This window comes from Nicotiana attenuata, chromosome 2 (genome assembly GCF_001879085.1).
Source record: "Nicotiana attenuata strain UT chromosome 2, NIATTr2, whole genome shotgun sequence".
Classification (NCBI taxonomy): domain Eukaryota; kingdom Viridiplantae; phylum Streptophyta; class Magnoliopsida; order Solanales; family Solanaceae; genus Nicotiana; species Nicotiana attenuata.
In genome coordinates, this window is record NC_031990.1 from 88,092,271 (window position 1) to 88,155,376 (window position 63,106).

The following is a 63,106-nucleotide window of genomic DNA, read 5'->3' on the forward strand; positions in this document are numbered from 1 at the left end:
GTATGTTGAATTTATAGGAGAAACTACCAAAGGAATTTAACATATTTTTTAAATTTGAGAAATATTAGCATAATTTAATGACTTTGAGGATGAAAATAAATTATTTTATAATAAAAGGTTGGTAGATATTTCTTTTTATTTTTAAAACTAAACGAGCAAGGTAGATTAATTTGATTTTGCATTTTTTTATTTCATTCTTCTTATTTTATGAAAGCATTAATATTTGAAGGGAAAACTTAATTTACGTTCACATATTAAATGTACAGATTACAAAATCGTATTTAAATTAATACATCATTTTCTTTCTTTACATACTTTTTTATAAGAAAACTAAGAAAAAATGTTTCACTTTTATAAATTTATTAGATTCGAAGACTAAAAAAGTATTGAAAATTTTAATTTGAAATATCATAATATTTGGAAATTATAAAAAGTTAATGAATTAATTTAACGATATCTTTATTACCGCGGGAAGCGCGGACAAATTGCCTAGTTATATATTCAAGGTAGAAAAAGAGATGGATATATGAATTTTATGGAACACGTTGCATTATTCATGGGATAAGTCAAGCAGTTTAATTTTCATGTAATTAAGGATGAGGTGTTAGGTGGGAGTTACAACTTTAAAACGAATCTACCTAATACATGTAGCTTACTTAGAGTGGAAAACGAGAAGAAAACTATGTTTGTCACACCTCCTTCTTCCGAAGAAATAGATAGTTTTTCTATTTAAAGTGATATTAATCGAAATGAGCTTATTTATTAAATTTAGAGTCGCCACTTGAAATATTTATGGTGTCCCAAGTCACCGATTTATTTTGAAATCCCAAATCGAGGAAATTTGACTCTGTTTTAAAGTCCGCAAAAACCAGAAGACCGGGTAAGGAATTCTGTTAACCTGAGAGAAAGAATTAGGCATTCCCGGATTCCGTGGTTTTAGCACGATCGCTTTTAATCATACCTGGCTTAACCAATTTGCTTAATTACTTAGTTTTAGAACCTTTGCATATTTACTCTTAGCGCTTTTAATGGTGGCGTTATGGATCTCTCTTCGAAACGGATCACATGTGTGTAACTCCGCTTTATTCAGGGGCGCTAAAATCATGTCACGCGAACGTGTACACAATTAATTACGCTTTATTAATTGTTAAGATTGTTTGGCCAAAGTCGCGAACGCGTACCTTGATTTATTTTGAGGATCATAGTTATGTCATGCGAACATATACATAATCACGATAGTAGATTAAAAGCACACCTAAAACAAACTACGAGATCTTGAATTATTATCCTCAATTTGAGATTTGAATGTGAGGATTATGGTTATGGAATTTTGTGGATAAGGGTGTAAATTTTACTTAATAAAATTAGTAGTATTAATCATAGCATGGGTGAGGAAGGCCAAAGAGGGAAAAATGACAAAATACAAATTGAACTTCCATAACTAAGCGAAAATCACAGCAGGAGAAATATCTCTGCCTTTGTCCCAAAAGATTGCTTACTTTCTTCTTTAATCCATCACAATGGTGATCGTTTAAAAGAAATCTTTTACCCACTTCATATAACACCGATCAACAAGTCCTCTGGTATCCTCCACTTATTTAAAAGTCTTATTCTAAAAAAAAAAAAAAAAAAAAAAAAGCAAATGAACACAAACAACTCCATATAGAGGATATGTTATAGTCCTCATTTAGATGTAACATTTGTTTTCCAGACTCTCAAAAATAAAACAACTGAAGGGCTGAAATTGATAGATATTTCTGCTCTTTAGGCACATTATCGGCAAGTATTCCATGACAAAATTTCTTACAGCATTTACTACTGATTCAAGTCTTCAGCAACAATTGATCAATGAAATTGCTTATAACAGATAGAAAACCATTAAGTTGTATGAGACAAATAGATGAAAGTTGACATTGAGAAGAAAGAGAACAACATGGTCACAAACATGAAGGCAATTTCAGAGGAGATTGATCACGATTACTTTGGATCACATGCTCATACAACTTCAATGAATTAACCTAGGTTAATTAGACAATTTTTTGCGTGATAGTGGCAATCCGAAAACAAGTAAGAAAGCTTGAACTATTAACGATTAAGTCATCTTATCAGAATAGAGTAATCACAAAATAAATGAAACATACAAACTACGATAGATTCATGAAATATAACCAAAACCGATTAGAGAACATTTACCCCAATTCACATGGTGAACATTGCTTCAAGAATCACAAGCCGAGCTCCATCACTCCAAAAATGCAAAAATGGCTGAAACCCCCGAAATAGGGTAATTTATATGCATTGCCTAGTGATACCCTACGCGAACGCGGTTGAATCCTTACGTTCGCGAAGCAAAAACTCACATTGCCACACTTTACTGTACGTGTTCGCAGTAACACATATGCTAACGCATAGCTATGAGCGCGGACGCGAAGACTAAAACTTCAACCCATCGCGAACGCGATCCGAGAAGGGCGAACGCCAAGAACGAACAGGTGCACTGACCAAAGCACGTATCGCGATCGCGTTCCTTCACCCGCGATCGCGAAGCACAACTGAAACATCAGAAAACCAGTAATCTCAAGCAACTCTGAAATTGTCCGAAGCCAATCCAAAACACGCCCGAGCCCCTCGCGACCCCCTCTGAACATGCCAACAAGTCCCATAACATTATACGGACCTACTCGAGGTCTCAAATCACACCTAGCGACATCAAAATTAAGAATCGCACCTCAAATCGAACTTAAATGAGCTTTCAACTTTCAAAACTCGCGCAGAAACATATTAAATCAACCCGGAATGAACTCAAATTTTGTACACAAGTCCAAATGACATAATGAAGCTATTCCAATCCCCGGAACCACAATCCGAATTCGATATCATCAAAGTCAACTCCTGATCAGACTTATGAACTTTCCAAAACTTCAAATTTTCAACTTTTGCCAATTTGTGCCGAAACCTTCTAGAAACATTCAAATGCAAATCCGGGCATACGTCCGAGTCCAAAATTACCATGCAGACCTTATGGAACCATCATAACTCCAATCTGATGTTAAATGCTAAAAAATAAATCAAACATGGCCAACTCTTTCAACTTAAAGCTTCAAACATGAAATTCATTCTTCCAAATCACTTCCGAATAACATGAAAACCAAAACCGATGACTCACACAAGTCATAATACGTCATACGATGCTACTCAAGACTGCAAATAGTTGAACGGAATGCAAATGCTCAAAACGACCAGTTGGGTCATTACATAAGAATAACTCAACAAGGGAGAGATAATGTGTCATAACGATTCCACATAAGTACAATTCGATAATAAGAGATAAAGCATGACTCAATTACCCCAAATAAGAATACGTCAATGTTGCGGCCAACCGCACACGCAAGTATACGCGGTCGTCAAGTAATAAAGTGACTAAAAGTCGGATGTCGAACCCACGAGGACTTATGATTAACTATTAACTAAATTAGACTATCCTTGTTGTCTAAACAAGAATTAAAACTAGAAGTATTTGACTCAAAACTAATTAAAATAAATAAAAACAAATGATGAACTTTGAACAGAGGAAGAACAGATTTTTATGTTATCAATATTATGAAAATGATCTAGGGTTATAGGCTATCTAACAATCATATTGTATTCTTCAATTGAATTGACTAATTAATTTATCTGGTTTATTGGTTGACAGGGTTAATATTGCTCATAAGAATCTGTCGAGTTCTTACTCGCCTATTCAAGCTAACCTAACGCCTATATGTCTATGGAATTAGGACTAACAAGAACACATTTATAATTCCTGTAAATCAACCAAGCAAGGCAATTAGGTATATGTCTATCCTAACAGCGAATCCATTCCCCGATGCCCAGGTTCAAGAACTTGCTCTACTCAATCCTATATGCAATCTAGAATTCCCACTTTCGACTTCAACTCTAGATTCGTAGATAGTATTCAATTGGTGATCAAACAATCAAATAATTAAGCACAAGATTGAATAAATAAACCAATACGATAAATCCAGAAATCAAAATTAATATTCGAATAACAATAGTCATGAAAGAACCACAATCCTAGAACGTGAAGTTTAGGTCCACATAGACATGGTAGCAAAATAACAAATCACACAAAGAAATATAAAAATTACTAAGTTTGGTGGAAGAAAAAATAAAACTCGGCCTCCATGGCGGCTCTGTGCTCTCCCTTGGTCAAAAGTTGCTCTAAAAAATATCCTCCCCCTCTTCAAAATAGGTTTAGGACCCCTTTTATACAAGTTGGGACAGTGTAGGACCGAAATAATTTTGTCCCGGGCAAAATAGGAAAAATCTCGTAATGGAGGTCCAGGCCAGTGCGTCGCGCTGGACCTGGCGCACAAACCAGTGAGCCTGCTGCCTAACTTTTGCATTCCTCACGTTGCAAGCATTTCATAATTCAAATGCCACTTAGTCTCTTCAAACCACGTTATTAGTTGCTTCTTCATGCTACTTGGAATATTTTCACCCAATTCAATCCTTGCTTAAAAATAATCACTGTCAAGGTCACGTCATGGATAGAACATTAACCAAAGTTTTCTCCCATTTTTGATCCAGAATTTTCCTAATTCACCAAAATTCACGTAATTAGTGTGTTTTTCATAATTGAAGAATATTGGATATGTTCAATATGAAATACAACTAAAAAGTGGTAAAAATATGAGTAAATTAATATTAAAATATACACAAGTAAGCCCAATATCACCACCCCACACTTAAATCTTTTGCTCGTCCTCGTGTCAACCAACATATAACCTATTTTTGAGCACTATACACCAATGACCATGGCTGATAGCAACAATTAAAATCTAGCATATGCAATCACCACACACTTCCCTTTAACTTATGCCATATTTCAGAAATATCCAAAGAAAGACAACATGCTGATAACAATCCTAGCCTCACAAACTGACTCAATGTCACAAAGTACTCGTGGCTTGAACACCCAACATCATAGAGAAAACTAATAATGTTACCTATCCCTCGTGAGACCATGTGCCCTCTCAACAAAAGTAAATGAATAAGTAGAATCCACACATTCAAATCAAATGCTCAAGTTTATTTTAAGTACTCACATATATCACAGGAATCGCTCACTCTCCCAATAAAGTCACATGCATGCACTTGGTACCATAGGCTTGCCCATAATGTAAATATCTACTAATGTAGGGTCACTCGATCTAAAATCAGTTAGGACTTTTTCGTAGTTGTAATGTGGGCTAAAGGATGGGTAGGATATATTTAGGAATAGTGGCTCAACCTCCTAAGCACTTTAACACATCACATGATAACTTAAGCGCAAATTCCTCAATCCACTTTAATTTCATAACTACAATCACCCCCAACAATGTTCCCTCTTTCTTTAAGCACTACTTTAATTTATACCCCACTAGCAAGAACAAGACAACAACTTATTCACCTGTATTTTTGCTTCTCTTTTTTTCAGATTTGTCTTCTTTTTTTTTTATTCTTTTTCAATTCCCGCTAAGTGATGTATTATTTTACAAAATAAGTATACCATTCTTTCTTTCATTGGTTCCACTCAAAAGTCACCCTACACTTAGTCCCTTCTTACTTCTTTTACCGCTCATTTCACAATTAAAGTGCTTTAATAAGTAAAAGGATCAAAAAGTATCAATTGAGAATAAAAGGGATATATGCTTGTAATGTGGGCCAAATAAAAGTCTACAGGCTCAAAAGGTTTAACTAGGGATAGATTTTATTTGTGATAAGCACTAAGCTCAAAAAAAATCAAAGAAAGTCTAAAATCATTTCTCAAACCGAGCATCACCTAAAATTTCGCTTTAACTCACATACCGGGCAAGTTCTAGACACAAGTACAATACATGGACTACACAAAAACCTCACCACACATGGCACGTGACTCACTAAGGACGGTCCCATTCTTACTCTAAACAAATGCAAGTATTCACGGAGCCACGAGATATTAAGCATCAAGCACAAAGTGAACACAAGTAAAGAAAATGAGACATAGGCGTCACAAGACATGCTATCCAACTATGCAAGACATTTTCAATAATTTCAAATCATAGGGAAGATACTACACATGCCAAAGCCTAAATATGGTACTATCAAACAAGTCAAGGGCGCCTAGTAATCTCATCTTTCTCCATTTATTCCCTAAATCCTAATATACTCTAAAAAAAACTACGACTACCCGGTTCAAACTACATCCCATGGAAATGAACCGAGGCACAAAGAAAAACCACGGGGGATTATTGCTACAAAAAAAACATGATTTTGGATTTTTCTATTTTTCAATATTTTTTGTTTTGACTTTAATCCCTCAAGAATATTGTCTAGGAGATCCATCGTCAGGAAAAGTCCAAAAATAAAATTTCAATTTTTACTCAAGTTTATTTTTTCTGTTTTTTTAATTAAGCTGCTAAAACTACTACTACTATACTACACCATTAATTCTACTGACTATGCTATTAAAAATAAGAAGCTAGCTAACAATAAAATGATAAGAAACTAACAATGTAGTAATATAATATTATAGAAAGAATAGAGAATCTTCCACCCCACACTTAAAAGAGTGTAGTGTCCTCAATGCACAAATAAAGTAAAATAACAAGGGTGGACAAGAAACTCCCTGAAAGACCAAAGGCCGAAGCAATAACAGCTCACGGGGTACTCATATTCTCCCATGGATGGTCCTTTGTGCGGATACCTCACACTAGTTCCAATAATCTGGCTTGCTTTTGTACACTTCCATTGACTTTCTTCCAATGCTCATAATCCTACAAATAAAACAACACTAGAAAAATATAAAAATAATAAAATAAACAAAAATAAAAGAAAGCAGTAAAGTTGGTTTGCCTCCCAACAAGCGCCTAATTTAACGTCGCAGCACGACGTGAGCCACTTTTTCCTCCACCTCGAACTTATGAATTGTACCCCTAACATGGAATCAAGTTTGCGGCTATGCTCCAGTGGTGGGGAAACAACGATAACCAGGCCAAGTAATAAATTTTTCACTTTACACTTCTCAGTCTTTAGATGAGGAATGTAATTTTTGCTTTTTTGGCACAACAAATTCAAGAATATAGGTACTTTCATCCTCACCCTTTGACTTCCTCATAGGCTCAGATAGCTCGATTACTATCTTACTATCTAAACATAATGTAGAAAAATGATTCGAATGAGGTTTAATGCGCCCTAAATCATGAATTTTACTACTATTTACATCCCCATTTATACACACACTCAAGTCTCCCAAAGTAATGTTATATATTCCCTCATATGACTCTAGAGCATTCTTCTTAACATTGGCATCCTCAAGAAAATCATGGTCTAATGATTGGTATTCTCGTTTTAGCTCCTCAATTTGGTCTAGAAGATTTTTCTCGGCTTCACACAACCCATCATTAAATTGTTGGGCGTTACACGCATCAACCTTTACACTCAAATCTGCATCTAAGTTATGCACAACTGATAACTAGGGATTCTAGTTTATTTTATACTCCTTTTACTTGAGTTTTGGATTAAAAATGTATACAAATAGTCTCAAAAGCTTACATGTTGTACTTGTTTGCAGGGTTTGGTAAAAAAAGTGACAAGGAGTTAAAACCAACTCAAAAAGGAGTGAAACCTGCACAAGTACCAAGAACAAGTCAAAGCATTGCTGCAGCATAAAATCCATTGCAGCCGCAACAGACCCACTGCGGCCGCGGTCCATTTAGTGCTGTCCGCGATGGGTATGTTTAGAGAGGTGCATTCCTGGGGTTCTAAGCAATGCGGTCCGTGGAAGATTCTTTGCGGCCGCGAAAGCCTCATTGCGGCCGCAGTCCATTTGTTGCGGTCCGCAGAGAGGGGATTCAGAGAGCTCAGGATTTTGGAAGTTTCAAGACACCGCGGCCGCAGTCCATTTGTTGCGGTCCGTGGTGAAGCCACCGCGACCGCGATGAATTTTATGTGGTCCGCGGTGGCCATATTCAGAGAATGAGAAGTGAAGCCAAAAAGCCTCACCGCGGCCGCGGTACCTCCATCAGGGGTATTTTTGTCCAGAAAATTCGGCCTTGTATAAATACTTCTTTTTAAGATTTTTAGGGTGACTTTATCTTAGCTGAGCACGTGAGCGGTGATTTTAGCCTATTTTGGGTAATTTTATAGCTGGTTTAACATTGAATCTTCAAATCTTAGCTTGTAATTATATTTTATGGGTTGTTCTTCATCTAAATATCTGATTTCTTCTATTATTATGAGTAGCTAGACCCATTAGCTAGGGTTGTGGGTCAACCCTAGTGTGGGTATTTGATGGGTCTTTTGTTCTAAGGCTTAGATGTTTATGGGTGGTTGATATTTGGACTGATTTGTGTTATCCATGTTGAATTAGTGGTTGCAAACACTAACTTGTGCCTATTTGACTTGGGCTCTTCTTGAGAAAGAGAGCTTGAGTCTAGGAAAATCAGTTCAGCAAGGAATTGGGGCGTATTCAGGAGATTGATAGCCCAATAAAAGGGTAAAATCTAGAGATAGTAATACCCGACTTGAGCCTACATTGCTTGCACAATTTTGACACCCAATTGGTCTTGAGAAAGTCAATTAAGGCAAAGTCACTCAAGCTACCGAGAGGTGTAGAGTGAGTAGTGTCATGCATTGGCTATATCGCGATCCCAAACATAACAGCAAGGCCTTAGGCTTTAGAACCCGTCAAGTATTCACTTAGGAGAAAGTCACTTCCCTAGTGCCTCGTTAACCATTTAGAAAACCTTACAAGCATTCATACTTAACTTAATTTCGCATATCATTAGCATAAAATTAGAAGTAGCAAACAAACAAATATGATTGGAAGTGTAATCAAGAGCACTACGCACTGCTAGATTAGATAGAAATCCAACTCCAAACATTGTTGTAGCTCCTTGTGGATTCGATCCCGGCCTTCTCGGGTAAAAGCTGCATCGACTGCTCTTGCCACTTTGTAGTGGTGTAGGGTCGGACCCGATCAACTTTTTGGCGTCGTTGCTGGGGAGCTAACGGTTTTGGTTGTCTATCTAAATAGTTTTGCGTATTCTTTTTCCTTTCCTTCTGTGATACTTATTTGTGTCTGACGCCAATTCAGGTACAAAATGGCGATAAACAAACAACAATGACCCTCTTGGAAACGTGGTTCCGGGGGAGGAGGTTGATGATAACAGTGAAGATGAGGTGCCTCTTGTACCTCAAGGACAAAGGAGAGGCCGACGGGCTAATGATAATAATATTCCAGACCCTCCCCCGCCACCTCCCAGAGTTGTACCTCGAGTGCTTCCCAACCAAGGATATGCTAGTGCAATTGTCCCACCCCGGATCTGGGCGGGCAATTTTCAAATTACCAACGTGATGTTGACATTGTTGGAGCAACGAGGGTATTTCACGGGTGCTCCCCATCAAAATGCTTACAAGCACCTCAAAGGTTTTGTTGATACATGTTGGAGGAGAAAGCAAACGAATGTGTCCGAGGATGCCTTGCGGTTGAGATTATTCCCTTTCTCTCTTCGAGGGAAGACATTGGATTTGCTAGAGAGACTCCCCAACCACTCCATCCATACATGGGATGAGTTGGCGGATAAATTTATTGCAAAATTTGTCTCACCGAGTCACATGGCAACCTTGAGGGATGAAATCTTAGCTATCAAACAGGAGCCCAATGAACCACTGCATGAGATATGGGAGCGATACCGGACTATGGTGAAGGAATGCCCAAACTATGATATGACTGAGGCAATGATACAACATACATTCTACCGAGGCATTAACACAACAAATCAGTGCATAGTGAACCAACTAGCTGGGGGCAATTTCATGAACACACCGTATGATCAAGCTTGTGAGATATTGGATGAGATGGCGGACACTTCTTCCGCTTGGCAAAGTCGAGCAAATGTGCCACAAGGTGACCCCACGGCCATTCACTTGCACAAAGAGCTCCATGATCATGGGCAGCCAATATCAGAACATACAACAACAATGAACCAGCTAGCAGAGGCACAATTATAACAGGTTCAAACTCCGTGACAAGTAAATGCTATGGAGGGTGTCAACATGTTAGTGAACAAAAGAAGACAAAGAGGGCAACAGAACCAATGGAATTTGGATCAATATGACCAAGATAGTGGTGGGTTCCAAGATGATGGGTATGATGAGCAGACTGAAGAAGTGCAATACGTGAACAACTATCAAGGCCAAAGGGGCAATTCTTCTAACCAACAACAACAATGGAGATCCCAGGGCAATTGGGGAAATCAACAACAACAAGGGAAAAATAATTGGGGGAACAACAACCAAAATCTAAATTGGGGCAACCAGAACAATAATCAGAACAATCAGGGTAATTGGGGTAACAACAACAACAACTCGGGTAGAAACAACAATCAGGGTTATTGGAACAATAGCAATCAAGGAAATCAGGGGCAAGGCTTTCAATGGCCTCGATGTATCAACAACTGAACAATCCACCCCCATTTCTATCCCAAGGTCCTAGTTCATCCAACAATGACATGGGAAGAATCAAAATGATGTTTTAACAGATGATAAAAAAGAATGCTGACTCTAATGCTCAATTGGCATCCCACAATACTTCAATCAGAAACTTGGAGGTTAAACTAGGCCAAATCTCACAATCCGTGAATACTCGCCCTAAGAGGGCTCTACCTAGTATATGGTAGTCAACCCGAAGGGTGGGAACAATACCAGGCATGCAATGCCGGTAACTACAAGAAGTGGGCGAGGCGGTGATGTGAATGCCTCCAAACAAAAAGAAATTTTGAGTGATGAAGTTGAGTGATCATGTCCAAATCCACTACTAAAAAGTAAATGGACACGGTCGTATGCAATATAATTTACCCAACTATGAGTCGGGGTCGAATCCCACAGAGAACAATATGTAGGCGATTAGGAATGTAAGAGAATTATCACTTGTTGTGCAATGCCAAACACTTAGAATTTGTTTTGAGAAAATATCTATACCTAAATGCGGAAATGTAAACTAACCTAGAAAGCAAGTAAAATGATCAATGGCTACAAGTATGGATGCATCGGGAATTACACTCAAGAACGATCCAATGTATTTCATGATTTTACAAATATGAGCAAGTTTATGTTAATTAGCCACGGATAATAATTCTTAATTAGCTTCTTTCAAAGACTAACAAGACTTCCTAATTGAATTATCCCTAAAACAATTAAGAGATTAAGCACACCCGGATATGGCTACAAGTAGTTCAATCCTATCCCTAGGTAGAATCTATAAAATGAGAGTTAACGCCTCAAGTTCTTGTTAATTAATCTTTCCCAATCCCAAATTATCTTTTCCCAAATTAATTCTGTCACGACCCCAACCGGCCCGGTCGTGATGGCGCCTCTCGTGAAGACAAGGCCGATCGACACAGCACTCACATTAGCCCCTTAAGCATTAAGAATCATTTTTAAGCCTTTAATTAAACAATGTTTCATAATAACTTCTGACATAGCAGTGCGGAATAAAAAAAATACAAGCCCGACCTGGGGGTGTCACTAGTCATGAGCATCTATCAAGGTCTTAATACAATAAGAAGTATAAAATAATGTACTAAATACAGTAATAACAATGTGAGGAAGAGAGCGGTGCTGCAAACGTCATGCAGCAACCTGCTAACTCTGATGACTCCACGCCTGAGCAAATTAACACCCGCTATCGGGTTCCGATATACCAGAATCTACACACGAGGTGCAGGGAGTAATGTGAATACTCCAACCCAGTAAGTAATAAGAGTAAATAAAGACTGAGCAGTAGGAAACAATGAATCCACATTCACGTTAGGCTCAATAAACACAACAGGCTTTCAAATCATAATACAAGTCAACCTTCCCCTTTTAAAATCCAGCCTTTAGTAAAAATCATTTTTGAAATACTTTCCGGCAGTTTCAGTAGGGGTTTAATACCATTTAAAGTAATAATAGAGATTAAAGCCATAATCGGACCCTCGGGCAAAGCATAATTCGTAAAACAACCCCTCGGGCAAAACAGTAATTATAAACACTTCATAACTTGAAAACCTCGGTGGAAATAACCAAATGCCAAATCAGTGATTAATTTCTGAACATCTCATAAACCCCTGTTTAAATAAAAGTTGTTTTAGAACATTTGTTCAACTTTCCGACAGAGGCTCAATATAAAGATGAGTGAAAACAGTGAATAAATCAACATATTCGATAGAAACTCGCTTTAAAGAGGAGTGAAATCAATAAGTTCATAAACAGGCCTCTCAGGCAAACATCACTCATATGCATGTTTATATCTATCGCCCCTCGGGCTAGCCTCTTTGTCACTCGTGACTCAACTCTTACCAATCAGTACTCGTACTCAGCACTCACGCTCAATAGGTATCATATAGTAACCGCTGCGGCATACAGCCCGATCTATATATCGCTGCGGCGTGCAGCCTGATCCATATACTTTGTCGACGGCGCTCACAGGGGGTGTGCAGACTCTAGGAGGGGCCCCTTACGGCCCAAGCGCAATATTGCTGCGATGTGCAGCCCGACCCATATAAGTATTGTTGCGGCGTGCAGCCCGATCCATATCCATTTATGTATATATATATTGCTGCGGCGTGCAGCCCGATCCATAGATATATAATCCTCACAACTAGGCCCTCGGCCTCTCTCAGTCATTAACCTCACCATCAGACTCTCAGTATATCTCAGCCATCAATCTCACAATCAGACCCTCGGTCTATCTCAATAAAACAGGGAACTCAGCCCAAAACAGTTTCCACATTTTAAGAATATAGTGATAAAGCCAGATTTGAGTAATAAACAGGTAACACATGACTGAGGACATGCTTTCAACACATTTAGAATGAGGATAGATAGTAAAAATGCCCCTAAGGGTCTCAACAAGTCGGCACAAGGCCCCAAACATGGCATACAACCCAAAATATAATAACATCAAACAATTAACTATCAAATACGCATTAAAGTACTCGTTCGGGAAGGACTAGGTCACAATCCCCATCGGTGCTCTACCCCACGCTCGTCATCTAGCGTGTAAGTCACCTCAAAGTAACACAACAATGTGTAATCCGGGGTTTCAAACCCTAAGGACAGTATTTACAATCATTACTTACCTCGAACCGGCGAAATCTCTAGCTCGCGATGCCTTTGCCCCTCAAATAGGCCTCCACGCGCGTCGAAGCTATCCAAAATCAGAACGAATACATCACAATATGCTAAGGGAACAAGGCCCAAGTAAAAGTAATCGAAAATATCAAAAATCTCGAAATTAGCAAAACCCAAGCCCCGAGCCCACTTCTCGAAGCTCAGAAATTTTCACATCAACGGGTTCCTTATCCTTCCACGAGTTCATACATATCTAAAGTTCTCAAGTCCGACCTTAAATGGTCCTTCAAATCTCAATTTACAATCTCAAAATCCCAAGCCCTAGTTCTTCCATTTTTAGCTAAATTTCCATGAATTTCTAGGTTAATTTCACAATAGAATCACGTTTTTGGTTCATAGAACTTACCTCCAATCACTTCTCCTTGAATCCCTCTTCAATTCCCTTCCAAGAGCTCTCAAAATACTCAACAATGGTGGAAAAATGACTTAAGCTCGCGGATGAAATGCTTAAAAACCCTTCTGTCCAGCTACTGACTTCCTTCTATGCGATCGCGGCCCCAGGCTCGCGATCGCGAAGGGCAAATTTTCCAAGCCTCAAAATTGTGCTATGCGAACGCGGTGCCATTCCTGCGAACGCAATGGTTCAACTTTCCACAACTACGCGAGCGCGTGCTACCGGCTGCGAACGCGAAGCACCTGCAGCTCACACTTCGTGAACGCGAAGCACCAACCGCGAAGGCGAAGACAAATCTCAGGCCTACCCAAATCCCTTCTATGCAATCGCGAGGGACCTCCCACGATCGCGAAGACCAAAGCTCCTCTGCAGTAACTGCTGCATTTCTGCAATTTCCCTAAGTCTCAAAACTTTCCGTTAGCCATCCGAAATCACCCCGAGGCCCCCGGGACCTCAACCAAAAGCACCAACGCATCCTAAAACATCATTCAAACTTGTTCCAATCATCAAAACACCTCAAACAACACCAAAACCATCAATTCACATCGAATTCAAGCCTAAGCTTTCCAAAAACTTCCGAAACTCGCTTTTGATCAAAAACCCAACCAAATCACCTCCGAATGACCTAAGTCTTGCACACACATCCCAAATCACATAACGAAGCTACAGCGACTCTCGGAATTCCATTCTGACCCTCGGATCAAAATCTCACCTATCAATCGAAAATCGTCAAAATACTAACTTCGCCAATTCAAGCCTAATTCTACACCGGACCTCCAAAACCACTTCCGATCACACTCCTAAGTCATAAATCACCCAATGAAGCTAACCAAATCATAAAAATTCCGATACGAACTCATATACAAATAAGTCAACTCTTGGTCAAACCTTTCAAATTCAAAGCTTTCAACTGAGACTGTTCTTTCAAATTCATTCCAAGTTTTCCTAAAAACCAAAACCAACGACCTACATCAGTCATAATACATTACACGAGGCAAGTCATGCCCGAGAACTGGCGATCAAAGTACTAAAGCTCAAAACGACCGGTCGGGTCGTTACATCCTCCCCCACTTAAACACACGTTCGTCCTCAAACGTACCCAGAGCTGTTCTAAAAGCCAACTAATCGCTGAATAGCCTTACCATGCATTTACCCGGGGGTGATCCCTCGCCACCCTATCTTACATAGGTTCGATAACACAACATAACTGAAGTTTCACAATCCATCCTAGTCCATAAACCATAGAATCACATTTCTGCTTCTGAAATCCTCAATGCGATCAGAATCTCACATTTATACTGTGAACAAGTCCAAACAAGTTGTAACAGACCATAACCGCTATCAAAGGCACAATCACATGATATACCACATAACTCAAGCACTCGCAGCGATAACTTATAATCACGGCAGTTGCACCTAACAACCGAATACCGATAGAAAACCTCTAACAACTAAAGTCTTATTCCAGCACTTCCACATACTGCCAATGATAACGGAAACACGCAATAAATCATAACCATTCATCAGATCAACCAATCATGGAGCTCCCTCTCCTTCGGCTAGGACTGTAGTGAATTGCTTAAGCCGAACATTGATATTATCCTTCCAACATGCTGAAATCAAATCCGATAGTATCCATTCTAGGCTCAATGACCTTATCTCATCCAACACATCAATACAATCTAAAGCCACAACCCGTGCAATCCGCGCACCAATAAGCAACAATCCAAATGTACTCAAATCATGAAAAAATGACTCAAATGAGAGAGTTGTACCGCAAGCTCACCAGTACCACCACAACACGATGCTAAGAGCCCATCACACACCGTAGAACCAGAACACACGAATCTAACCCGAAGGATCATACCTCTACATAACTTCGCTACAATGCGCGATCCTATCCAAATGCTGGCCCACACGAAACACCTCAAGTCACCATGCTCAAAATCAACAACCACGCGCAATTTGATGTTTGGTACCAAGAGTGAATCACCGTAACCACGGAGAAGCAAATGACGAAATTCCACACCGGCCCGAAAGAACATACCCAATGCGCAATCAATCGTGTAATACCCCGATACTCATCACACTCAAATTCCGCTATAAGCCCAAATAAAACCATATCATTTGTGCATTTAACCAACAAATCCCAATCCCGCGCAGCATATAAGAGTAGCTCACAATAACCTCAGAACACTAATAAGCTCAAGGACAAGCGAATGGCACATCCCTCAAAAATAGCAATTCGGAGTCAACAATTCCGACCCGGTGCAGAACACACATCCATACTGGACCTACCAATGATCCCTAATCAACTCTGGTGACTCACAACAGATAAATAACCTTCCGAAAGTCCACAGTGACTGAATCATATTACATACCACCCTCTGACTAACCGTAGCTACATTTTCACAGTCCATAACCACGAAACCATCTACTCACGAAAGCTCTCAGTCTCCAAATCCATTAGAACATTCGAATCACCATTTCTGATCCGATCTCCACCGCCTGAATGTCTAACACATCTCTCATACACGATCATCCCGCGAGGAATACTTCTATAGTTCATCTGTGCCACAAAGCAAAATTTGAACACTAGCAGTCGATCAACTAGGAGAGTGTTGCAATACCAATGAAGTATCCATAAATCAAAACACATCCCCCCTTCTAAAATGTATACTCTCATCAAGCCATACCAAATAGTAATGTTATTTACCTAGGCATATGAAACTGTCCATGTTGCCTAAGGACTCATGAGCTCCCCTTCAAAACCAAACCGAGATCTTACACATGCAAATCTCAATCCTACACAACACACCGCATATACTATGCCATCATGCAAAAAATACGAGAACTTCGTATCCACTCCGAGCTACAAGCAACTATGTACTCAACTGGCCAAGAACTTTCCATTGATCCCATCTAGAAGAAAATTGCTATACATCACATGCTCCTCTTGCCAGTAGAAATGTACGCCTCCAACCGTGGTAGAAATCATTAAGAACTCCCCGGATCCCCTTTGCACAAAATCAAACTGTCAAGACTGATTCCTTTTAACTCAACCAAGCTACGCAAGCCATCAAAACCTAAGAGCTTTGCCACAAAACACCTGTAGAAACTCATTATCTCATAAACACCCAAAGAACTAATCGCATTCCTTACAATACCGATCTGACCTACTACCAAGCTATCCTATTTATCCAAGTTCCATCCAAATTACCTTCAATTTGATACTTCTCCTTGCCATAATACTGCAAATTCTCAACTCACACTCACCACACGAGACCCAAGCATAAGACTACACCGCCCTAAGGCTCATAAACCTTTGTATTCTTCAGAAGCACCCCAAAAGTACCACAATCGAGATACCCGCTCTGAAGAGACCATTCTGCGAATCTAAAACAATTACCTTCGCGTTCCTGATGCTGGTATGTAGAATCCATGATGATACAGAAATGCCACAAGTCCTGACATCCTCCCATATAAATCTTAGTTTCTAGCCAAATACACATCCTGAAGATTCCCAATTGCCACGCTCGAATCTTGAATTCATTTGAACCATTCTCGAGAGTCTTCCACTCTGCTCAAATCTCAATTAAACTGACCAAATGGACCGAACGACCGGTGCCCCATTAGCACTCCAACACACAAGGAAGTAACTCCACCTTAATGCAACCAAATATATTCCTGCTCCATACACATTACATCCTTCACCAATAACAACTCAAATCGTTTCGTGATTCTTATATAGTCATAAAGTTTACCTAGAATTTCCTTTACTCAAGTCATCCTCGATCTCACCCTCTGCAGAACATAACTCATTCGCAAGTATGCCTTAAATTGAAACCAATACAACACATAATCGTGAAATCAACTTATTAATAGCGGACTCCCCCACTTGGCTCAAAGCCATAGGTAAAAACACACCAAAAACTCACAATGCCGATACTCTATCACTACCACAACACCGTAGTGAGATTCAACTAAATCCCTCAAAAGCCCATGCAACACATAACATCTCGTATTTCAAATTATTTGGGAACCTCGCATTCACCCTCGTAATAGTAAAGACAACTCTTCTACGCGATCCAAGCTCAAACTGCAGCACGTATAATTCACTGATAAAAGAGGACTTCGAACAAACCACATAAGGATCACACAAAGTGCAAAAACACTCCGCAGGAGATAACCCACCTGCTTCGCCTCAAACTAACATCCCTTTATACCATTCCACCATCATAAATATCACGCAATCACTTAATTTTCCTGAGTCTGAACTCGTATCACAACATGAAATCTACTTCACTTCCCAACTAGACAACATGAAAAGATCCTTCAACACCCCCACAACTCGGGGCTATACATCAAATCACGATGGAAATCAAATACCAGATAGTTCTTGCTACCCTCAAGTAGACCCTTCTCGTCTCATTCAGATCATATCATGCTCATCACGTAGCTATCCAGTCCTCGTTTCCCCTAATAGGGACACTATCGAACATATAAATCCAAAAGCACGTGCTCACACAATCAACACCTCAGTGCTCAAGCTACAAGCAGAGCCCGACCTCAAATCCTCCAGACTGGCCCAACATCAACACACAGAAATCACATCTCACCCCTCGATCAGGGAATCACAAGTCGTCGATGCACAGCAAATACCGAGCGCTCATGCACGCATACGAACGCGTGGAAGGAATTTTAAGAGATACATTTCAAGCTGAATCAATGTTGCACGGTAAGAATTCAAGAATGTGAAGTTTTTCCTAAAGGTTCTGTAGCCTCCCGAGGATAAGTACAGACGTCTCTGTACCGATCCGCGAGACTCTACTAAACCGGCTCATGACCCGTGGGACCTATGTAACCTAGGCTCTAATACTAACTTGTCACGATCCCATAACCAACCCGGTCATGATGGCGCCTATCATGGAACTAGGCCAGCCGACACAATCCCAAAACCCATCAATATTCTCATTCTTTGGGAAAAACCAAGTTGTTTAACAATAAACCTTTATAAAGTGTTTAAACAAAGCAACATTGCGGAAGGAAAACCCGACATCGGGGTGTCACTAGTCATGAGCAGCTACTACAACTGTCTGACACATCAAAACCAACATGGCCGGGAAAGCAGGGCTGCGATCGCCAGGTAGCTACCTTGCTAACTCCGATGAACCTGCCATTGAGTAATCAACACCCACCACCGGGTTCAGAAATACCTGAATCTGCACACAAGGTGCAGGGAGTAATGTGAGTACGCCAACTCAGTAAGTAATAAAAGTAAATAAAGACTGAGCGGTAAGAAATCACGTAATCCACGTCATAGCACCACAGTGGGTACAGTTTGTTTCCAAAATAGGAAACAAATCAAATCATCTCGTTAAATCCAATTTCAGTAAAATCCTTTGAAAAATATCTTTCTGACAGTTTCAATAGAGGTTCAATGTAATTTATAGTAAAAGTGATGAAAATTGTAATCAACCCGTCGGGCAAAACATAGTTTGTATACAGCCCCTCGGGCAAACATAAATCATAAACAGCCCTTCGGGCAAACCTCTTGGTCATCCATGTACATCACATAACATGAAAATCTCAGTGGAAATAACAAAACCAAATCAGTAATTTAATTTCAAACATCTCGTAAAAACTTCAGTTTCAATGAAAATTGTTCAAAACATTTGTTTAATATTTTCAATAGAGGCTCAGTATAAAGATGAGTGAAATCAGTAATTTAACCAACATATTCAATAGAGACTCACTTTAAGGAGGAGCGAAAACAGTAATTTCACAAAAACAAGACCCTCGGGCAAAGCATCACTCGTATGTATGTATATATAGCACCTCGGGAAAACATCTCAGTCACTCATGACTCAAATCTCATCATTCAGCACTTACACTCAGCACTTACGCTCAACACGTACCTTACAATAACCGCTGCGGCATGCAGCCCGATCCATATATATAGTCGACTGCGCTCACTAGGGTGTGCAGACTCCGAAGGGGCTCCTACAGCCCGAGTGCTATATCGCTGCGGCGTGCAGCCTAATCCATATATATATATATATATATATATATATATATATATATATATATATATATATATATATATTGATGCGGCGTGCAGCCCGATCCATAAATATATAATCCTCACAACCAGGCCCTCGGCCTCTCTCAGTCATCAACATCACAATAAGACCCTCGGCCTCTCACAGTCATCAGCCTTACAAGACACTCTGGCTATCAGTAAAACAAGGTGCTTAGCCCAAAATATTATTTTTGTGCATAAAAAAATAGAGTAATAGAGACTGAGTTATGAAATCAGTAAAACGTAGCATCACTGAGTGTAAATATTAAACAGAAACAGTGAGGAAACAGTAGTAAAAAGTCCCTAAGGGTCCAAACAGCTTAGCACTAGGCCGAAATATGGCATTCAGCACAAAACATAGTAATACTTTCCAAAACACAATGATATCAAATAGTTTTCAATCAAATACGCGACTTAATAGTCGTACGGGACGGACCAAGTCACAATCCCCAACGGTGCACGCCCCAACGCTCGTCACCTAGAATGTGTGTCACCTCAAAGTAGCACAACGATGTGAAATCCGGGGTTTCATACCCTCACGACAAGATTTACAATCATTACTCACCGCGAACCAGAAGAAAATCGACTCCGCAGTGCCCTTGCCACTCGACTCGGCTACAAATTGCCCCGAATCTATCCAAATCAATATTTTAACATCAATACAAGCCATAGGGACAAAGCCCACGCGAAAATTATCAAATTAACTCAAGAATCCCGAAATTGCTCAAACCCACCCCCGGGCCCACGTCTCGAAATCCGACAACCCATTCAATTACGAGACTATCCATACTAGTTTCACTCGATTTCGACTTTGAATTGACTTTCAAATCCCAAAAATTCATTTTATGAAGTTCCACAATTTTCCCCAAATATTTATCCCAAATCTCTACTCAAATGATGAATCCAACGTTATCATCATGTATTTTAGCCAAAATTGAGTTAAATCACTTACCCCGATGGTTTTCTTGAAAATCCCTCGAAAAATCCCCAAAGCCCTAGCTCTCTAGGTCAAAATATAAAATAAAACCCCAAATCTCGTATTTATAATGCACCTTCAATATTCCCTCACCGCTGACCGCGGTAAAGCACCTTTGACCGCACTTCAGGTGGCTGCACATACAAGCCTTAGTATTTTAGCCATAACTTTCCCTAAAAATGTCCAAATTATGATTTCTTTATGTTTATGGAAACTAGACACAAAGGGATACAACTTTCATTTTTTAATCATCTCAAAATTCCTTGTAGATCAGAAGATATAGGTTTCCGAAGTTGGACCAGCGGCCCTGCGGATTCTTCATGACCGCGGCCGCGACCATTTTCCGCCGCAGCCGAAGTTCCACCGCTGCAGCGAAATATCACCACTGACAGCGGTCCTTTTGGCTGCTGGGGAATTGATTTTTCCACTGTCCGCGGCCCCCCACGATATGGAACAACTTCCGAGTGCCGAAATGTCCGAACTCGCTCAAAGCTCACCCCGAAACTCACTCGAGGCTTCCGGGACCTCAATCAAATGTACCAACACATCCCATAACATCATTATTAGTCGAGCCTTCGAATTACTCAAAACAACACCAACACATCCCATAACATCATTATTAGTCGAGCCTTCGAATTACTCAAAACAACACCAAAACACCCAATCCACCTCAGGTTCAAGCCTAAGGACTTAGAAACTTTCAAATTCTACAAATAACGCCGAAACCTATCAAAACAAGTCCGATTGACCCCAAATTTTGCACACAAGTCATAAATGACATAATGGAGCTATTCCAATTTCCGGAATCAGATTTTGATCCCGATATCAAAAAGTCACCCCTCGGTCAAACTTTCAAACTTAAGTTTCCGTTTTTAGCCATTTCAAGCCTAAATTTACCACGGACCTCCAAAATACATTCTGAACACGCTCCTAAGTCCAAAATCACCCAACAGAGCTAATCCAATCATAAAAATTCAAATCCAAGATAAAGTATTAAAAGTAAAAGACTTGGTCAAACCTCTCAAATTTTAAGCCTTAAGCTGAGAACCATTCTTCCATATCTTTCTGTTCCACCTGAAAACCAAAACCGACTATTTACATAAGTCGTAATACATCATACGAGGCTAGTCATGCCCGAGAACCGGCGAGTGAAATACAAATGCTCAAAACAATCGGTCGGGTCTTTACACTACCACCAAGAGTATGAGTACATAGCAACAAGAGAATCACGGAAAAACCAAGAAGCACAACAACCTTTACAAAAACAGGAAGACATATAAGGCACGTGATAACTACACCGGCACCCACAACAATTTTTACACATAGCATATATGCACGGGGTCATAGAGGAATTCACAATTAAGAAACAACAAAATAATAAGGAGGAAAATCACTTCAATTAAGGCAAATAAGGGCCAAGTAACAAGTAAGAGTTAGAGGAAAGCTAACAATGTCGTATGGAGCATATAGAGGTAAATCAAGCAATAGGAAACCCAATCATATCGGAAACTTCCCACTTAATGAACATAAGGACCTAAGAACCCTAAAGGCAATTTTCCACAAATAAGTCTGAGCACACACTCGTCACCTAGCGCGCACGTACTACTATTAGCATAGAAAACTCAAATCCTTAGGGGGAGTCCCCCATACAAGGTTAGGCAAGACATTTACCTCAATCCTGCCAATTCAATACTCAATTTAGCTTTTCCTTTACCAGTTCATCAACGCTCGGCTCAATCTGGCCAAAAACGACTTGAATACATCAAACAATGCAAGAGAAAACAATTTCAATTAACAAAGCTATGATTCTTATGCAATTTGCAAAAAGTCAACAAAAGTCAACTCCCCGGGACCGCACCTCGGAACCCGACAAAATTTACAAAAACCGAATACTCATTCCGATACGAGTTCACTCATACAAAAGTTATCAAATTCCGATACCATTTGGTCCTTCGAATCATCATTTTACATTTTTGAAAAATTTTACAACGTCCCCCAAATTTTCCTTTTGATTCTCATGAATTTGATGTTAAATCTAAGATATAATCACAAAATGTAGTTGGGAATTGGTTAAATATACTTACCCAATGACTTGGTATGAAAATCTCTTCACAAAATCGCCTCACCTCGACTCTAGGGTTGAAAAATATGAAAAATGAAGCAAAAACTCGGAATACCCAGCTTTTAGCAAGATGCAGATGTCGCATTTTCCACACTGGGTTCGCAAATGCGAACTTGCAAAAGCAAAGAATACTTCGCAAATGCAAAGCCTGAGCTACCCTGTCTCTATCGCAATTGTGATAAAATACTTCGCAAATGCGAAGAAGGGGCCTTCTCAAAAGCGGCCCAAATGTTCGCAATTGCGAACTTCCCTTGCCCAGATGGTTTTCACATTTGCGAGACTGGCTTCGCAAATGTGAAGCCTGCCAGGCCCAGCCTTTTTTGCAAATGCGATTTAGTGCCAGCAAAAGTGGTGGTCGCAAATGCGACCCATTATTCGCAAATGCAAGATCAGACAACAGAAAATCAGAAATTTCTTCCAAACACTCCGAAATGCTTTCGAAACTCATCCGAGCCATTGGGTCTCCAAACCAAATACCCACACTAGTATGAACACGTAACACGAACTCGCTCGCGCGATTGGAACATCAAAATAACCTCTAGAACCACGAATCGGATGCCAAAACACATGAAAATCACTATGAACTTCAAGAACTTCTAGAATTGCAACGAAGCATCCGAACCATATCAAATTAACTCCGAACGACACCAAATTTTGCAGGCAAGTCCCAAGTGACATAACGGGGCTGTTCAAATATTTGGAATCACATTCCGACCTCGATAACACAAAAGTCAACTATAGGTCAAACCTCTCCATTTTCCAAACTTCAACTTTTCCAACTTTCGCCGAAATGCCTCATGTTACCCTACGGGCCTCCAAATCCAAATCCGAACGCACGGCTAAGTCCAAAATAACCATACGAAGCTACTGACATCATCCAAAACTCATTCCGGAGCCGTTTACTCAAAAGTCAAATTCCGGTCAAATTCTCACCGCTTAAGCTTCCAATACTAGATTCCTTCTTCCCATTCGACTCTGATTCATCCGGAAATAGAATCTAACCATGCACGCAAGTCGATACACACAATATGAAGCAGCTCGTGACCTCAAACTGCCGAACCGGACGCAATTGCTCTAAACGACTAGTCGGGTCGTTACAATCTCACTCCAAAGATTTAAAATAGTGGTGCAAGTTAGTTCTCTGTTTCTTGAAAATTTTCAGGTCTAGTTTCAGCTCTTATTTGAGCTAGTTTCATATGCATTTTCACTAAAGTATAGAAACAACTAAATTTTACAAGACACAATTTGACTGGTTATTAATCAATACTGCAATAGGAACCCTTTGTAAATCTTAATCCCCATACAACTACTAGAGAAACCCAAAAAAAATGGTTGAAAAGGAATGAGAATAGCACACTAATTAATATTTCGTCTATAGGTATGTTCACACATGAAAAATTCATAATATCTTACATATATTCACCATTGAAAATACATCCATAGAAGGAGAGTGCATATATAATATATTCTTCAAACACAACACTTTATTTCTCATGCAGCTAGCTAAAACTAGCCAATATTGCCAGATATTTATCTCACACACACAGATATGCATATATGTGCGTGTATTAACATACATATATATATGGCTATGAGCCATTGAATAGCACAGATTATATTACTTGAGAAGGTGACCCTCAATATCTTTGGTCACATGTAGGGCAAAACCCAAGAAAACGGAGAGGCTCTGGGGTGTCTTCAGTTTTCTTCTCGTACATAAATGTCCAAGTAGTCCATTGGTGGTCATGGGATGAGATAAGAGTGAAAGAATTGTACAACTCTAACAGATCTCCTCCAAACACTTTCCATTTGATTGATTTCTTTTTATGATCCATGACTTCAATCACTTGCTTACAGATCTTATCTTTTCCATCTATAATCAATAAAGTTCGAAAATACACGAGATGTTACTCCATGTTCAACTGTCCAATTCCTCATATAAAATATATAACATTCAGATCAACATATATTCTTCTCATTTCTTGTTTTCCCCTTTGTTTTTCATTTTCATTTTCTCCAAAATTTATTTGAAGCTCACAAAGATTGGAGGCGTTATATTTTTCCTTAATAAAATTATCACTAAAAATCTCAAAAGAACATATGGAATTGTGGAAAACATTGAATTAGTAGGGAAAAAGGCTAAAAATTGATTATATTGTATTTGGGATGACAAAATGAATTTTTCTTGAGAATTTTTTTTTTAAAAATATTTGGTAAAAACATTTCAGTACTTGGTAATTGGTGAGTGAAACACATTTTACTTATATATTATATTGAATGCTAGTAATAATATTAGCAAATAGATTATTAAGAAGTTTCTGAGTATAATCGATAATATGTCTAAGTGCTAGTTGGAGCAAGTATGAAGTCGAACATTAAGATAGTTACTAGAAAAGTGACTTTCGTCAACAATATTTTCCCCTTTTGATGTAATACATTTTATGGTAACCAAAAACATCATCAAATAATGTTTTCACGAAAAATATTTTTTGAATAAAGAGTTCTTGACATACTAAATACACCCAAATGCAAAGATTGATACAAGTAAATAATATATATGTATAGAAAGAAGAAATATGAATTACATACCGTCGTTATATTTCCAGCTAACAATCGAACCAACTTTTACGATTTCACCTTCATCAATATCAACTTTGTGGATCTTACCAGGATTTATGTTGGCTATATGATGAGTATTTGTGAAAGATATCATGAATCGGGTGTCCTCCACACTTCACCTCTACTGAAGCAATCAACTTGCCTTTCACACCTATATTTTCTTTTTCAATATAGAAGAAAAGTGTTGAAAAGGAAGTGGTGAGAAGAAGTTGAGAGGATGTAGTCTTTATATAGATTATATTCTTAGTTATTATTATTATTATTATTATTATTATTATTATTATTATTATTATTAGCTGCATGAAAAGCTAGTATAAAACATGATCCATGACATCTCATGCTTTTTATTATTGAGATGGAAGATAAATGTCAGGTCATTACGTGTACAATTAGGTCTTGCTACGTTAGTGTTGTCCTTCAGACCTTCACCATAACATTTTAACCATTTGACTTATTTTTAAAAAGGGAAAAGGTCTAAATTTTTCCCTCAAGTATTCGACTGAGAGCGGATTTGTCTTCCATTAAAAATGTAGCATGTTCGTACCCTGACGTTATACAAATAGTTTATATTTACCCTGTTGTATATGTGAGGTGCGAATGTATTTGTGTAAGAAGAAGAGTGAAGGGAGTAAGGGAAAAAGGGGGCGGCTATATGAGTTAAAAAATGAGAGAGAGTGATAAAAATTAGGGTTTTGTTTTTGGTAATTATATATTTATATTTCTCAAAAACAAATTTTTACAACCATCATAGAACTTCCGAAATAGCAACAGTTTGGACATTAGTCCCAAACTTGCTGACACTCACCTCTACAAACTACTCTCTTTCACTATGCTACTTTTTATGGATAGAAGTTAAGTAATTGCATACAGTTTTCTAGTCTACAAATTCTTCGTGCTCTTTCATGTAGCTCTCTTATCAGTTGCTTTATCAATTGATTCGATGTTCTTCTTTGAGCCTTGAAGATCCTTCAATTTCTTTCCTGCCACAAATGGTAGACTCCACCAGCTAGTGTCATCCTATACAGTTCCTGTTCAGCAGTTTTCCTTTTGCATTTTCAATTGTCCATGTTTCTTCATGCTGCCAGTTACTCATCTCCCTTTGAATACCTTTCTATACTAGCAGTTTGGAACACATTTATTTTGCATATTCACATTCAAATAATAGGTGGTCGATATCTTCATTCTCTTTTTTCACACAGTACACATTCCATATCCTCCATATTTGCCCAGCATGCAATCCTCTCCTTTGTTTGTACTCTCCTGTGAAGAGCCATGAATAGAATGAATATCCATTTAGGTAGCCCTGCATTATTGCATACCAACCTTCTCCATGGAGCTTTCTGAAAATCCCATCGACAGAGTCCATATATTTTCTTTATTGAATAGTTGCTCATAGCTGCCACATATGCCTCAGTCATTCCTATCTGATCAAACAATATCTTAGCTTTGATGATCTTCTGTACAATCCACGAGGCTTGAGTAGTCTTGGTGTCCCATACAGTACCTCTCTTTCTGTAGTATGAATGAATCCATTTCACCCACAAATAGTCTTTCTTTCTTCATATGTTCCACATTAGTTTCCCAATAGCTTCCCAATTCCACACATATATGTCTAGGATATTCAACCCACCTGCAGCTCTACGAAGACATAATCTATCCCACGCAATCAGAGCTTTTTTGTTGAGTTCACTTCCATTTGCCCATAGAAAGCTTCTGCAAGTTGATTCTACCAGTTGAGCAACCTTTTTGGGAAGTACAAATACTTGTGACCAGTATATTTGAATGGAGAAGAGCACAGATTTCACAAGCTGGAGCCTGCCTGCATATGATAGATATATAGTGGTCCATGATTTAATCATGGCTAGCATTTTATCTAGAAGAAGTTTGTATTGCACAATAGATAGCCTTTTTGTACTTACAGGGATTCCTTAGTATCTAAAAGGCATCTCACCTTTGTTAAAATGAATAGCATGCAAAATATTATGTTGAAATTCCTGTTGAACTCCTTCAAAATACACTAAGCTTTTCTCTACATTAGCAACCAGACCAAACACCTATGAGAAATATTGAGAGTGTTGAATAAGCAATTTGGCAGACTTCAGCTCTCCTTTGCAGAATAGTAGTAAGTCATCTGCAAACCCAAGCTGTAGAATTTGCAGTTTCTTACACCTTGGATGAAATTTGAAGCTTTTTTCCTCGCACATCCCCTTTAAACTTCTGCTAAAATACTCCATGGAAAGGACAAATAAAAAAGGGGAGAGAGGATTCCCTTGTCTCAATCATTTTCTAGCAGGGAATGGTAACACTGGTTTACCATTGAGAAGGATTGAGTATGAAATAGTTGTGATGCAGCACATGATCCATTTGACAAACTTTGCTGGAAACTAGAGGCAGTTTAGGATTTGCTCAATATATGGTCATTCCACTGAATCATAGGTTTTCCTCATCAATATTTTCAACATACATCTAGGAGTGATACCTTTTCTTCCATACCCCTTCACCAGTTCATGGCTCAATATAATATTGTTAGTGATTAACCTTCCTAGGACAAAAGCAGATTGGCTTTTATCCACAAGGCTGTCCATAACACCCTGCATACGATTAGTAAGAATTTTGGAGATCAGTTTATACAACATAGTGCAACAAGCTATAGGTTTAAATTCAGATATCTTTGTCGGGTTCTTGATTTTTGGAATCAATGTTATTGTGTGCAGTTTATAGCTTTGTATATATCCCTGTCCGTGAAGAACTCAAGCACAACAACTGTAACATCTCTACCAATCACATTCCAAGCATTTTTGAAGAATAGTGCATTGAACCCATCACTACCAGGAGCTTTGTGGTCATCTATGCTCATAAGGGCTTGATATACTTCATCATGAGTTACTTGTGCTATCAATTGTAGTTGGTGTTGTCTAGTAAGTACATTCCCACGCTTCATGATCTTAGGATTTACTGTTGGTAGTTAATCAACAGCACTGCCTAGGAGCTCTTTATAAAAACTGGTCACCTCCTCCACTATGCCTTCCGGCTGCTGAAGGATATCACCATCAGTATTAATGAGGCTTTTGATCCTGTTTTGAGCCTGTCTATTCTTCAAACAAGCAAAAAAATAGGCAGTATTATCATCTACTAGTTCTCACCATTTGTTTCTTGATTTTTGTTTAAGAATACTTTCCTCCACTAGGCTCCATTTCCCTAATTCAAACTTCACTTCATTTTCTTCTACAAACAACACATTTGGTTGAGTGTCGCTTCCCATTTGTGTTTGAATATCTTGCAACTTCTGTCGATATAACTCAATCTTCTCCCCTATAGTTCTGAAATCTTTTTGGTTCAGTCGTTTCAAATCTTTCTTCAATGCTTTTAGTTTCCAGCATATGTCTGTCATGTGATTCTTTCCAATTTGTCTACCCCAAACATTTGCCACCGCATTTAGAAAGTCTTTGTGTTATGCTAGACAGTTAAGGAATCTAAAAGGCTTTGGACTCCTCTTCACAGCATCCTTGAGCTGAATACTTAAGGGGGTATGATCTGAAATCCCAAGGTTTAAAATGACCACCTCTGTAACAGCTACTGTAAGAAACCATTCATCATTTACTAGATCTCTGTCTATCCTGCTACAATTTTCCCATTTAAGCATGTGAATCTTCTACCCATTGTACGTAGTTCAATCATGCCACTAGCTTGCAAAAAATCATTGAAGTCCTTGATCTCATAGTACAGTACTGGATTACCAAACTGTCTGCCATCTATGTCAGTTATAGTTTAAAATCTCCAATATCTATCCATGGTCTTTGAACATAATTATTGACACTTTTCAATTCCTCCCATAGGTCTTTCCTTGTCACAATAGTGTGCATTCCATAAACTGCTGTCAAATTGAATTTTAGTTGCAACTGTGATATACTAATTATACCATGGATGGTCTGAGCACTCATGCTTGTTGCTTCAAATTCCACTCTGCTTGGATCCCAAATAATCCATATAATCCCTTCAGATCTATGAGAGTAGTTTGCGCACCATCTTCAATTTGTTGCAATCTTATTTATTACTCTACTAGCATTCTCCTCCTTTACTCTATTCTCCAGTATAGCTATCAATCCTACATCATTATTTATAATGAACTTCTTTACTTCTGTATGCGGCAAAAATCGGAAAGACCAATTTCACGATCTGCGAAGGCATTATGTAATTTCACCTCGAAGGGCCTGGAGAATAGCTCGGGGTTTGAAGTCTTCGAGGGTTCTTCATGCCCGATGTCGGGGCAGAATGAACCGGGAGTTATCACAATTAAGCGGGAAGTTCCCTAGGAGCAGTATTTTTCTGACAATGCCTATACAAATAGTGACAGCCTGCACCAGGCTGATTGAGTATTTGTACCGGTTACTTTATGTAATAATTATGCATGTGTGATATTGGGATTTCTCCCACATATATAAAGGGGATCCTTGTCAATTTTTGTAAGGGGGGACAATATACAACACACTACATTCAATACAAGAACATTCAACATACTCTTTATTTGATTCTATTGCTTATATTTATTATCTTATTTATATTTATCACATTTCATTAATTGTTCTTCATTTATTGCTCATTATTGGTTATAAAGATCCGCCATCAAATTTATCATAACTGTTTATCCTTCATCGACTGCCCTTAGCCGCGCATCCGACTCGACTTCGAGGCCCCGTATACGCCAGCTCGAGGGCCCGTCTAGCCATTCGGTTTGATTATTACACTATCTACATGCTCTTATCTTACCTTCTCATATTTCACTTAGAATCTATTGCCTAACAACTAGCATAAAAACAGATCACATATTATTAGAACCACAAAATTAAATCTAATTGTTATTACCATTTTCAAGGTAAACAGTTTGGCGCCAACCGTGGGGCTAAGAATAATAGTGATTGTTTTCTTGCTGGTTTACTAAATAACGCAAGTTGTATTTTACACTTTTTCTTGTCCAAGAATCTTTGATTTCAGGTCAAAATGTCTAACTCAGTAAACGCACATGACAACGACGATCTCGAAGACCATAGAGAGTATGGTGCAGCTGTTCCAGGTAATGCTGTACCACCACAAAACCCTGAGGTTGCACCAGAACCGAACCCGGGAAGAAAGAGAGGCAAACAGGGGAAGCGAAGTGGGAAAACCACAGCACATCGTTCATATGATTATCGGGGGGACCGACGTTCCCCAGGGGCCCGTGATCAAGCGGATAAAGGTTTCTGCGGCAACGCAAGGGCAAACTCGGGGCCGCGCATCTGAGGACATCCTTGCATTAGCGAAGAAGACTTCGAGACTCTGTCTCATCCACACAACGATCCGCTGGTAATCTCGTTTCTCTTAAATAACATCCAAATTAAACGTGTACTCGTGGATCCAGGTAGCTCGGCCAACGTAATTAGATCGACGCTGTTAGAACAGCTCGGATAACTCGATCAGGTCATACCTACCTCTCGAATCCTTAACGGATTTAATATGGCCGGTGAAGCAACAGAAGGAGAGATCACCCTCCTTGTTAGCATATCCGATGCAGTTCAAGATACCAGATTCCACGTCATTAAAGGTGACACGAGGTACAATGCCTTGCTTGGTAGGCTATAGATACATAACATGAAGGCGGTACCATCGACCCTACATCAGATGATGAAGTTTCCAACAAAGGACGGAATAAAGACAGTGTATGGAGAGCAACATGCGGCGAAGGAAATATTCGTGGTCCATGAAGAGGTACCGAATTCTGTACACTCCACCTTGGAAGGGTTGGAAAGCCAACAAACCTCTGAGGACGATGAAGAGGATTTCCTCGCTCCCAGAACCTTCATTGCCCCCGAAGAATCGGATGCAACAAAGTCGACTATAGAAGAACTGGAGCAAGCTGTATTGATCGAGCATCTCCCAGATCGGGTGGTATACCTGGGGACGAGATTAACCCCCAAACTCAAGAAAAAACTCATTCAATTCCTTATTAACAACATCGATTGCTTTGCATGGTCCCATTTAGACATGACAGGGATCCCATTGGAGATAACCACCCATCGACTAAGTGTCGACCCCAGGTACAAACCGGTGAAGCAAAAAAGGAGACCCCAGTCCGAGATAAAGCATACATTCATCAAAGACAAGGTAACGAAGCTCCTCAATATAGGGTCTATTAGGGAAGTAAAATATCCTGAATGGCTGGCCAATGTGGTGGTAGTTCCCAAAAAGGGGAATAAACTAAGAATGTGCGTAGATTATAAAGATCTAAATAGGGCGTGCCCAAAGGACTCATTCCCACTGCCCAACATCGACCGTTTGATCAATGCCACGGCCGGCCATGAAACCCTCACTTTTATCGATGCCTATTCGGGGTATAATCAAATTCAGATGAACCTTGAGGTTAGAGAAAAGACTTCGTTCATCAGAAAGTACAATACGTACTGTTACAATGTAATGCCCTTCGGGCTAAAAAACGTAGGGGCCACATACCAACGCCTAGTTAATAAGACGTTCGAACATCAAATAGGCAAGTCCATGGAAGTTTATATTGACGACATGCTAGTTAAGTCCCTGTGCACAGAGGACCATTTGATTCATTTGCAGGAAACATTCGACATCCTCAAAAGTTACAACATGAAACTCAATCACGAGAAGCGCGCCTTCGGGGTAGGATCGGGAAAACTCTTAGGTTTCATGGTATCGAACAGAGGAATGGTGATCAGCCCCGACGAAATCAAAACAATCGAAGAAATTACGGTGGTAAATAACGTAAAGGCCGTGCAGCGGCTGACCGGGCGGATAGCAGCCTTGGGCCGGTTCATATCAATGTCGTTAGATAGGAGTCACCATTTCTTCTCCTTGCTCAAAAAGAAATATAAGTTTGAATGGACTTCAAAATGCCAACGCGCCTTAGAGGAGTTGAAGCGATACCTAACAAGCCCGCCTTTGCTCCACACCCCAAAAGAGGATAAGACATTGTATTTATACCTGGCCGTATCCGAGATAGCGGTAAGTGGTGTACTGGTTTGAGAAGAACAAGGTACGCAATTCCCTTTTTATTATGTAAGTTGGACCCTGGGTGATGCCGAAACCAGGTATCCGCACCTAGAAAAACTAGCTCTTGCATTAATAAGTTCGTCTCAAAAATTGAAACCTCACTTCTAATGCCATCATATTTGCATTTTAACAACGTATCCCCTTCGAAGCATATTGCCTAAACCCGAATTATCAGGCCGACTGGCCAAATGGGCCATCGAACTTGGGAGATAAGATATCGAGTATCAGCCCCGAACGACTATCAAGTCTCAAATATTGGCAGACTTTGTAGCCGACTTCACTCCCTCCATCGTACCCGAGGTCGAGAAAGAGCTTTTGCTAAAAGCGGGCACATCTTCCAGGATATGGACCCTGTTCACTAACGGCACCACGAACGTAAGAGGGTCCGGGCTTGGCATAGTTTTGAGACCACCTACAGGCGACATAATTAGACAATCTATAATAACTGCAAAGTTAACTAACAATGAAGCCGAGTATGAGGCTATGATTGCAGGTCTGGAATTGGCCAAAAGCCTAGAAGCTGAGGTCATCGAAGCAAAATGCGATTCCGTCCTAGTTGTAAATAAGGTAAATGGGAGCTTCGAGGTTCGGGAAGACAGGATGCAAAGATACTTAGACAAAATGCAAGTCACATTGCACCGTTTCAAAGAATGGACTCTGGTCCACATACCTCGACAAGAGAATAGCGATGTCGATGCCCTCGCAACCCGGTATCATCTGTCGAGGAAGATGACATACTCCCCGGGGCTGTTGTTCAATTATCCAAATCAGTGATCGAAGAAGGCCATGCTGAGATCAACTCCACTAGCCTGACATGGGATTGGAGAAACAAATATATCGATTATTTGGAGAGCGGGAAGCTACCTGTAGACCCTAAAGAGTCGAGGGCCCTGCGAACCAAAGCAACCCGATTCTCGCTCGACGAAAGTAGAACTATTTACAGAAGAACTTTTGATGGCCCCCTAGCAGTGTGTCTAGGGCCGGGAGACACAGATTATATGCTCCAAGAAATCCACGAGTGCACTTACGGAAATCACTCCAGTGCCGATTCCTTAATTCGAAAAATAATCAGAGCAGGCTACTATTGGGACAGCATGGAGAAGGACACCAAAACATTCGTCTGCAAATGCGACAAATGCCAAAGATCCGCCCCAATGATTCACGAACCTGGTGAACAACTACATTCAGTTTTGTCGCCATGGCCGTTCATGAAATGGGGGATGGAAATCGTCGGACCTCTACCAACGGTGCCAGGTAAAGCTAGATTTATTATATTTATGACTGACTACTACTCAAAATGGGTTGAAGCATAGGCCTTCGGAAAAATAAGAGAAAAAGAAGTCATTAATTTCATCTGGGACCATATCATATGCCAATTTGGAATTCCTTCCGAGATAACGCGTGATAACAGGAAGCAATTCATCGGAAGCAAAGTGACTCAGTTCCTCAAGGACCACAAGATCAAAAGGATCCTGTCAACGCCCTACTACCTGTGTGCAAAGGGCCAAGCCGAGTCCACAAACAAAACCATCATTCAAAACTTAAAGAAGAAGTTGAAAATCATAAAGGGAAGATGGAGAGAAATATTACCCAAAGTGCTCTAGGCATATCGAACAACTCCAAAATCAAGCACGGGGGAAACACCTTTCTCCCTGGTATATGGCGCTGAGGCTTTGATACCGGTCGAGGTCGGAGAACCTACCACCAGATTCCGACACACCACCGAGAGCTCGAACAATGAGGCCATGACTACTGCTCTCGAACTGTTGGATGAAAAGCGAGAAGCCTCGCTGGTCCGAATAGCCACACAAAAACAGAGGATCGAAAGATACTACAACAGGAGAACTAATCTCCGATATTTCGGAATCGGGGACTTAGTCCTAAGGAAAGTCACCTTGAATACTCGAAATCCTAATGAAGGAAAGCTAGATGAGAACTGGGAAAGGGCGTACCGCGTCCTCGGGGTAGTTGACAAAGGGTCCTACAAACTCGGCACCATGGAAGGCGAACAACTTCCAAGCAATTGGAATGTATCAATGCTCAAATGCTATTACTGCTAAAATCTCAAAGGCCTTAGGTTTCAAAGGCATGCGTTGCACTCTTTTCCTTCGATCGGGTTTTTCATCCCAAAAAAGGGTTTTTACCGACAAGGTTTTTAACAAGGCAACATCTATATGTTACCTAAGGAAGACTCAAAAAGTATTTAAGGCTTCTCTTCAATAAACTTCGAATACTGGGGGGCATCCCCCAGGAAGGTCACCTCCTCGGAGAAGCCACGACGTGCTAAATGGGGTCCCGATAGGAAAACGATGTACCTGGCCAAATGGTTGAACGAACCGTGCCCATATAGAATAACAGAGCCCCTGACAGCGAGAACATGTATACTTGTACCAAGTAATCAAAAAATACTTTCCCCTCCGTCAAAGCATTTCACGTTTCAAACAAGTTTGCTATTTTTTACGAAAAAGGTTCCAGAGCCAAAAATGTCCCGAACACTCAGGGACTGGCATCAAAAACTCGAAGCCGTATGACCTCAGGATCGGAAGCTTAGAACTCGTAAGCCCTCAATGAGGCAATATCAAGTTTACAAAAATGGCTCCAGGGCCCAAAGTGTCCCGAACACTCGGGGACTGGCGTTAAAAATTCAAAGCCATATGACCTCCGGGTCGGAAGCTTAGAACTTGTAAGCCCTCAATCAGGCAACATCAAGTTTGCAAAAAACGGCTCCAGAATCAAAAACGTCCCGAACACTCGGGGACTGGCATCTCGACACTCGGGGACTGGCATCCCGAACAGTCGGGGACTGGCGTCCAGAAACCTTCAATGTCTCGGGGACTATCGCCAATCGCCACCTCATCGACTTATCAAAAACCCGAGGCCATAAGATCCCATGTGGGCAACCTCGATCTCGTAAGACCTATATAAGGCAACACCAATATCTGTAAGACCTCAAGCAAAGCATGAACTATACTTGTACCAAGGAGTAATATCTGTAAGACCTCAAGCAAGGCATGAACTATACTTGTACCAAGTAACCAAAACTGTAAGACCTCAAGTAAGTCATGTAAAAAAAATGTAAGACCTTACAAAAGGCATTACCCCGACCTTAAAGTTAAGGCTATATACTCAAACTTGTAAGACCCCTAAAAAGGCATACCCTTGGTATAGACGCCAAAATTACTTCATTCGGGAATTAAAAATAACCACGGTCATAAGGCTCCGGCCAAACTAACACGACTCAGGACGCCCGACCATCGCTATAAAATCACAGGCCTTCAATTACATCGAAAATACTTCGAAAAGAACCGGTTAAACAGGCTACCCTCGGCATAAGCAAAAGAGCTTCGACCATGTCAGCTCCAAACTATAGGCTTCGAAACACTCAGCCATCGAGTGAAACCTCCCGAGGTGCTCATCTATCGCTACATAACGACTCATAATCGAGGCTCTTATCGAGCCGTAGAAGAGCCGGGCGAACACAAAACTTCAAAAAAATCTTTAACGAGGGGAAAATAAAGCCTTTATTAGAGGTCGTACCGACCCTAATGCGTAAGAGCCACTGCCGCCAGCCTATATTAGAGGTCGTACCAACCCTAATGCGTAAGAGCCACTGCCGCCACCCTATATTAGAGGTCGTACCGACCCTATTGCGTAAAGCCACTGCCGCCAGCTTACATTAAAAGGTCGTACCGACCCAATGCGTAAGAGCCTAAGGGCCAGCTTTAAATTGAAAAAACTCGAGGGTCAGTGAATTCGAGTCGAAACCCGACTCGAAGACTAAGCCCGAAACAGTTAGCTGAATATGCCCAAAAGCAAAAGCATAAGAGCCTAAGACACCAGCTTACATTAAAAGGTCGTACTGACCCGACGCGTAAGAGCCTGAGAGCCAGCTCAAAAATCAAAAACTTAAGGGCCAATGAGCTTGAGTCGAAGTCCGACTCGAAGACTGAGCCCGAAACCGTTAGCTAGAAAAGGCCTAAAGGCAAAAAGCGCAAAAACCCAAGCATTTGCTTATATCGAAGGTCGCACCGACCCGACGCATGAGAATCTAAAAAATCTGCACAAATAGCCTCAGGGCCGACACGACAGACTTACAGGTCGATAAACCCAGGAAAACCTAGAAGCTGGTAAAATAAAGTCGAAACACGGCTCGGGGCTCAAGCCCCAAATGATCGACTTTCGACCATTGCGAAATGCTCGACGGTAGCAGGAACCTAAGGGTCTAAATTTGAGACCCACAACTTCTGATCAATTGCCAAATGAATGTTGTAAGTCGTTCAAAGGGAAAACAGAAAAAGGTAAAGAGTTGACACATATATAAAAAGATTCATAAAAGTACGATTACAAAGCCTACATCTGGAGCGCTTACAAAGGCAGAAAGCAAATAAAAACCTTAATCTATCACCAGAGCTACACCTTCGACGGCCCCCTCAGAATGTATGCTTTCAACAGCTTCGGCCATAACCTCTGGGTTTCTAATGGCCTCTTCCCTTTCAGGGACTTTGCCTCCACCTTCATCACCTCCCGAGTCACTGCTCGACTCATTTTCGAAAGGAAGCAGGGCCGTAGCTTCCTCTTCTAGGGTCTTCACCCTCACAATCTCGGCGCTTAAATCAATGCCCCCCGCATATACATCCTCAAGCGTCTGTCTCCGAGATTCTAACCGGGCATGCTCCACTGCTCGGGTCAGGCCCAGCTCAGCCTCTTCAGACACCTTCCAGGCCCGAGCATTTGCAGTAGCAGCGTCCTCCTTATGCGAAGTCACGAGTGCCTCGGCCTCAGCCCTAACCTCAGATAGTGTAGTAACCAACTCAGTATGGAGCTCCTTATACTTATTGCTCTCAGCCCTCGCATCTTCGAGGAAATTCCCGATCAAAACCACCTCTCCCCGGAGTGCATCTCTCTCAGAGATTACCTCACTTAAATGCCGCTTAAGTTCGAGAATTTCAGATTCCCTGCTCGGAGCTCCTTCCCCATAAGGACATCTTTCTCCTTAAACTGCAAAAATTGACCCAAAGATATTAAAACACTGAAGTCAGTTGGACATGCAGACAAAAAACAAACGGGAGCTATGTAACCTGTTCAAAAAGACGAGCCTTTTCCCGGGACACCGCCTCCAAGCAATCCCGAAGGCCACGGAGTTTTTCTTCCCTCTTGGTAGAAAGATCCCTGAGCTCATCAGCTTCTGAGGTAAGCTTTTTATGTTCGCCCTCGTGGCGAGTCATCTCGGTTTCAAAATTGGCAAATGTTTGATTATAAATCACCTTGGCCTGGAACCGTGAAAGAAATAAGGTTAGCAGAGTGAAGGTCGGGGCACCAAGCAGAATTCATGAATAGATTACTTGCTCACATAGCCTGTCGATCTCATTAAAAATAAGCAAAATGTCAGGCTCAGGCTTTTCCTCAAGCGCAGTATAGGGCTTTTCAAACATATTTTTATCACCAACGGATGCCCCCACGTCGAGAGACTCTGTATTGGGGGCATCTTGCACCTCCCTCGGAGGAAAAGCTGATTCCGAAGGGGAATCGCTCACTTCAATGACCTCGACTGAATCAATCGGGGCCGTCCCTTGCTTCTGAAGAGCTTCAGAATTGGGCTCCCCCGGATAGCCTACCAAGCGCACCTCGGCTTGAGGGAAATTTTGGCCATCAACCGGCTCGGCAATAGCGTTCGATACACCCTCGTAGGCCTCTTCAGCCCGAGGCGGCGTGACAACGGAACCAAGCCGTGATTCGGAAGCCGCCAACTCAATAGTATGTGAAACAGTCAGATCCTCTCCCCCTTCGGGTGCTATCAAGGGATCATCTTTCTTTTCACTTCCGGCTCGGGGGCTCCCCGATGCTTCTGGAATTAAGGTTGTTGAATCATCCTTAGGTTCTTCCACTCTGGTTTTCTTGGATTTCGGAGGATAAGTCGACGACCTCCCTCGTTTTTTCCTCTCTTCGTCGGGTTTTGGGGCACCCGCTTCACCAGGAAGAGTTTCTCTCATCAAGAAGACCTCCCCCAGACCTGCCCAAATACAAAAACAAGCACGAGGAATGAGAACGCAATCAACAGTTACTCTTGTAAAATTGAAACTACACCAGAGAATGAAGTCCCACCGTGATCTTTGGCTTTCCATCGAGCCCTGGATAAATTGCGCCATACGCGCTCAATATATGGGCAAATTGAGTCCAGTTTAGCTACCTAGCCTGAAGATTCCTAACCGCATCAGGGTACGCCTTGGCAGCTGTATCAGCAGAGGAAGTCAGTTCATGAGGAAATGCATCCGAAAGAATAAAATGGGCAGTTAATTGAGTATGTCTACTTACGCTTCATGTTCCATCTTTCGGGGAACGGTATCCTCTCTGCGGAGATTAAGTCCGAAGTCCTAACTCGGACGAAACGGCTCATCCACCCCCCGTTCCTAACCTCATCGGTACAAGCGAAAAGGGCCCTCGAGGCCCGGCAGCAGAGCTTAATCAGGCCCCCACGAAAATGTCGGCGACTATACATTCTGATCAAATGGTCAAGGGTGAAGGGCATCCCCTTAATCATATTCGCGTAATACCTGGTCATGTAAACGATACGCCAGAATGACGGGTGAATTTGGTCGAGGGTCACTTGATATCGTTCGCAGAAGTCGAGGATCACGGGGTCTATCGAAGGCATGGATGGCACCGCCGGGCCAAGGGTAAATGGATAAGCATACACACTGAGGAAGTCGGCCTTATACGTCGTTACATCCTCCCCCCGAGAAGGAACCTCCACTAACACCGCATCTCCCCAGCGGCAGTCGATTTTCACCCTTTTGATGTTCGTTATTAAACTGATGTATCAAGATGTGGGTTCACATCGCCCCGGCTTCAAAGAAGGTCTTTCGAACTTAAAATAAGAGGTCGTCTCACAGGCCTCTGGAATGCATTCTCCAGCACTAGGAGACGCTGCCGCTTTACCCTCAGAGGAGAGCGTGGAAGAGGAAGGCACATCTTCCTGAGGGATAGAGGTGGAAGTGTTCGCCATTTTTACCAAAAGGTTATAGAGAAGAAACAAAAATCGCGCTTCAGAAAAGAACACGAAAGAAAGGTAAGAAGAAAGAAAAACTCTGTTGAGAGCCTGATGATGTAGTAGAAAGGAAGAGGCGATGAAATGAGTATTTATAGAAGCCTAACATGTGCGATTGGAGCAGAGGACAGCCAACCACTATAATTAATTCGAAGACTTTGAGGATTGTGTGAACGCGACCTTTAGAAGCCCTGTCTGTTAAGTGCGTCACTTGGCAGGACACAACTATTTGCTTCGATAGAAGCGCCGAATGGGCAAGATCTCGAGGTCATTTCTCTTTATTTTACTCCAAGAAACACGGGGACCATCTGTATGCTGCTAATATAGAAAAGACCAGTTTCACGATCGGCGAAGGCATTACGTAATTTCACCTCGAAGGGCCCGGAGAATAGCTCGGGGTTCGAAGTCTTCGAGGGTTTTTCGTGCCCGATGTTGGGGCAGAATGAACCGGGGGTTATCACAAGTAAGCGGGAAGTTCCCTAGGAGCAGTATTTTTCTGACAATGCCTGCACAAACAGTGACAACCTGCACCAGGCTGATTGAGTTGTTGTACCGGTTACTTTATGGAATAATTACGCATGTGTCATATTGGGATTTTCCCCTCATATATAAAGGGGATCCTTGTCATTTTTGTTAAGGGGGGACAATATACAACACACTACATTCAATATAAGAACATTCTCTGCTCTCTAACTCAAACATACTCTCTATTTGATTCTATTGCTTACATTTATTATCCTATTTATATTTATCAGATTTCATTAATTGTTCTTCATTTATTGCTCCTTATTGGTCATAAAGAGCCACCATCAAATTTATCATAACTATTAATCCTTCATCGACTGCCCTTAGCCGGGCATCCGACTCGACTTCGAGGCCCCGTATATGCCAGCTCGAGGCCCCGATTTCTAGCCATTCGGTTTGATTATTACACTATCTACAAGCTCTTATCTTATCTTCTAATCTTTCACATAGCATCTATTGCTTAACAACTAGCATAAAAATATATCACGTATTTTTAGAACCACAAAATCAAATCTAATTGTTATTACCATTTTCAAGGTAAACAACTTCTTTTCACCCCTCACATTCCAAGATATAATTCTCATTTATTTGGTTGCTTTGGTTTTAGGTCCCATGTATCACCCTGGTAGCTACATTGGCCTTTTTCCACTGTTATATCAGCTATATCGTAGCTGAGTGGGCTAAAACCATTCACAATATTAATGCCAGGATCTCCTCTTATGTTAGATTGTCCACCTTTTGCTACAGATTTCCTCTTAGCTAGCTCCCATTCTATTGTTTTCTGAGCCTCATCAACTGTCCTTGTAGTCTGTATCATACTCTTAGTTTGTTCATTTATACCTTCTTCCACCTTGTCTGGTTCTGTTCTTCTTCTCCATTCCATCCTTGGTATTAGCTGGTTCTGTTTGCCCTTAGGTACTCTCTGTGTTATCCTCAACTATGGCCAACTTGAAGACAAGTGTGGTAATATTCAGGTATCCAATCATAAGCAACTTGTTGTTCAAAGACTTTGCCCATTGGATTCATAACTTTTATGACTCTAGGCATGTCCTTAGTGACATCCATTTCTGCTAGTATCCTTGCATAAGAAATTTTCTCAATTAGATGTGCATTCATCTGCATATAGTGGGACTCCTAAGCCACTCCCAATCCTACTGAGTGAATCCATACTCCAGCAGTTTAGTGGCAAATTAGGCAGCTTAACCCATATAGGAACTGTCTGCAGTACTTCCTTTTCCAAATCCAAATTAGGCGACCATGCTTTGACAATAATAGGTTTATTTCTTATAGTATGTGGCCCTGACATCAACAAAACATCCTTATCATCCAAAATATTGAATTTCACCACAAACTATCCATCATTATGGAAGTAAATATTTTGTTTACTGATTCCACTACGCAAAAATGAATCGATCCAAAATACCTATTGAAGGGGAATCTCCAACAACATACAACACAATTTCATGTTTCCATTTTATTGTTTCACGATCATCCTCAGAATTATGTAGTTCAACTATTTTTTCTCCATTTTTTACCATAGGAGCAATAAATTTGAGGTTCATACCTCTAGCCACTAAATTTCTCCCAGCGAATAGATTCACCCATTTCTTTTTGTTTTTCTACTGCTCCTCATCCAAATTTTTATGAATCTGAACTTCCTGCTCAATATTTTGCTTCATTACTTCCATCCGTTGTGTCTCATTCCTCTGGACCTCCTTTTCAACCTCAATTCTCTCTGCATTTGGACTCTTCGCCGGTGCCTTCAGAGTTTGGCTATGTCCGCCTTTGTCAATTGAAGGTGATCTAGCTGAAATCGCTCCATGCAAAGGCGGCCATATCACGTTTGAGCGCTGCAACTGTTCCATTGCGTTCTGTAAGTTTTGCATGTCCTCAATTCCCCTTGATTGTTCCTTTCCGTCAACTTTTGTCAAAGTTGATGGTTCCTTGCTTGAATTTGTGATCTGAATCACTCTCTTTGATCTCCCTCTACCCATGCCGGCAGAGGCGCACGTTAGTTCACCGTGGATGCGCGTCAATCCTCGATGGTTTTAGAGAGAGAAAGTTTGAGAGAAGTTAGAGATCTCCGTGTATCAATCCTCCATATAAAAAAATTAGGGTTTGATTGATAGGAGGGTTAATCAAACGTATTAGAATATTTTTAACTAGAAAAATAATTTTTAATTTGACTAGTTCACTTGCGTTAGCCGAAAAGGGTAAATCTGAGCTATTTGTGTAACGGCAAGGTAAGAATAAACCACTTTTTGTGGAAGGATAAATCTACTCTAAATCAAACACTTTATTGGTAAATTTAGACATTTTTCCTTTTAATAATGTGCAAGATAAAGTTCACTGCTTGCCACAAGGGATTCATGTTGCTCCCAAACGCACACGCACGTATACGCGGACGACAAGTAATATAGGATTATAAGTCCAGATATCGTACCCACAGAGACTTGTGATTAACTATCAACTAAATTAAACCAAACATTAATTTATTCAAGCGAATCCTAACGTATGAATATTTAACTAAAGATAATCTAGAGTAGTAAACTAAGAGATTAAAGAAAACAATAGTTGGCTAATTATAGAGACGAATTCAATGTGAGTGGATATTCTAAAGCTATGGGTTAGCTAACAATCCCGTTGAGTTTTCTACCTAAATCGTCTAATTAATTTATCTAGTTTATTGGTTGACAGGGTTAATATTGCTCGTAGCCTTCTCCCAAAGTACAACTCACCTATTCAAGCTAACCTAACGCCTATATTCCTATGGAATTAGGATTAACAAGAACGCATTTTATTTCCCGTATAATGACCAAGCAAGGCGATTAGGTATATTTCTATCCTAACCACAAATCCGCTCCCCTAAGAGTTAAGATCTTGCTCTACTCAATCTTATATGCAATCTAGAATTCCCTCTCCCGAGTTCAATCCTAGATTCGTAGATAGTATTCAATTGGTGATCAAGCAATCAAATAATTAAGCGCAAGATTGAATAAATAAACCAATATGATAAAATAATAAGAACAATTCAAGCTTGAAACTACAACGTTCATGTAGCACCCAAAACTCTAGAACTAATAAACTATGAGATTAAACGAAGAGAAGAGAAGGAAAACTAGTTGAAAGCCTCCTCCAAGCGTGGTGTGTGTTCCTCCACGTGAAACTCCCTTCAGAGTATGTTAGTTCTCCTCCAAATTAGGTTTAGGACCCCTTTTATATGAGTTTGGACCGTGTAAGACCGAAATAACCTTGTCCCAAACGAAATAGGAAAACCCCCGCAACACAGCGTCCTGGCGCTGAAAATAGAAGCATTTTTCACGTTCAATTATGTTGGTTCTTTGTCTTGAATTATAAATTCTCTTTGTTGTCTCCACTTGGGGGGACAAAGACCATAGGGTGTCCCCCCTTATTATATTTGTTTAGTTTCCTTTCTTTTTCTTCCGTATTTTATTCAATTTTGCTCCAAATCTTTTCATCTTCACACTGCTTTATTCCTACACAGTTAAAATATAATATTAAGCACAAAATAATATAACTAATACTCAAAAGACGATTAAAAGTACTAGAATATGAGGCAATAATAATTAAATATATGCATTTTTGACCGAACATCAACACCCCATACTTAGACTCTTGCTCGTCCTCGAGTAAGCAATAAAATCACTCTCAATAAATCAAGCCTAGAAACACCACCACTTTGGTTGATACTAACAATTAGGCCCTATAGCAACTCAAACCATCATATACACATTTCTTCCTCATTATGCAAGATATATAAGTCACAAACAAACAACAAAATTCTAACCTCCTAACCTCAGAGACGGACTCTTACTTACCAAATTTAAACTCGCTCACCTACTCTGTCAAAGAAGCTAATAACATCACCTATCTATCATGAAACAAGTGCCCTCAGAAGAATAAATAGTCCATACACTCAAATCAAATAATGAATATAATTTAAGGACTTTGCAACAAAGAACAACTCTCGCACTCACAAACGAATTCACATGTATGCACAAAGAACCATAGGCTTGCCCATTATGTACATCTCTACTAATTAAGCATGCTCGAATAGAATCGAATAGGACTTTAACGGGTTGTAATGTTGGCTAGGGGACGGGTAGGAGAATCGTATAATAGTGACTTACACTTCCCTAAGCACTTTGCATTTTTAGACTTCATCACCCATTATTTTTTTTTCTTCACTTTATTTTTCAGCCCTCTCTTCGTCTATTGTTTCACAAGTATTTCCCTCATATCAAGAACTTGTTGCTCCCTAACGCACACGCAAGTATACGTGGTCGACAAGTAATATAGGATTGTAAGTCCAGATATCGTACCCACAGGGACTTGTGATTAACTATCAACTAAATTAAACCAAAATAATTAATCTATTCAAGCTAATTCTAAAGTATGAATATTTAACTAAAATTAATCTAGAGTATTAAATTAAGAGATTAAAGAAAACAACGACAAACATAAAGCCGAATTCAATGTGAGTGAATATTCTAGAGCTATGGGTTAGCTAACAATCTCGTTGAGTTTTCCACTTAAATCGTCTAATTAATTTATTTGGTTTATTAGTTGACAGGGTTAATATTGCTCGTAGTCTTCTTTTATTCGCCACAATGTCCTTGATGTAATTTGCATATTTGGGTACTTCTTGTAAAATGTCAACCAATGGAATATTAATTTGCACCTGCTTCAAGATATCAAGAAACTTTTTATACGCAGCATTATCTCTTAATTTCTGCAATCTTTGAGGGAATGGAGGTGGTGGCCTTGCAACCAATTGTGGGGGTTGCTCAGCCACCACCTCTCCAGCTGGCTTCTCTGTCTCATTGGCTTTCTCTGAAGTTGATTCTATAGTGGCTGGCTTCTCATTGAAAGTCACATGTTTCCTCTTTTTAGACTGAACTTCTTCTAGTTGTCTCCCATTCCTCAACGACACGGCATTAAGGGCCGCCCTAGGATTTGCTTCAGTGTCACTTGGAAGAGCTCCAGCTGGTCTAGTGTTTTGAGCACTAGCAAGCTGTCCCATTTGACGCTCCAAATTTCTCACTGTTGTGGCGAGGGCTTGCTGTTCATCCATCATATTTTTGAACATGTCTTCAAGGTGACTTGTAGGACTTGCTTGTTGTTCAACCTGAGGTGGTCTATACTGCTGTTGAGGTGCTTGAGGCCTGTATTGATTCTGAGTGCCCTGGCTTCCACCCCAAGAGAAGTTTGGGTGGTTCCTCCAGTTGGGATTGTAAGTGTTCCCATACTGATTTGTTTGGCCCCTATTCTAATTACCCACAAAGCAGACAGACTCTGGATTTGCGGGGCATATGTCGCTCGTGTGCCCATCTCCACATATTTCACAAAAAGCTTGAACCTGTTATACCGGTTATAACTGTTGCTTGTTGATACTCAAGTTCATCTGGTTGACTTGATTGGTCAGTGTACTGCGCTAATAATGCTAAGACGACATCTAACTCAAGTACCCATGCAGACTTTTGCACTGTGTGTCTGCCCATCTCTCCTTGCCAATCCGGATTGCTCTTGGAGAATTTGTTCAATAACGCATATATCTCGTTAAAGCTTTTCTCCAACACTTGACCCCCAGCTGCAGCATCTACCACGATCTTTGTTTCAGAATGTAGCCCTTCTATGAAAGTGTGAGCTAACACTTCATTCGTCTGATTGTGATGAGGACAGTCTCTGAGTAGCCCCTTGAACCTTTCCCAAGCCGAGTATAAAGATTCTCCCGCTTTTTGTTTGAAGGTCACTATCTCACTTCTGATCTTTGCAGTTTTGCCTGAAGGAAAGAACCTTGCCAGAAATTTTCTTGCCAAATCATTCCATGATGTAATGGAATTAGCCGGTTCTGCCTTTAGCCATCGCTTAGCCTCGCCCAACAGAGAGAATGGAAAAAGTGTGAGCCTCACATAGTCTGGAGTGACCCCTTTAGTGATATAAGTATCACTAATCTCCAAGAAGTTCAGAATATGCTGTTGTGGATCCTCGTGCGAAAGACCCATAAATTGCCCGTTTGCATGAAGTAACTGGATCATGCTCTGTTTCAGCTCAAAGTGCCCAGTGATCACGGGCTTCACTATACTGGAGGTGACATTAGCAATGCTGGGCATCGCCACCTCCTGAACAGCCATGGGTTGCTCCTCCGCCATGTCCACAGGAAATTGAACAAGTGGCTGAATATTATTCGTGTCCCTTGCTTCCCTCAGCCTCCTGTGAAATGTTCTCTCAGGTTCAGGATCAAAGCCTTGAAGTCGGTCTTGGCTTCTGACCCTACGCATTCAATCAAAGTTCCTGAGATCTGAGCAACAACCAAGTAACGTTAGACTAGACAAAATAAACAATTAAAGCAAAAACTAGCAAGTAGTTAATATTTAAGTCCCCGGCAACGGCGCCAAAAACTTGTTGCTCCCAAACGCACACGCAAGTATACGCGGTCGACAAGTAATATAGGATTGTAAGTCCAGATATCGTACCCACAGGGACTTGTGATTAACTATCAACTAAATTAAACCAAACAATTAATCTATTCAAGCGAATCCTAACGTATGAATATTTAACTAAATATAATCTAGAGTAGTAAACTAAAAGATTAAAGAAAATAAGTTGGTGAATTGTAGAGACGAATTCAATGTGAGTGAATATTCTAGAGCTATGGGTTAGCTAACAATCCCGTTGAGTTTTCTACCTAAATTGTCTAATTAATTTATCTAGTTTATTAGTTGACGGGGTTAATATTGCTCATAGCCTTCTCCCAAAGTACAAACTCACCTATTCAAGCTAACCTAACGCCTATATTCCTATAGAATTAGGATTAACAGGAACGCATTTATAATTCCCGTATAATAACCAAGCAAGGCGATTAGGTATATTCCTATCCTAACCGCAAATCCGCTCCCCAAAGAGTTAAGATCTTGCTCTACTCAATCTTATATGCAATCTAGAATTCTCTCTCCCGAGTTCAATCCTAGATTCGTAGATAGTATTCAATTGGTGATCAAGCAATCAAATAATTAAGCGCAAGATTGAATAAACAAACCAATATGATAAAATAATAAGAACAATTCAAGCTTCAAACTACAACGTTCATGTAGCACCCAAAACTCTAGAACTAATAAACTATGAGATTAAAGGAAGAGAAGAGAAGGAAAACTAGTAGAAAGCCTCCTCCAAGCGTGGTGTGTGTTCCTCCACGTGAAACTCCCTTCAAAGTATGTTAGTTCTCCTCCAAATTAGGTTTAAGACCCCTTTTATACGAGTTGGGACCGTGTAGGGCCGAAATAACCTTGTCCCGAACGAAATAGGAAAACCCCCGCAACACAGGGTCCAGGCCAGCGCTAGGCGCTGATCCTGGCGCTGAAAACAGAAGCATTTTTCACGTTCAATTCTGTTTGTTCTTTGTCTTGAATTATAAATTCTCTTTGTTGTCTCCACTTGGGGGGACAAAGACCATAGGGTGTCCCCCCTTATTATATTTATTTAATTTTCTTTCTTTTTTTTTTCCGCGTTTTATTCTATTTTATTCCAAATCTCTTCATCTTCACACTGCTTTATTCCTACACAGTTAAAATATAATATTAAGCACAAAATAATATAACTAATACTCAAAAGACGATTAAAAGTACTAGAATATGAGGCAATAATAATTAAATATATGCATTTTTAACCGAACATCAATTCATTTTATAGTCAAGTTTGAGACTTTCAACTAAGAGACTCTTTACTCAAGTCTCACAAAAGTATGAATTAGTTTTACTATTACTGTTATTTAAAAGTTGTAATTGCTGTCAATATTTTTTTGTTCTTTTAGCTTAACTTCATAACAATATTATATATATTCGAGGTAGAAAAATAGATGGAGATATGAATTATATGGAACACATTGCATTATTCATGAGATAAGTCAAGCAGTCTATTAAGATTATTTTTTCATGTTATTAAGCGCGAGGAGTTAAGTGGGAGGTACAACGTTAAAAGCAATTTACCTAATACCTTACTCAAAGCGAAAAAACGAGAAGAAAAAGTCGTTCATAAGAAATTATTGATCCTTAATGAATTACAATATTAAAAAAAAAAAAAAAATAGTAACTATTTATGGTGGAGAAAGAGATAGATACGTGATTTATAAGGGAAAAGAATCATTTTGGTCATGGTATTAATGGCAGTAAATGGTGAGGAACAAACGTGATATAGAAGAACCAATATAGCTATTTACCTTACTCCAAGCAAAATTAAAGCACGGTGATATTTGGCTATAAATTTTTTTTTTTTTTAGTGCATTGCTTACCTTACATTTTGGAGTGTTAATATGTATGATGTTTGGGTTTAATTAAGTAATTTTTAAGTGTAGGATGGTTGAGATATGAAGATGATTGAAGGTTCCATACAGGGATGTCGAAAATACAAGAAAAGAGAGGTGAAAATTGGAAGAACCCAAGAACCAGGCACCAGATCAGGTGACGCCTGGCTCCTGGCGACCAATATCTCGCGCCCAGCCTCACGAGGCGAGGTTCCTAGTGCGCCACAGACTGGGCCTCGCGAAGTCTGGTGCCTAGTACCCCTCCCCCCCCCCCCCCAGTTCGTGAATTAAATATTTCCTGCTCGATTTTGGACTTGGAGACTCCGACTCTAACCTATAAAGAATTCTTAAACATGTTTAGTAAAGGGTTGGATGATTTTGGAGGCAACAAGCGCTTAGGAACGCAACGGAGCACAGATTTTATGTTTAGGAACAAGCGCTTAGGAACAAGCGCTTTTATGTTTAAAAATAATATTTTTGTAACGACCCGACTGGTCATTTTCAGTATCTGCACTTCGCTCTGTGTTTTGAGGGCTCGAGTATCTCCGCATGATGTATTATAACTTGCATAAATCATCGGTGTTGGTTTTCAAGTTATCCGGAATCGATTTGGAAGAATGAACTTCAAGATTTAGGTTCTAAGTTGGAAGAATTGACCAAGTTTGACTTTTTAGCATTTGACCTCCGAATGGAGTTTTGCCAATTCCGGTAGCTCCGTTGGGTGATTTTGGACTTAGGAGCGCTTCGGGATTGTAATTTGGAGGTCTGTAGTCGAATTAGTCTTGAACTGGCGAAAGTTGGATTTTTGGGAAGTTTGACCGGGAGTGGACTTTTTTATATCGGGGTCAAATTCTTATTCCGGAAGTTGGAATAGGTCTCTAATGGTAAATGTGACTTGTGTGCAAAATTTGAAGTCAACCGGAGGTGATTTGATACGTTTCGACATCGGTTGTAGAAGTTGAAGTTTCAAAGTTCATTGATTTTTACTTGAGATGTGATTCGTCCTTCCAAGGTTGTTATGCGTGATTTGAAGCTTTGAGTAGGTTCGTTTTGTCATATAGAACTTGTCTGTAAAATTTGGCGCCATTCGGAGTGGATTTGATATGGTTAGGATGCTCGGCTGCGATTCTAGAAGTTCTTGAAGTTTAGTTTGATCTTCATGCCTTTTGGCGTCCGATTTGTGGTTTTAGAAGTTATTTTGATGATTTGAGCACGCGAGCGAGTTTGTGCTGTGTCTTTAGACTTGTGTGCATATTTGGTTTAGAGCCTCGAGGGCTCCGGTGAGTTTTGGAATGATTTTTCATAATTCTTGAGTGCTGGTGCTGGTGTCATCGCATTTAAGATGTATTGGTCGCAAATGCCACAGCCCTAATTGTGAAGCAGCCATCGTATTTGCGAAGTCTGGGCTGCTGGGGAGAGTTCGCATTTGCAAAGAACTTTGCCACATTTGCGAAATTTATGCCTTGGCATTTGCGAAGTATAGGGTCGCATTTGCGACCTAAGCAGGAGGCCTTCCAATTCACATTTGCGGTACATTATTTGCATTTGCGGACCCCCTATCGCAAATGCGACATCTTTAACCTTTTAGTGCTGAGAATTCCGTGTCTTAGCTTTATTTTCATATATTTTGAACCCTAGCTTCGAGGAGAGGTGATTTTGTGAAGGGATTTTCATACCAATTCATCGCGTAAGTTCCTCTAATATTTTTCCAACTATATTTCATGATTTTATATAAGATTTAACATCAAATTCATGAGAAATCTATGAAAAAATTTGGGGATTTTGTTAAAGTTTTGAAAAATGAAAATTTTGAATTTGAGAGTCGAATAGGACTCGTATTTGAAAACAAAACAAATATTTGGACTCGTGAGGCTATGGGTAGTCAAGACCTACCCTTGGACCCGGGTTTTGACTGGGCAGGCCCGGGGTTTGATTTTGCTGACTTTTTAGAAATTGAATAAAAATCACAGCTTTATTAATTGAAATTGTTTCCTCTTGCATTGTGTGATGTATTCAACTCGTCGTTGGCTAGATTGAGTCGAGCGGAGGCGAATATGTAAAGGGAGAAGACTAAATTGAGTGTCGAGTTAGCCGAATTGAAGTAAGTGTTTTGCCTAACTTTGTTGAGAGAATTTTTTTCTCCTATTTGTCATTGTTTGCTACATGCGGGGTGATACATATATGAGGTGACGAGCGTATATGTATGTGCCAAAGTTAATCATGCTCGGGGGGTGGATTATGTTACATTTGTATTTGTAGAATTTCGTGACCTCTTGCTTAATGTCTTACTTGACTCATAGAAACAAAGAACATAATATTAAATGATAGGAATTAAGACTTAGCTTATTATAACATGATCAAACTTGATGGAAATTATGAGAATACATTGATGTGTCTAATTCGGTCATCTCCATGCGAAATCATTATTACATTACTACGACCGATATTCTTGAGATACTAGACTCTATGCTTGTGTTATGGATCATTTGTGGAAGTATTTGAATAATACGGTTCTTGAGGGTTGTTGAATCATTGTTGACTTAGAAAGTTGTGACTGGGATTTGTTTGGGGATATCCGTTAAAACACTCTCCTTGATGTTATTTATGCTTCATGCCTTCTTTGTCATTGATTTTCATATGCTTGGTAAGGAAGAGTGTAAAGCATGACGGGTGATGTCGTGCCATTGTTTATACATTATCATGTGAGGGAGATTGTAAAACACGAAGGGTGATGTCGTGCCATATTATTGAGAGTAAAAGCACAAAGAGTGATGTCGTGCCTTATTATTGAGAGTAAAAGCACGAAGGGTGATGTCGTGCCATGTTATGAGAGTGTAAAGCACGAAGGAAGATGCTGTGTCATTTTGTTTGTACTGTTATGCTTTTATATTATCGTGAGGTCATGGCACGATGGGTGTTTTTGTGCAGGCGAGGATAAGTGATTTCCAGTCATTGTATTGTTTGCCATGACCATCAATAAAAGCCAAGGTCAGTCATTATCTAATGTGGGATTATTTTTGAAGAAGCCTGTGTTTACTCATGGACAACTATACGTGGCACTTTCAAGAGTAACAAGCAGAAAAGGGTTGAAGATCATATGTTATGATGGAGATGGGAAAATAACAAATGAAGCTACAAATGTAGTGTATAAGGAAGTTTTCCGAAATTTAGAGAATAGAAGTTTTTAATAAGTATGAATGAGCAGCCCGTCAATGTACATACTCAGTATATAGTTGGTCATACTACGGACAAACAAAAAATTGGATGAGGTAAACATTCTTCTAAATTTAATTTACTTTGATATATCCTGTTATAACTTAATTGTTTTTTAATCACAGGGAAGTACTTTTATTTATTAAATTTTACATCTATATTTGCAGTTAATCACTTCAGTTAAATCGTGGATTTGCACGAATATGAATTTTCCAGGCCACTCAGAACAATGGATCGCCTTCAACAGGTAATGAAGTGCTAACCTGAGAATAGTAATTGATGGAGTGCCGTTACAATTGAAAATCACTTCGACAGTAGATGTTGGAGTAGAACACATTTCCTTGCATTTTTTATACAGAATTCTTTCTGCTTGCTAAAGGTCTGAAACCATAGAACGGAGTGCTTCTGCTGAAATTTTTAATTCTTGGAATGGAATGTTTCTGCTGAAAAATGGAGGTGGACAAAGTGCATATTATATTTCTGTTTGTGTGTGTTGCGTGTCTTAAAAAGATTCATTTGTTGGACTAACATATTTCCTGGCGAATGCACTTATAAAAGGAGGGAGGTAGAAGCACGTTTAGAAGAGAGCTGACAGTGGTCGTGAGCCCCTGACTAAGAAAATATGCAATTTCTATGTTACATTGTTTAGTGAAGTACTCATAAACAGTTATCTCTATGGTATCTTCTCCATTATCTAGGCCATCACCATTTTTGACTTTCATAGAGAATCTATGTAAACAAAAGTAGATGGTTACATATCTCTGAGTAGTTAGTAATATATATTGTGGGACTTAGGTGATTCAAATAGCTTCGTTAGGCGATTTGGGACTTAGGAGTGTGTTCTGAGTGTTATTCGGAGATCCGTGTAGAATTAAGCTTGAAATTGCAAAATCGCATATACCACGGCTACTCAGTTTTCAGCTTTGGCACATTACTCTTCTGTGATTACTTGAAGGGAAGCATTTCTTGGGATTACTTGCTTGCAAGGCATTTTTATTTAAAATTGATCTGCTCTTTAGACTTTTCACCAGTGGTTTAGTTTGTCAAATGTTTTGAAAGTTCATGGGTTAGAGCTACAGTAGTCCAATTGAGATAAATTTTAATGCAGCCGATCTGTAATTCAGTATTCTACTTAAAAAAAACTGGAGAATGGATTCCCTCCTGGAGACTGTTGTAATTAAATACAAATAAAGTCAAAATTTTAACTCCCCATTGAGGTTTTTTTATGCGGTTTGTCCACTTTTAGCCTCCAGCTACATCTCAAGACTCGACCTACAAATTTTAACGGAGACATCAAATTTGTTTGGTTGGAACAATTTTTGTGATGTAAATGATATAATTCAATTTTTGTATTTTGTGGGCTCTAACTTAATTTAAGAGCCAGGGATGCCCTTTAATGAAATCTTTATTTTATAAAGAAAAATACAAATTTTAACGGAGACTGGATCCGGATCATCTGTCTAAAAAAGCCATCTGATATGTTGAGTCTGATAGTTGCGGTTGTCGTTTACTAGACCAGTCAAAAAAATTAGGTCTCCGCATTTATCTTGCCTCAAACAAGCAGAGAGTGGTCAAGTTATAAAACAATACGATCTAATTAAGACTGTTATCGTTAGGTGATAAATGTATTTTTTTTTTAAAAAGCTGCAGCTAAAAAAAATATCTTTGTTGTATAAATTCAATGGAGATGTTTCTAATTTAGATAATTTTCCTTAATGGTGGACTTTCAACAGCAATAATAGTTAGAATGGATGTAATAAATGTTGCCATCTTTTTATACAACTATGTATGTGTGGTTGAGGGTTGATTCACATGCAACAATAAAGACAACGCATTTTTCGTAAATCTTCTAACATTTCACATTCTTTTGTTTCACTAAGAGTACCAAATGTTGTGCTTATTATTTCATCTAATAGTCTGTACATACATTTATTTCTACAGGTCATAAAAAATAACCTTAAGTATGGAACAGAGAACTTTGCCTTAGCCGTAAAGGAACATGTAGCTTCTGATAAAGGTGTTTCTTATTGCAACAACATCATTGGTATGTTTGTATGTGACATAAAATTTTGATGAGAATTAATATTTTTAATGTATGCATTTTATCTAACACTTAAAACTGTTATATAGATTATGCTAACAAGGATTGGGTGTTTCCAAGATCTTAATTATCCATGTGAGTCGTCGTTTGTATCTTCAACAAACGCGATTAACTTGCTCATATTTCATATACTTCTTATCCAAAATAAGCTACAAGAAAAGGTGATTTCTTAATTACTGTGGATTACACATATATGTATAACTGTTCTTTGTTTTTTTCTAATTATAAGTTCAGACAAAGTTTTGCTTCTTCAGGTGGTCTAATCCATTTTAAAGACATATTTTTACTATATCATTTTTTCTTTGAAACAATCCGCGCATCACGCGGGTACGTATACTAGTGATCTATAAATAGGACAATCTTGGAGAATTATTCTATGCTCAGACAGTAGCATAGGTGTTTTGTATATTCTACTAGTTAATCATACACTTGTGACACAGGGTCTTGGAAACATGCTAGTAGACACTTTATCTGTCACATCTCGCATTTTTCGTACGTTAAAGTTTCGTCTTCAGTAAATTGATATAAACTCGGGGATGAGATTATCTTGAGGTTAGCATATTTATGCTATTTATAATAAACAATAAGTAAGTGCCATAAAGGAATTGTACACAAATTAAGGAAAATGAGTTTCGTTGAAGGTTGTCGATTTGGGATTAAATAGGGTCCGGGCTATAATACTCGATACTTATGAACTAGTACCATATAAGGAACCATATGACCGTGATAATATAATGTATAAAATATATTAAAATAAGTAAGTAACGGGACATTACCTAATTACCTAATAAGTGGATAAAAAATAAATATCCCACCCCCATACCCATGTGGCAGCTAGCCACACTATAAGGAAATGACTAAGAGTCATTCCTTGATTAGGTGTCATAAGCTTACCTATTCTTTTCATTTCCAAGACTTTGTATCTCAAAGTCTTTCAATTAAAAAGTGAAAAGAACGTTATCCATACTTATAATTCCTTCAACCTTCCATTCTCAAAATCACTTAAGATCAGATTCATACCTTAGCAACGCGACTTCTACAATTACAACAATTCCAGCGAGAATTTTTTGAGTTTTAGCAACGGAGAAATTTTTCGGTTCTAAAGAAGTACGACGTAACTTTTTCCAAGAACATCATACGAATTTTTCCCTATTTCAGGTATGTTAAGGTCATCCCTTCTTTTTTTTTTTTGGCATAATCCAAATTATACAGAAAAAATGAGCAAACACACAGTTTTCATAAACGACTCTATTCATAGAAATACTAGGGGTCTCTATGTTCTTGATTCCCCATATCACATATTATTATATCTTTTGTTCATGGGTCTCAGAATAATATGCAGTTGAAAAAGTTTCTCCGAAAGGAATATTGAGATTATTACATATTTTCATGCACTCCATTCATTTATATACACTACAAGAATTTTGACTTTTAATGACCAATTTTTAACTAAGGGACATGAATTCGGTCGTTATAAGTATATCAATAGCGATCACATTTTTTTCGGTCGTTAAAATTAACTAGTAGTCGTACCCGCGCGATGCGCGGTCAATATTAAAAAAAATGTCACTTTGTTAATTTTTCGATGTTACATTTGAAATTATCACAATTATTTGAGTATCCTATTCTATATAAATAGAATAGATATTGTCTAAATTTTAATAAATAAAATCTCCATTAAATTAAAGGGACTTATATAGTAATCAAATAATTTTTTTGTTATATATTTTTATTTATTATATTATCCAATATTTAGTATAATTATATTGTTAATAGAAATTATGACACTTGTCATTATAACATTTCTTTGCCTCTCCTATTATATATATATATATAATATATATATATATATATATATATATATATATATATATATATATATATATATATATTATATATATATATATATATATATATATATATATATATATTTCTTTGACTCTCCTATTATATATATTATATATTATTTATATATTATATATTATATTATATTATATTATATTATATATTATTTATATAAATAGATTTTTTTTATTTTTTTATTTTAGAATAATATTAAAACTCCAATTTGAAACTACTCCCCAATATGAATTAGTAATTCATTATTTTATTTAATTTTGTTTTTTATTTTAAAATTATTTTAAAACTCCAACTTGAAACTACTTCCCGATTTGAATGGGTAGTTTTTCTTCTCTTTTTTCATTTTTTATTGGTAATTTTTTTTTTGCTTTTTATTTTAAAATAATTTAAAAACTCAAACTTGAAACTACTCCCACCCAATTTGAATGGGTAGTTATTTTTTATATATTTATTTTTCGTTATTTTTTTATCATATTTATTATACGATATCTATATTTATTAATTCAAATAAAGTAATCAATTACTATATATATATATATATGGTAATTTTTTCTTATTTTCGTTTTCTATATGTATATTATATATGAATAGATTTTTCGGTTTCTATTTTCAAAATAATTTTAAAACTCCAATTTGAAACTACTCCCCAATTTGAATTGGTAATTCATTATTTTTTTTAATTTCGTTTTTTATTTTAAAACTCCAACTTGAAACTACTTCCCAATTTGAATGGGTAGTTTTTCTTCTCTTTTTTCGTTTTCTTTATAGGTAAATTTTTTTTTATTTTAAAATAATTTAAAAACTCAAACTTGAAACCACTCTCACGAATTTAAATAGGTAGTTATTTTTTATCTATTAATTTTTTTATTTTTTTAATTATATTTAATTATAAGATATCTATATTATTAATCCAAATAAGTAACCATTAATATATATATATATATATATATATATATATATATATATATATAATATATATATATATATGGTAGTTTTTTTATTTTATTTTATTATTTTCATTTTTTATATGTATATATAAATAGATTTTTCGTTTTTTTTAATTTAAATAAGTTTAAAACTCCAATTTGAAACTACTCCACAATTTGAATTGGTAATTCATTATTTTTTTAATTTCGATTTTTATTTTAAAATTATTTTAAAACTCCAACTTGAAACTATTTCTCGATTTGAATGGGCAATTTTTCTTCTCTTTTTTCGTTTTTTTATAGGTTAATTTTTTTTGTTTGATTTTTTTTTAAAATAATTTAAAAACTCAAACTTGAAACTACTCCCACCCAATTTGAATGGATAGTTATTTTTTATGTATTTATTTTTTGTTGTTTTTTTTTATTATATTTAATTATAAGATATCTATATTTATTAAATCCAAATAAAGTAACCAATTAATATATATATATATATATAATATATTATAATATATATATATATATATATATATATATATGTTATTTTTTTATTTTCATTTTTTATATGTATATTATATATAAATAGATTTTTTATTTTCTTTATTTTAAATAATTTTAAAAACTCCAATTTGAAACTACTCCCAAATTTGAATTGGTAATATTTTTCATTTTTTTATTTAAAAATAATTTTAAAACTCCAATTTGAAACTACTCCTCAATTTGAATTGGTAATTCATTATTTTTTTTTTAACTTCGTTTCTTATTTTAAAATAATTTAAAAACTCAAAGTTGAAACTGCTCCCACCCAATTTGAATGGTTAGTTATTTTTATATATTTAATTTTTGTTTTTTAATTATATTTAATTATAAAATATCTATATTTATTAATCCAAATAAAGTAACCAATTAATATATATATGGTAGTTTTTTTTATTGTATTTTATTATTTTCGTTTTTTATATGTATTTTAATTAAAAAATAAGTAACCAATAACTAATTATAAACTAAATAACTAATTAGTAACCAACCCACCCAATTTGAATGGATAGTTATTTTTTATGTATTTATTTTTTGTTGTTTTTTTAATTATATTTAATTATAAGATATCTATATTTATTAAATCCAAATAAAGTAACCAATTATATATATATATATATATATATATATATATATATATATATATATATATATATTATATATATATATATATATGTTATTTTTTATTTTATTTTTTATTTCATTTTTTATATGTATATATATAATAATAGATTTTTCATTTTCTTATTTTAAATAATTTAAAAAAACTCCAATTTGAAACTACTTCCCAATTTGAATTGGTAATATTTTTTTTTTTTTATTTAAAAATAATTTTAAAACTCCAATTTGAAACTACTCCTCAATTTGAATTGGTAATTCATATTTTTTTTTTTTAACTTCGTTTCTTATTTTAAAATAATTTAAAAACTCAAAGTTGAAACTGCTCCACCCAATTTGAATGGGTAGTTTTTTATATATATTAATTTTCGTTTTTTAATTATATTTAATTATAAAATATCTATATTTATTAATCCAAAAAGTAACCAATTAATATATATATGTATGTGTTTTTATTGTATTTTATTATTTTCGTTTTTTATATGTATTTTAATTAAAAATAAGTAACAATATACTAATTATAAACTAAATAACTATAATTAGTAACCAATTATGCCATGTGGCATTTTTTTAGGCTGCCACTTGGCTTAAGGAGAGGGCTTTTTCTCTCCTTTTAATAATACTAGTACTAGTACTCGCACGATGCGCGGACAATACAACATATGAAATTATGATTTGGGTTATTTAAATTATGTGCAAATAACCTTAAATTAAACCTTCTATTTATAAAATATTATAAATAATATTTGATATTAATTAAGAAGGCAGGACATGAAATCATTTTTCAAATCTCATAGTGGATAATTTGTTTCTTCTTTTCTACATCTGTAATAATCCAACCCCTTGATTTTGAAACTTGTATTATATTTTACAGTCAATATTAAAGAATCTATACATGTAACATTGATCAGTCTTGTTTTGAGCACAATTAAATTATATTATTTTAATAAAATTCTTAACCACTTTATCTTTCATCTCAAATTCAAATATCCTTATCCTTCTACATTTTTAGATATAATTTTTTTCTCTTTTTTGTTCCTTGCTTATAGTTTTTTGCATTATTTTATTACTTAATATTGTAATACTATAATGTGATCTTTTATTATCTTGTTTATTACCCTTTTAGTAATCATCAATTTACGTATTTTTATATTTTTTATTTTTTATTATAGTTTTTAATTAATTTTTTCCCCATATTTCTAGCTAACATAGAAGAAAATCTATGACTGGATCAATATATAGATATAAATATAGATATAGATACATATAAATATAAATATAAGTATAAATATAGATTTTTCTAAGATCTATTTAGATTATGTATAAGATTCATTTAAACTACTTCCATTAAATATGTTTTCATTTATAATTCAAATTTTTAATGTTGTCTTAAACTTTGCCAAGTGGCTTCCATTTAGCTTGCCACTTGGCTTAACCACATGCTTCCTACTCTCCTTTTAATATATATAGATATAAATTTTTTTTTGCTTTTTATTTTAAATAATTTAAAAAACTCAAACGTTGAACTACTCCCACCAATTTGAATGGGTAGTCATTTTTTATATATATTTATTTTTTCGTTTTTTCATATTTTAATTATACGATATCTATATTTATTAATCCAAATAAAGTAATCAATTACTATATATATATATATATATGGTAGTTTTTTATTTTATTTTATTATTTTTATTTTTTATATGTATATTATATATAAATAGATTTTTCGTTTTTTTATTTCAATATAATTTTAAAACACCAATTTGAAACTACTCTGGTAATTCATTATTTTTTTTAATTTTATTTTTTATTTTAAAACTCCAACTTGAAACTACTTCCCAATTTGAATGGGTAGTTTTTCTTCTCTTTTTCCGTTTTTTATAGGTAATTTTTTTTCTTTTTATTTTAAAATAATTTAAAAACTCAAACTTGAAACCACTCCAACCAAATTTAAATGGGTAGTTATTTTTATATATTTAATTTTCGTTTTTATAATTATATTTAATTATAAGATATCTATATTTATTAATCCAAATAAAGTAACCAATTAATATATATGGTAGTTTTTTATTGTATTTTATTATTTTCGTTTTTTATATGTATTTAAATTCAAAAATAAGTAACCAATAACTAATTATAAACTAAATAACTAATTAGTAACTAATTATGTCATGTGGCATTTTTTTAGGCTGCCACTTGGCTTAAGGAGAGGGCTTTTTCCTCTCCTTTTAATAATATATAGATATAAATTTTTGGTTTAATATTAACAAAGGGAAAATATTCAGTCCTTAAAAGTTATAAATCCGGTCGTTAAAAAATAAAAAATAAAAAATAATGCTAACTTTCTTTTGCCCAACATCAGCCCACTCACGTCACTTTTCCCCTTTTTATGGCCCAAACCCATAATTTTTCCTACTTTTCTTTCTTTTTATCATAGGAATTACAAAGCTAGGCTATAAGTGAAATTGAGCAGTTGAAACTCTCTGAAGCATCAGGCCTTGTGTTATTCTCTACAACCTAAGGTTTCATTCTTCTTCTTCTCAAGGTAAGCTCTAATCTTGCAGTACTATTATGAAATTGGGTACCTTTTTTATATTCCAATTATTTCTTTGTTTTCCAGGTATTGGTTCTTTTTATAATTACATGTACTATAATTTATAATTATATTCAGATTTTAAGAACATTGCTGATGAATGTGCAGGAGTTGCTTTTATTTATTTATTGAATATTGCTCGTTATATGTCAACTGTGTGTATTCTCTTATAGAGTATATTATTTTTGAATTGGGTTTGATTTTGAATTACATTCAGTTTTTCTGTTGTTTCCGTTTTAGCATCCCTAGTTTTTCTACTTGTCTTGAACAAGACTATTATTGTATGAGAAGTCTAAATTACGGTCTTCAAAATTAATAATTTTTTTTTGAAGCAAAATTAGGAGAAATTCACTTCCATTAAAAACCATATCGATATGTAGGTGTATCATCATTATGGTCTAATTAACTGGTCTATAGCTTATACAGGAGAAAGGGAAAAGGAAAACTAACAAAGCTATATGAGTTAGACTCCATATTTCGAGTCCCTTAGTTTCAAGAATCATGTTAACAGAGAACTTGAATTTAGTGATGACTTCATTCACGTGCTATGTGCTATCAGATATTGAAACAATTAGAAAATCACGTCTTGTTGTATGAATATTCAAGAATGCAGAAGCATTAGTAGTAAGGGGTAGTTTAGAATTTAATATTATTCCCCATGCTTTGAGCTTATCTTTCCTGATAATTTGCCTTTCCTTTCCTTTAATTTGAATATTCAATTGAGGTGAATTATTGGCATTTGTAGCTGATAAATATTTGAATTAAATGTTTCTAAGAGAAAGCTATAGTTTGATATAGGATAGTATTGATTATACCTAGATTTACCTGATATGTTACAGAAAAGAGTTGAAGTCTCGTGTAAAATTTATGTGTTTTGTAGTACCTTCTTGCAACTAGCTCTAATAAATTACCTTTACCTTTAGCAAATAAAGAAAATTAAAATATGTTTAGTTACCCAGACTACAAAGTATATTCGTCTTTCTTTGGCTGTCCATGCAAAGTTTAAGCTGAAATTGGAAGTAGTATGGGCATGCATGCTGCACAAATGGAGAAAGGTATTATGAAGCATGTTTGATGCTGAATTTTGCTTTAACATCTGGAACTGTATAAATTTAGAAGACCTTTTAAAATTACTGTCACGACCCTATTCCCGGACCCAGTCGTGATGGCGCCTCTCGTGAAGACAAGGCCAGCCAACTATTCCCAATTCGAAGTTAAACAGCTAAACATCAAGAAAACAGGCTAAAACATGATTTAATAGTACTAAGTAGCAGATAATATCATAATAATGCGGAAGTACAACCCAAACACAGTCCTAACCGGGTTGTCACTAGCCATGAGCATCTATAAGTCATAATACAAGTCTGCTAAGTCTATGCTAAATGATAAAGGAGGAGAAACGCGGGACTGCGGACGCCAGGCAGCTACCTCGTGACTCCAAATGTCCGCCTGAAGCTATAAGGATCAGCACTCGGGAGCGGAACCAGACACGCTTGAATCTGCACACAGGGTGCAGGGAGTAGGGCTGCTTATCGGGCAGATTGGGCGGTTATTTACTCTTAACGGTTTGGCTTATCGGTTATCGGCTTTTAAATGTATTAATCCGCTAGCCACCCGATAAGGTATCGGGCGGATTGGTATCGGTTTAGCTCTTATCGGGTGGTTATCGGGCGGTTTATCGGCCTAGCAAAATTATCAATGATTCTAGATCTATAAAAATCTATAAAACTGAAAATAAGTGTTCATGTTCCGAGTCAGTCCCCAGTTCCTAAAGTTCATGACTGCTCAAGAAAATATAGCTAAACAGTAAACTCTCACACGACTGAATGCTTAGAGTAATTTTCTCTCAAGTTCAGTTGCAGCAGGGGATGAGATCCAATTGAACCCTACCACATTAAATCCAACACTAAGCATTTCGCCTAGGAATCCAGCAGTACTACCAGAAGAAGGAAAATAAGCAAAAAAATTAGGACTTTGCCAATGAGTTATCCCTGGAATAATCTCTTTTGAGATAGCCTGGATTGACTTGGCTACAAACTGGATATTTTTCAATGTTTTGATAGTAATCAGCAAGGAAGTTCACAATCATGTGACCTTGCTTTCTGAATTCTTCAGAAAAGGATGAAACACTAGCCTTTGGAACATATGATGATAAAAAGTCACACTATTATCATAATTAAACTTTACACATTGATAAACTATCAAGAGGTAAACATTGGAATTCCCCATTTGAAACAACATAGTGTAAGCAACTAGATCAAAAACAAAAAAGTACAGTAAAAGGAAAAAGAACACATTGAATCAATTCCACTTTCTTCTTATCACCATGCTTCTGTACTCATATGTACTGCAGCAGAGATGATAATGCTGTCCAAGGATGTGATGACAGACATCTTGTCAAGGCTACGCGCAAAGACATTGCGCAGGTTAAGGTGCGTTTGCAAACAATGGAGAAGCTTAATCTCTGACCCATTTTTCAAATCCCTTCATAGGGCACGCTCATCTCTTAAACCCAGTTTGGTTTTTCTCCAAGAAAAATGTTGCGGTACCTCTACTACTAGAGTAAGTATGTCATCAGTTGATTTTGATGGGAATCATAAGTAAGAGTACCTGGATAAGAAGATAAGAAGTCGCGAGAGGGAGAGACGAGACGGCGAGAGGGAGACCGGTGGCTGGTGGAAGTCAACGATGACGAGGACCGGTGGGCGGTGGCTGCTGGTTTAGGCGTTAGGGTTTCTATGATTTTGTCTTTTGATTATTTAGGAATGCGTTAGTTTTAGAGAATAGACTATAGAGACAGACGGGCCAACCGGTCAAGATTTTTGTTTTTGATTATTCAAGGGTTTTTGTTTTTTTATATTTAATATATATAAATAAAAATAAATTATATATATATATAAATTATATATATATATATATAAATTATAT

The 63,106-nt window shown here is 37.8% G+C and overlaps 1 protein-coding gene across 1 annotated transcript; it reads right to left on the reverse strand.

Annotated features, from left to right (window-relative positions):
• LOC109223067 (kirola-like) lies at nt 24,155-25,553 on the reverse strand. The gene is made up of 2 exons (XM_019387326.1): nt 25,361-25,553; nt 24,155-24,644 (listed from the first exon to the last, which is right to left on the reverse strand). The coding sequence occupies exons 1-2, from the start codon at nt 25,482-25,484 to the stop codon at nt 24,409-24,411; spliced, it is 360 nt and encodes a 119-aa protein (XP_019242871.1). The 5' UTR covers nt 25,485-25,553; the 3' UTR covers nt 24,155-24,408.

Bases quoted from the DNA above. Each gene is read 5' to 3' on its own strand.
- LOC109223067 (XM_019387326.1), bottom strand. From the start codon at position 25,484: ATGATATCTTTCACAAATACTCATCATATAGCCAACATAAATCCTGGT. The intron at 24,645-25,360 runs GTATGTAATTCA...TATTGATTATAG, and splicing joins TAGCTGGAAATATAACGACG to ATGGAAAAGATAAGATCTGT.